The sequence below is a fragment of the Meleagris gallopavo genome, chromosome 3, assembly GCF_905368555.1.
Source record: "Meleagris gallopavo chromosome 3, MGAL_WU_HG_1.1, whole genome shotgun sequence".
Lineage (NCBI taxonomy): Eukaryota > Metazoa > Chordata > Aves > Galliformes > Phasianidae > Meleagris > Meleagris gallopavo.
In genome coordinates, this window is record NC_139406.1 from 1054075 (window position 1) to 1115080 (window position 61006).

Genomic DNA, 61006 nt, shown 5'->3' on the forward strand with positions numbered 1-61006 from the left:
CTTCCATCTTTCCAAGTGTATTTAGGTTCGGATGTAATTAGCTTTAAAGAGAGTAAATTTATTTATTTTTTGTTTTTTTTTTTCTGGGCTTATGTAACCAAAAGAGCTATCTGACATTATAAGCAAAATTAATCATTGATGAATATGTAAGACCAATGGCAAAGATCAAATGATGTGACTTTTGCTCTATTTTAGTTATACATACATTGATAAAACTAAGATGGGATCCCATACTGGTAACTCTCACATTTTCAATATGAAGATGAGATCAATAAATATTTATAATGCACTAAGTGCAAAGGAGATTATGAACATCTAAGTATATCAATATTAGAGCAGAAACTTACCATATTAAATTGTCACTGATACTCAATTTATTATTTTTTTTAAAATTATAAACCATTCTGTATTGGAATATTTTAATGCAACACTGAAATACAGTATCGCAAGAAAAGTAGGAATTAAAACATGTTATATTTGTTTTTGTTAGTCAAATATGTGGAGGTAGAAAAATTGCCCACACTTGGATCAGCTTATCAGATTAGAAAGGGCAGGGTGCCGTGTCAGCAACACCACACAGCAAGCAAATGCTTGCCTGCATTTGATCCCTGTAGACCTTCAGAGGGTCACAGTCTGGCTGTGGCATGCATCTACCATGGATCACGGTGCTCAGCTGAAGTGCATCCTCAGTGTGAGGGATTGCGGCCTGTTTCTTTTAGTAGGTTAATAGAGAAAGTAAATTAAATTCCTAACAATTAGTCTTGTATTTGTCTTTGGCCTTATAGTGATGCACAAAAGAACCTCACGCATATTTCTAAGCACAGGATTGTTAAGCATATTGGGCTGTCCATTGGAAGTGCTGCATTTTTTGTGAGCTGTTCAGATCTGGAGCGGATACATTCTGCGCCAAAGCAGGGAATTGCCTCAGCCATATCACTCCTCGCATATGTAAAACCTGCCACTAGGGAGCCCGCTGACCCACGAGCAGGGCAAGAAGGAAGAGCAAAAAGGGCATGGCACAGCACATGAAACAGCACAGCAGTTTCTGAGGGCAGGTCACATAGGGCACACGAGGAGGTAAAGTACCTCTGTGCACTTGAGAGACTGGTTCACCTATTGATTGCTTCCGAGACAAGAAATTTAGCCAAGGTCTCTGCTAGGCAGAAAGCTCTGGTAAGAAAGTGGCTACTCAGACAGAATGCCTGACTGTTGCTGCCGGTGAAGGGCAGCAAGGGATTCCACTTATGTGAGGTGTCAGCAGGTGGATCATCTGCTCAGCGTGCTGACAACGCTCAAAGAGGAAGTGAAGAGATTAAGGAATATCAGAGAGTGTGAGTTGGAGATAGATTAGTGGAGTAACTCTGACAAACCAGCAAGAAAGACACCAGGGTCATAACCCCCAAACAGTGGTGGACACTCTGCCCTGCCACCATCGAGCAGAGGAAGGTGATTTAAGGGAAGAGAAAGAGTGGAAACAGGCCCCAGATCAGAGTCATAGGCAACCCCCATCCTGACCTACCTCAGTTCCCCAAGTGCTTCTGCATAATAGGTTTGAGGCTCTGGTACCTGGGGGAGAAGTAAGTGAGGATGTGGTGGGAGATCCACCCGTGAAGTTGTCAAGAGTGAGGTGATCGACTCCACACCTCTAGACTGGGTCCACCAGGAAGGACAGAAAGGCTACTGTCATAGTTGGCTCCCTTCTGAGAGGAACGGAGGGCCCTAAATGTGGGACCCTACCTGTAGAGAAGTGTGCTACATTCCTGGGACCTGAGTCAGGGAAATTTCTAGGAAATTTGCTGATTCGCCCCACCGATTATTATCCTTTATTGATAGTTCAGGCCAGCAGCAAGTTGCTGAGAGAAGCCTGAAGATGATCAAAAAGGACTTCAGGAGACTAGGGTGGTTAGCGAACAAAGTGGGCGTGCAGGTTGTATTTTCCTCTATTCCTTCAGTGGCAGGGAAGGATGCTGAGAGGAGCAGGATAATAAATACATGGCTGAGAGGCTGGTGCAAATGCAAGAATTTTGGCTTTTTTTGCTGTGCTGGCAGGGAGGAAGTCCGACATGAATGAACAGGGCCTAGAGAGTGGTTGTGAATGGAGTGAAATCCAACTGGTGACTGCTCACGAGTGGTGTTCTCCAGGACTCAGTACTGGGGCCTGTCTTGTTCAATATCTTTGATAACTTGGATAAGGGCACTGAGTGCGCGTTCAATAAGTTTGCAGATGACACCACGTTGGCTAGGAGTGTTGAAGTTCCTCATGCTTCTTCATTGCATATACATGCATACCCATTCACATATACATACCCTCTGCAGCTCAAGTGCTCTTTTGTAGATTCTTTTTTACAAAGCGTGTCACAAGCTGAAATGTTTACATAGTGTGAATGCAGAGCTTCCACTTAACAGCTGTCCAAGCATGCATTGTGACTATCCAAATATATGAGTGCTTCTCCTAAAGTAATGCCTCCTATTTCATTATATGAAATATATTATTCATTATATGGTCCACAATGTGAGAAGCAGATGTTGGTGGTATAGTATCGGATGTAGTCAATAGCACCTGCTGACACTCACCAACACATGCTGAACATTCACAGAGAACAAAGAGTGGAAGTGGTGGTGAGTGGTGTGTTTCAGCAGTAGTGACAGCAATGTGAAATGCAAGCCATTTTCCAGACAGGCATGCAGAATTTTACAAGTCTGTCGTGCAGGACCTAGTTCATCGCTGGCAACAGTGCATAGGCGATGCTGGTGACTATGCTGAAAAATAGTGTTTTGCAGCTGAGGAAGTGTTCCATCAAACAGTATTATTGTGCCCTTTCCATCTGTTGTAATTTCATGAAAATAAATAGGAGGCATTACTTTTGGAACAAGCTGAGTATTTCTGCATCTGAGACACCTTTGCTGCTACTTCTGGATAGAGTCTCGGAGCCTGAAAACTATCATTTCAGGGTGTGCATGTTTAAAACCATGCATGTTTGTACAGTGATGCAGCATGAATATCTTCAGATTCATGCTTTGTGTAAATTCAACACATCCTCAGAGCTGTAGCTCAATTATGTATTGTATACATAGTGTTTTGTTGTGACACTTTGTGAAGACAGATAAACAGAAACTTCATTAAGGTAGAAATTAATGTTTTACCTGAAAAACAGACCCGAAGTTCAGGGAGCTCTCTTGAAGTGCACAATTGGGAAACGCTTCATGCTTATGTGCCTTGTCCAACACACAGCAAGTACCACATCAAAAGCATCAAATTAGCTTCATTAGGCTGCATAAACAGAAGGCTTTTTTGTTTTTATTTTCTCCCCCACTCCCTTCTGAAAACAAAATCTCTTCAGAAAATAAATAAATGAAACCCTACATGCATGCATACATGCTCTATTAAGATGTAAGAAATCAGAAATTGTGTAACTTAATGTTCTTATGCCAACTCTGCCATCACTGAATGGAGTGAGTCTCTCTCTTCCTCTCTTCTCTGTTTCCTATTCAAGAGTATCAGACCTAAATACCAAACCTAGCTCAATCTCCAGAAACTTACGATTTTTGAGAATAAGATTGCAAGATCTGGAACAAACAAACTGAACTGTCCACACTCATTTGGAAAAACAAAATCAGAACTTTTTTTTAATAATAAAATACAACTTAGAAATACAACAACAATACAAATAACAAAAATAACTGAATGCATTGCTTGCTGTATTTTACTATTTAGAGTGTACTGTAAAATACATTACTGGACTGTGATGAAGTTAATGTTTCAGTAGAAGCTTAGCATTTGCATTCTGCGATTGCTAACATTATCTTGCATTAGTGAACTCTGCTGAATACATGAAAAGTTGGACTTGTTTCATTTGGTGTACATTAATAAAATTTTTCACGGAAGTTGACTCTTGATTAATTTTTTAAAGGAATAAATGTCTGAACCCTTACTATTGCTTCTGAGCTTAGTGCTGGATATTAAATTTGCCTGAAAAGACCAATCGAAACCACATGGACAGAAAATCCTCAATTATGTTAGGAGGATAAACACTGTGCTACTGCCCCAAAAACCTACTTACAGTTACATTTTCTAGTTGAAGTAATCTGCCAAGTTTTATTTATGGGAAAGTAATCTTGCCCCTATACTCAGTGCTGGTGAGGCCTCACCTCAAATACTGTGTTCAGTTTGGGGCACTTCAGTACAGAAAGGACGTGGAGGTGCTGGAGCAGGGCCAAAGAATGGCAAGAAGCTTGTAAAGGACTCAGAGAAAAAGCTCTACGAGGAGAGACTGAAGGAACTGGGGCTGTTTAGTCTGAGGAAGAAGAGGCTGAGGGCAGACCTGATTGCTCTCTTCCAATAAATGAAAGGTGATAGCAGTAAGAGTGGGATTGGTCTCTTCTCACTGGTGACAGGTGACAGGACGAGGGGAAATGGCCTCGAGTTTTGCCAGGGGAAGTTTAGTTTGGACATCAGGACAAAACTCTGTACAGAAAGGGTTGTTAAGCACTGGAATAGCTCCACAGGGAGGTGGTTGAGTCACCGTCCCTGGATGAGTTTAAAAAACATTTGGATGTGGTGCTCAGGGACATGATTTATCGGAGGGTTCTTAGAGTTGGGGTAGTATGGCTAGGTTGCAGTTGAACATGATCTTTAAGGTCTTTTCCAACCTGAGCAGTTATTTGATTTAGTAGAAACAATCTGACATTTTAAAGCTCGATTGGCAACTGAGCTTGCATGTAAACATGCCTTGAAAATCGATGTTTCAAATAAACAGTTAGTTGTAAGCTTTTTGTGCAAGTCTGCAGTTTGTAGTGAGTAAAGAAAAAAAGGCAGCTTGCAAAAACAAGTGCAGACCTTGAGTAGCTGTTATTTGTTCATTCAGTATTCACTGTTTATAATCAATGGCAGCAAAAATGTTTATGTATTTGGACATTTCCCTTATGATTACCAATGTAAGATCTGTACAAAATCATTTTATTTTCCATATACAGACTGGAAGAACAACTCATTGAGAGCAGCCCTGCAAAAAAGGGCTTGGGGGTGCTGGTCAGTGAAAAGCTCTACATGAGCCAACAGTATGTGCTTGCAGTCCAGAAAGCAAACTATATCCTGGGCTGCATCAAAAGGGGAGTGGACAGCACGACAAGGGAGGTGATTGTCCCCTTCTGCTCTGCCCTTGTGAGGCCCCTGGATTTCTGTGGCTAAGCCTACGGCCCCCAACACAAGAAGGGTTTGGAGCTGTTGGAGGAGATCCAGAGAGGGGCTGCAAAGATGCTAAAAGGGCTGAAGTACCTCTCCAATAAGGAAAAGCTGAGGGATCTGTGCTGATAATTCTTTGGTTTATATTTTACAATTAGATTTACAATCAGCTACCTAAAGTTTGGATAATGTCACTGGTAACAAGAATCCTGAAAGAGGTAATAATGTACCTCTCGTGCATATCAACAGCAGTGGGCTCAAAGCAACCTACTTTGGAACAGCTGATCACCCAATACAGAGCTACATTTATGCAAATGAAACCGGGCTTTGACATGTTATTTAATTTTTTTTTTTTTAATTTGTCTCCAAACTACATAACAAGTTTAGCTCTATTTTACATATATTAAGATTCCAAACACTTGACTCATTAGTCTAATCAGAAAATGGAGAGGCCACACAGGTAGATGACTTGTTCAGCAACCCTGACCCCATTCATTCTTACGCATGTATAGCCCTGCCCTTCACTCATGCATAAAAAGGATCACAAAAGCAAACAATGGCATGTTCATTCACTTTATTAATTCATCACTGTTTCATTCACTTGGTTGACTCAGTCTTTCATACTTAAAGCTTTAGAATGCCATCTCATTTTGCAGTAAGACACAGGAGTAGTGCCAATTAAAAATCCCTTAAGACTCACAGATTGAAAATATCTAAATTACACTCTCAATCCGATTGGTACTAAACCTCATGAAACAATCCCTCAATGTATCCTGTACATAAATTAAAATCTTATGTAAATATTCAGTGCTGCACAAGTCTTTTCTGACCTTTTTTCCTCTTTTTACTTTGCTTGGTTTGAAAGCAAAAATGAGTTTCTGCCTTTGGTATTATGTATGTAACTAAGCATTATGGAGAACAAAATGTGGCCAGCTGCACGTAAATTTAAGTTTTAACACCTCTATATTCTTCAGCTGTCACCCTTCCATAAAGTATTTCTCAACATCAGTCTGTGCAGACACTCATTTATTTAAAATTTTATTGGCTACAGTCCAGTACATGTAATTAGTCACTTTAAGTTCCATTAATTTTTCATCATTCTATGTTTCATACTCAGGAATAAGTCTTCAGAGATGAAAGTGTAATATAATATTTCTAAGTTGTTACACCAGTGGCCTTTTTTATTCTATGATCCAAGTTTGATACAAATTCAAACCATTGATTTTTCTATTAGGTATCTGACTAGCACATTCACCTGGTCAAATATAACTTCACCAGCTCATCTAATGACCAAATGATGCATTAGTGATGATAGACTTTGATGTACGGGTATGTTTGTATTTGTATATAGACATATGAATCTCTGCAACGGTGATTCTTTCAGTCATAAAACAAACAAAAAAAGCCTTCTGTATCACCTTCTGATTTTAGAAACAGAACACCATTCTACCAGCAACAGCTTTCTCAGAACAGCAGGAGAGTTATTTCTGGTTTTATCATTTTGATCTTCACAAATATGCGTATGATAAAGAACTACAAATTTGGCAAAAAAGACTGCTAACTAACTACAAGTCCATAAGGCTAGAAAGTAAATTCTTTGATACAAAGTCACAGCAGTGAATGGGTCTGCATAACAACTTTTGAAATTTGATTTATTTTTGAATAAAGCCCTCACCCAAGGCTAAGACTGAAAAACAAAAAGCCAGGGGTGCGGTAATACTTGCTCTCTGTTGGAAGGGAAGGGATGGGCATCTTGACTCGCCACGCTCTCTTTTCACATGACAGACAAAGAACAGGAGCAGCTTAATATAGTCCCCAACTTCACAGAGTTTTTCTGCAACCAAGGCCCAAGAGATGAAATTTGGAATATGCTATCCTCTAAAAATCCTCCCAAATCACAAGAAATACAGCATATAAGCACTAGCACAATGTGCTTGTTTTAATGACTTATTTTAAATCTGTTTGTGAGTTTCAGTTTTTAACTTCCAGTGTAAACTCTTTATCACACATCTTAAACCGACATTTTGAGAATAAAACTTACTAATTTGGAGAGATTTTAACAGATCCTCAAATCCACCTATAAAGTGTAGATTTTCCCAGTTTTGTCCAGTAAATGATTTTTTTTATATATATATCAGTTTTAACCAAGTTTGTGTTATTAAACATTACTTTCATTTTCAACTTTTATGAGATGACTAACATAGAGTATATGAGTTCATGTGTATATACACACACACATAATCACCTTAATAAAAAAAAATTAGCTAGTGTCAACACCTTCTACTATTTTGTATGTCACAATTAGGCAATTATGTCATAGGACTGCACCTTTACAAAAAGAGAACTGAAGGCGGGTATACGAGAAAGAGAATAAGAGGGGGAAATAAGGCATAATATAGCAGTGTACATATAGAAAATTCTCAAATATGTAGGCTACTCTGAAAGTGACGCCTCTTATTTATTTCCATGGAAACTATGACAAAGAGCACAACAACACTATTTAATAGAGTAAATTCTCTGCTAAAAAAACCCCTATGCATTTTTGCCAGTGTTGAACAAGAGCCAGTATGCTACGCTTGTAAAAATCTGCAAAAATGATTTGTCTTTCACGTTGCTGTCATCACTGCTGAAACACACCGCTCACTGCCTCGCTGTGCTAACACCCACTGTTTGGTCTCCATAAGTGTTCAGCAAGTATCCATAAATGTTAGTGGGAACATTTTTTCCTGCATGGAGGAACTCAGTCACTCACCTTTGCCTCGTACACATTTCCATGTCAGACACCGTTTTGTCACACTGCCCCTCTGCTGCCATCTGTGGCACAGCAACAAAACGTAATGGAATTTTTGCGAGAAGATTCGACTTCTACTGCCATACCACCAATATCCACCTCTGACATCTTGGGCCAACATAATAAGGTAGGAGGTGTTACTTTCAGAGTAGCCCTTATAGAATAGGAATACTTAAAACTCAGGCTTTTAATCCCGGATGTGGGTCAAAGGGAGGCCATCTAGTAACTCCCATTTAATGCCCACTTGAAGCTTTATATTTACAGCTTTTTCTCCTCAGGAAAATCTTTGCCTTTGACTGGCATGCAAAAATATCATATAACCACAGTGACAAATACAGCTGGAAATAGGCTTTGGAATATTAGCTCTCAAGCATATGCTTTCATGGCATATGCCTGACCATTTTGATTAAAATTAAAGGTTTGAATATATCAGTAAATACAGGTCAGGAAAAAAATAAAGGTGAAAAATAAGCAGACAAAGGAATGTATTTTGCCTACTCAGCTAAAATATCTTCTGTGACAACAAGATTTCACTTTCCTTTAAAGTGAAATCATTACCTACAGGTAATTTTAAAAATCAAGTTAATTTTGAATTGAGGCATTTAATCTTTTTTTTTTTTTTTCACAGTTTGAAATGAATGATTACATGCAATAAGTTTTATCTCCACATGTTAAGAAAGAGTTAATAAAAAGTCACTTATGCTGCTTCTGTTATTGCGTGAAAACAACATTGGACGCTTCCTTTTGGCAACATTTCTTCTTAAGCAAAAAGATAGTGCACTGTGTTTGACACAGTGCCATAGTTCGAGTTAACTGTGTGATGCACCTACATCTTTACTTGACTTGCATCACCTTCCCTCAAAGGGAAATGAAAAATCTCCTTGAGCTCATCATGATGGACCACCTCAGATCTATTTATGATAGATCTGCAGTGGTCCAGCATGCTGAAACCACTTACACTTAATATGAAATGTATTACACACCTGTATGGTAATGTACTATGACACAGGAGACACAATGTTTGAAACTTGGCAAGCCTGAAAAGCACTGGCTAGGCATGAGGAGATCGTATCTTGCTGTGACTGGGCTCCTAGATTTATTCATCTGGCCTAACGGCCTTTGTGCTCAAAGTTACTTCAGCTGTACATTAAATTCAATTCTATGGATAAACAATAGAAATAGTCAATAGAAAAGCAGAAGTCAGGAACTGTGTCTGGTTCTGGGCTTCTTGCGTTCACTTCTGGGCTCTCCCAATTCAAAATGGACAGAGATCTCCTAGAAAGAGTCTAATGGAGGGCAACAAAATGATTAAGGGCCTGGAGCACCTCTTTTATGAGGAAAAGCTGAGAGACCTGGGACTCTTCTGTTTGGAGAAGGCTGAGAGGGGATCTGATTACTATTTATAAACATCTTAAGTGTAGGAATCGAGTTGATGGGGCAGACTCTTTCCAATGGAGTGCAATAATAGAACAATGGGCAATGGGCAGAAACTGAAACACAGGAAGTTCCATGCTAATGCAAGGAAGAACTTGTTTACTGTCAGAGAGACGGAGCACTGCAACAGGCTGTCCAGAGAGGCTGTGGAGTTTCCTTCTCCGAAGATATTCAGTATCCCAGACACTCACCTGTGCAACCTGCTATAGGGAATGTGCAAGGGGTTGGACTCAGTGATCTCTAGAAGTCTCTTCCAACCCCTACAGTTCTGTGATTCTATGAGATAGAATAGAAATGGGACACACGGTTGCATTTCTTTCAGGGAAATTAGATCCTAAGTACCATCAGGAATCTACAGGAAAACACTGTAAAACATATTTGATCTCAAAATAGCTACACTGTCATTAAGTAATTAAGTATTGCTAAAAAATTAACACAATAGAAGAACTGTTTTTTTTTTTTTTTTTTTTTTTTGAATAATGTAAGAAATGGTCACCTCCAGATGGGTACCTGCTGACTTATACTATGTAATTATTGCAGGGCATCCCAATTCTATACCTTTACAAATTCATCGTTTTAGGCTTCCCTTTTAGTTCTCCACATACATTTCCACGTTTGTAAAACCTTGACAAATTCACATGGACTAAAGCTCAGGATTTGATCCACAAAATAAGCCAAGATACTTGCAAAAGTACAGGTTAGAGTTAGGAATTGAATGCATATTGAATATTCAATGTGAGGCACGTCTTCTGATGCTTGGAACAACATTACAAAACTAAATAAATTAAAAGAAAGAAAGAAAGAAAGATCTTCTGAACAGCCTACTGCATATTATTTTCAGTGCAAAAGGCTTTGCTTGTAGGGCAGTGCACTGGTAAGTGTAAAAAAGGCAGGGTGTGCATTCTCTTTCTCTCTCCAGCAAAGAGCAAATGAGCTCAAAGACTTTCAAAGAGCAAATGAGCAACAAAACTTTCGAAGCTATGTGACTGTATTGGAACTACTGAATCACGGCCTGAACCTCTGATTGACCACCTGAGGCAAGCCACGAGTCAGCCACAGGAGCACAGGTGAGGGCAATTTACCTGAGCTACTGGAAGGGGTGGAGCCTGGCTGCACCTCTCCTAGACCCATTTAAGAGCTGACTGCCACGGAGGAAGGATCTCTTCTGGAGATCAGTTTTCATGGTGAATATTGTGAGCATACAACATTGGTAAGCATTTTCCATTTATTACCTTCCTGTTGCAATAATCTTACTTAGCCTAACTTTCCTGGATATTTCTTAATTATAACACCTGCATATTCATTGATTATACAGTGACTAAACATTAAGTCCACCAGACTGCACTGCAGAATGGACCCACCCAAAATCTAAGCACTGCTTTGTTACAGCTGGATCTCCAAGTATAAGGGAAACAACATTGTGATCGGCAAGTCAAAAGGTAATTTATGAGAATGATGAGCCCAGCCACCAAGATGCCTGCTCTGAGTGGCCAACGGTGGGGTAACCTAGCTGTGCCTGTCTTAAACAAACAGGCGTGCAATGGAAATACTGGCCAACACTTCTCCATGTTTCAAGCTAAGACAGTTCCCCAACTGTTTTCCCCTGACAGATGGAAGAAACACTATTCAGTTCTGACTGCAGAAGTCAGCAGATTATCAGGATAGTAATTAAGAAAACAATGCATAAAGAATAATCTTTGTCTTGGAAATGCCACCTTATCTGAGACATCAAAATCTTTAAAATAAATCAGTCAGCTATTGAGTTTGACTTGTAGCAGTGTACCTCTTCTTTTTCCTTTCTCTATATTATTATACCTGGACTTGAGCAAGGTCTTTGACATGGTCCCCCACCACATCTTTATCTCCAAATTGGAGGAGTGTGAATTTGATGGGTGGACCACTCGATGGGTAAGGAACTGGTTGAAAGGTAGCAGATTGAGGGTGGTGATCAATGGCTCTATGACCAGGTGGAGGCCGATAACGAGCAGCATCCCCCAGGGCTCTGTCTTGGGACCGGTACTCTTTAACATCTTTATCAATGACATCGATGATGGAATCGAGTGCAGCCTCAGCAAGTTTTCTGACGACACCAAGCTGAGTGGTGCAGTTGACACGGTGGAAGTAAGGGATGCCATTCAAAGGGACCTCAACAGACTTGAAAGGTGGGCCCGGGTGAAACTAATGAGGTTCAACACAGCAAAGTGCAGAGTTTTGCACTTGGGCCAGAGGAATCCCAGGCATCCGTACAGACTGGAAAGAGCAGTCCTTGAGAGCAGCCCTGCGGAGAAGGACCTGGGGGTCCTGATGGATGAAAAACTGAACATGAGCCAGCAGTGTGCTCTTGCAGCTCGGTAAGCAAATAGTATCCTGGGCTCCATCAGCAGAGGGCTGGCAGGAGGGACAGGGAGGTGATTGTCCCCCTCTACTCTGCTCTTGTGAGGCCCCATCTGCAGCACTGTGTCCAGGTCTGGAGCCCTCAGTACAAGAAAGATAGAGAGCTGTGGAGATGGTCCAGAGGAGCCACAAAGATGATCAGGGGGCTGGAGCAGCTCCCCTATGATGACAGGCTGAGGGAGCTGGGCTTGTTCAGCCTGGAGAAAAGAAGGCTGCAGGGTGACCTCAGTACAGCCTTCAGTACCTAAAGGGAGCCTACAGACAGGAGGGGAGTCAATTCTTTGAAAGGGGAGATAACAGCATGACGAGGGAAATGGTTGGAAGGTGAGGGAGGGAAGATTGAGGTTGGATGTCAGGGGGAAGTTCTTTACAGAGAGAGTGGTGAGGTGCTGGAACAGCTGCCCAGAGAGGTTGTGGATGCCCCGTCCATCCCTGGAAGTGTTCAAGGCCAGGTTGGATGGGGCCCTGGGCAGCCTGATCCAGTATTGAATGTGAAGGTTGGTGGCCCTGCGTGTGGCAGGGGGTTGGAGATTCATGATCCTTGAGGTCCCTTCCAATCCTGGCCATTCTGTGATTCTGTTATATTAATACGCTGCCTCTTTTTTTTAAAGTGACACATAAGTAAAGTGTCACTTTATTCAATCTCACAGTAAGCAATCATAATTAGGAATATCCTATAAGTTGTTACTCAACTAATGAGTCAGATCAATATTAGTGAACCAGTACTAACAAATCCTCGTTCTATCTTTTTAGTCATACACGAAATACCTGAACAGTCATTTTTCATTCATATATTGAGAACACAAAAAAATCTCTTCAGGAGAGTTTTTTGTAAAAGAGAGGCAAAAGATTTCAACAATTCCAGAAGGATCCAAGCTAAATAAGATACTTTTTTTCCAGAGTCTAATTCTATTTTGATTGTTAAGTAAAATACGTATGTCTTCAACATTACTTTTTTCAGAACTATTACATTTTGCCATCAGAATTGACTCCTTTCCGAATAACTCATCAGAATACCTGTTTTCATAATTATTTCAGAAACCTTTGTAATATTTTTTTGCTCGCGTATCTGGTCCAAATGCCTCTTAAAGCAGATAAGATAAAGCAGATCAGTGTTCAGACATTCTTTAATCATGAAAATGCAGTAGAAACAGAAAAACATTTGAGTGGTTTACTCCGCAAAAACAAAGTCTATAAGCAGCTCATTACAAATTAAACATCCATGCGCAGAAAAAAAGAAAGCAGCTGCCAGAATTCTCCAGGTTATTTTTAATAGCCTGAGTGATCAGAAAATAGGCACTTAATGGATATCCTCGCTGAGGATTCATCACTTTAAGAGTCTAGAACTGAAACTAAGTGTGGAAAGACTATTTTCACACAGTGTGAAACAGAAAGAGTAGTTCCATTCAAAATGTGTTTTTTCTAGTAAGCATTAGCTTCACATACAGCAGATGAATAATTTTCTGTGCAAGACAGAAAAAATGAAGTCTGTACTACAGTGTAGTTCAGTGTTGGCTGTGTAACACATTTTTTTTTCACCTTGTGATTGACTATACTACTTACTTTAAGTTATGGTATGCTTATTTATAAGTTATATACTTATATAAGTTACACGCTTATATGTATAAGCATTAAGTTATATACTTTTTGACTAAGATCAGACCTCATGAAGTGCAATTCTAACAATCAAAAAAAACTACAAGTTCCAAGCTGTGAAGAGGCTGGGTAGCCATTTTGGTGGTGGCAGCCATCTTGGGGCAGAATAGATTTAAATAGCTGAATTTCAAGAAATGACTTATGTATTGCAAAGCTGACAGTTATAATCTTGGAAAAGGTCATCTACTCTAGTAGAATCAGAGAAAGAGTATGACAATATGTCATTCTGTGACATGTAAACATAACAAGAAATCATTTCTGTTCCACATTAAACAACTCTGAGCCTCATTTGGCCTATAATGCAGCTGAAATTTTTGGGCATGAAGCTGTGTTGGTGATCTTTCATAGGATTTTTATCACTCAGAACCTCACTGTGGTGGACAGTGCCCATTTTTGGGCTTCATGCAAAGATGAGAGGGGGCAATTGAAGGCGTCACAAGTGACTCAGAAGGGAAGACGATGCTCATTAATGAGAAACATTGGGAACAGACAGCAACGGGACAAGGCTCACAATCCGTTCTACTTCAGAAGCAGTGCTGAACACAGGTGGGGAGATGGTTACAAGTGCAGATGAAGGATCACGGTGGGAAACTTATCTTGGCAATTTTATTTTTAATCAACAAAGAAGCAGCCAAACAGCGAGACAACAGAAGGCTAAAGGGGAATGAATCTTCGAGGTTTAAAGTATATCCTTGTCAATGTGACTGAGCATGGGCTGCAGAATAGAAATGTGGGAAAATGGTAGCAACCTTAAGCTGGAGACAGCAACAGGATCCCAGCTTTATGCAGAATGAACACCTTGCTGTTGCTGTGATTTACGACAGCGTTGATGGGACACAATGGGATTTTGACAGCGAAGAATCCACGCTGGGGGCAGAACAGCAAGGCACCAACATTCGCGAGGAACAGCAGAAAACAAAAAGGCAGAAAACAAAAAGGCAGAACCGTGCCAGGTTTGGGCGCACAAAGGTCAGACGACACGGCAGGACGGTGCGTCACGTACCGTGCTTAGCGACTCGGCACGGCGCGAGGCCGGCAAGGAGAGCAGCCTGCCGCGGAAGCGGACGGCAGGGAGGGCGCGGGCCCTGCTGAGGTAAGCAGCTCCTGCCAGCACCGCCCCCGACCCCGCCTGGCTCTTCCCGCCTGGCCGCCGCCGCGCCTCTCCCACGCTCGTCCGTCCCTCCCCTCTCTGCCGCGCGCGGAAGCAGCAGCGCGACTGTTAAAACCGTTACAGCTCCCACTTTCGAACTGATTCAAACTCAGCAGCGCTGAGACGCGACGCCCCTCCCCGCTCCCGTCGGGCCCCTCGCCTCCTTCCTTTCCCCGGTCCTCGCGAGGCGGCGATCGGAGCACCTCGGGCTCCGGCCCCGCTACCCACTCAGCTAGGCGGACGGGCGAAAAGAGCGCAAAACCGCCCGCTCGGGCGAGCGGCGCGAGAACAAAGAGCTCCCCCACCCCTCCTTCCCGCCAGCACGTGGGGCGCGGGCCCCGCCCCTTGCCCCGCCCACCGCCGTCCCCGATTGGCGCGGGGCGCTCCGTCCGCGTTCGTCCAATCGGGGCGGCGCTCGGCCCTCGCCAATGAACGCGATAGCGATTGGGCCGCTGTATTTGGCGCTCGGTCCGGGAGGGTGAATCCGGCAGCCGGAGGCAATAGGGGAAGAAGAGCCGGGAGGAAAAGCGGCGCCGAGCGGCGGCGGCGGCACGAGATCGGAGCGAGGGGCCGGGTGAGCGGACGGCGGCACCGCGGCCGTCAAGCACAACCACCGTGCGGGCTGCGGGCCGGGAGCGGTGATTTATAACCGCCTCCCTTTGTCATGGGCGGGCGGGGGGGCAGGCAGGGAGGGCGCGACCGCCTCGGTCCCGAGCGGCAGCGCCGATGGGGCGGCGGGGAGCTTCGCGCCCGCTCTGCAGCCGCTGACGGCTATGGGAGCGGCGCGGGGCCGGCGGTGCCTTTTGTCTGACTTGGCTCGTTCATCCCGGCCGCGCCGCGCTCGACGGAGCGGAGCCTTGGGCGGGGGGGTGGGGAACGACGATTGGCGCCGTACGGGAGAAAGAGCCGGCCGGTTCCTCTCCTCCTCACTGCTCCGCCCCGACGGCGGGGGGATCTGCGCGTTTAACGCACGGTCGGTGAGGTCCGAAAGGCGAGCACAAGTCCGTCTTGTCCGCCTCGGCCCCCGAAAGAGAAGCGGGGTGCAGAAGTTCTCCTCGCGCGGCGGCAGCCCCCGCCCAGCGCTGCGGGCGGCTCGGCGGCAGCCCCGCGTGCCCGCCGTGTCCCGGAAGCGCGGCGTTCCCACTCGCACGTTGCCGTCCCGCCGGCCAGCCTGCGACCGAGCGCTCCTGTCCCGGGCTGCTTTCGCGGGCAACGAGAGCGGGAGAGTGAGCGGGGAGAGGGGGTCGATCTGTCCGACCGGCTGCCTCGTCGGGAAGGGCGCTCCCGAGTTCGGAGGGAGCTGGAACTGCTGAGTTGGAGACCTCGTGTCGCCGAGCGCGGGTGTGTAGGGCGATGTCTGAGATGTGAAAGGGACGGAGCTGTGCCGAAGCAACAGGCGTGTGTGCGGTGGGACAGAGGTGGTGAAATCCATGTGTTGTAGCACGGCGTGTGTGTATCTGGTGTTAACAAGTGGGAGCGTTTGTTATCGTTGTGATCGATTGTTAGGAACGGGCAAAAAGAAAAGCGGTCTCAGCATAATGCAGTGAGAACGGCATAACGAACCTGTACCTGGCTCGAGATACTTTTTTCGAAGTTATGAAACGCGATATTTCATTGGAACTGCTAGGGATGTGCTCGTTTGTTTCTTTTTTAGCTATCGAGCTGGAAGTTCGGATTCTTTGTCTCTAAGTAAAAGCATGCAGCGATTTGAACAAGGCTGTTTATTTGTTGCAGGATAGGTTTGTCTTTGTGCAAGTCTAGCAATTGCAGATCCTACTGTTCTATATTTCAACGAAAGACTTTGCCGGTATTTTTAGTACAAGATTAACTTCTAAATTGAGATTTTCTCATATATAAGCCCTTTCTCTCTTTTTCTCTTTTCCTCCTTCCCTTCACCCCTCCCCCCTTTCTTTCTCCCCCTTTTTTTTTTTTTTTCCTTTTTTCCTTTTTTTTTCTTTTCTTTTTTTAGGGTTGGCACATTCAGGTTCTTTGTGATTTGTAAAAATTAAAAGGTCATTCTTTGTTTGTCCCCAGTGTCTGTATCAAATTGAGAGTCCGGGGAATGTTTATTTGTGATAACAATATTGCATCTTCAGAAAGGTGAGTATTACTTGTCCACAGTGTATGATAGCTACTCTTGCTTTAGACTAGATCATTATAATATAAATAAGATTTACAGTGTCTTTCAGAAAACATGCTTCCAATACTTTAGGAGATATCATTCAAAAGTTTTATGCAATGCGTCAAATGTATTTTTAACTTTGAGAGCTGGTGCTTTATCACTCGTGTACTTTATGTTTATTACTTCAAAATGTCGTTTCTTGTTACAGAGTATTCACTAAAAAAATTAAGGGAAAGTACTTTTTTTTTTTTTTTTTCCTCTTTTGAGAACTCTGTCAGTAAAATGTTTTTGAGTTGTCAACATCTACTATCTTCTGAAACTTTGTAAGAATTCAAGGTTGTAATTCGGGAGAAAAAAAGGAAAAATATTTTTTTAGACATTTTTAAATATGTAATGTTACTCTGAAAGTGGCAGACACTGAAAATCCTTATTGTCAAAGAAACATTAAATATCTTTGCTCAGTTTAAAATCAGATGAAGCAGTAATCTACAAGCTTAGGCTGGAGACCTGAGGTTCAAACTTTTTTGCTTTCCATGTGGTATTTTTTTCCTTTCTACCTAGAATTGGCAACCAGTTGAAATTTGGCGGGTGGCTTGGTTGAAAATATGCCTTCTAATGGATTTATGTTTGTTCTGTGATATTATGACATTCATAGGTGAAATGTAAATGTACTTCAGCTTATCTGCAAAGAAACTTCAGCTTAGCAAGCAGGGAATTCTTGTAGTACGTTAGTGAGTGTACTAATTGTATACATGGAGAGTGAAAACTAACTGCTGCTTTCTGTGAAATAACATATGTCAGAATGAGCTACGTGTAGCATCTGGTGCACTCCAACAGTGCTCACAGAAAAGCTGGTGCATTTCAAACATCCTCTGGAAATTAGCTTAAAAAACAAAGAAAAACCTCTCCTTGTCAACATTCATTCATAAGAACATTCTGCTTCTTTAGCATACATCATATATACATTTTATTGATTTCACGTCTATATTGTTAAAGCTGAACAATTTTAAAGGACAGGGTTATCTTCATTTGATGAAACGGGAAAGTTGCTTTTCAGATGGCTGTAATACTGACAGAAGGCAAATTTAACAAATGCTTGCTCTGTGTTGTGCTGGAGCAAAAGTATTGTAGAAAACTCTAGTGATGGCTATAATCTGCATGTTCTGTTCTTCAGTTAGCTATGATTCACTCTAGCTGACCTGAAGCATCTGAAATTTTAGGGGGAACAACATTTTCCTCAGCAAGGATGCTGAGAATCTCAGGATCAAGACCTGTCAGTTTTTGCTGAACAAGAAAAGTTCAGAAGTTTACTGTAACAAGTAGATCTTTACAGAACTGTGTGTCCAAGGAAAATTCAGCTGACCAGAGTTTAAAAAAAAAAAAAAAAAAAGTTGAGAAAATGGAACGTGTACTGTGAATATAATTCTTAATAATTTTGCGTGATGTTTGCTTACTTGAGAAAAGCAAGACTGCCCTTAAGAAAAGCTGTCAGATAGTAATGAGGGGATTATTTTTAATTTTAATTTTTAACGATACTATGCAACCACCCTTGGAGTTGGATCGTAGGATGAAGGTGGAGAGTGCTGCCAAACTGACTGAAATGGCATCTGAAGACAGCAGCTATGTTGTCTGTGTCTCCAAATGTATTTATGTATGTATCTGTACATTTAGCATCTATGTACATGACTTGTGCAAGCACACTGGTATGGCTAAATTCAGTCTTTAAGAGGATGACTTACTCAGTGGTGTCGTAGTTCAGGTGATAATTTCAGTTAAGCCTGTATGTCTGGGGAAAGGAAGATGAGACAGAAAAGCCTCGTATGAAATTGATGCAAAAAAGGGAGAGACCTTTTGGGGAACAATGAAGATGTTCGTTCGACTTAGCTGATTACTTTGATTTGTTTTTGAAGCGTACGCTGTGACTTTTTGTTGAGTTAAAGATTAAAAGGAAAACAAAAAAGAATTGGATATTTGATGTGTTCTAACAGATATCAGCTAAAGACTTTGAGATTTATTACACTGTGTGAGGTAGAACTGAAGAGCGAGATTTGCAGGAGGAGGAAGTAGATTCTGATGAGGCCCAGACAAAAAGCAGACATTTTCTAAAAGCATGAATGCAATTTTCTGTAACTGACAATAGCAGACAATTTGATTGATACAGGCTTGTTTTATCTGTACATCTAGATTTCCGTTAACTGCAGACATGTTCTGAGTCTTCAATGAAAGTAAAAAAGCTGCTTCCAAATCTGGAGTAGATAGCTTGAATAATTAAGTAAACCTAGGTAGAGGCAACTCTAAAAAATAGGACTGAAAATTCAGTACTAATGCAAATGATAATCTTACATTTTAAACTTAGTTTTTTAAAAAGTGAAAAACAAAGGAATGTTTAAATATATAGATTATTTAACTATAGGCTTTTAAATTTATTAGTACTTTAAAAAAAAACAAAAAACAATGGGAGATGTCTAAAACACATCTTTATCTTCTTTCTGTGCCCATAGAAATATGAAAAAAACGACCCAAAACTATTAGCTTATTGTGTGTTAGGCCCATATTTAGCCTATCTGGCTGAAACGTGCAGATAGAGTGTTGCAGTGATGTACCTCTCAGCTCAATGGGTGAAGAACACTTTCTTGGAAAGATTTACAATGCTTACTCTGCTCCATTTAATGGTAAAATCAATAGTACTTATAAGGTGAGATGACCATCTGGAAATCTAGTTATATACTATGTGTGTCCTAAATGTGGATAAAAGTAACAGTGTAATGATATGAGTGGATCAGTGCAATACTGGCAATTGCTTGAAAATGTGGCATTGTATTTCTAAAACTTCTGATTTGGATATATAAATTTATATTAATGAATGAGATAAAGCCAACACAATATACTGTCATAATTCTGTATGCAAGTAAAATTTCTTTAGGGTGCTACTGCAAGGAATATTTCAGAATGGTTTTGTTTTCATGTACATGATACCTGCTCAAGTGATCTTGTATGCAAACATAGCAGTGCATGTCTTGGGCTTTCTAGGATGTGTTGTAAATTGACAGGGGGAAAAAAAAAATCTTCACCGGAGGACCTGATTGATTTACATTCGTTAATCTAGAGCCTGCTCTGTTGCCTTTATCCATTTTTTTTCCCTCATTCAGCCTTTTATACGGTTGGTTTCTTCAACCACTCGTTCAGCTTTTCACTGAGTTTAAATCTCAAAGCCTTCAAACATAATTTAAAGAAAGTAGTTGAAAGGGCGGAAACTCAGGTCTTAGGAGTAAAAAAATTAATTATATATAAATATATAAATACCTATACATCTATAAATATATGTATAAAGGAAGCTCTGACAGTAATACCTCCCGTTTTACTGTGTTTACTGGCTCACAATGTCCAAGGCAGATGTTGGTGGTAGTAGAAATATGGCAGTAGGAGCTGAACCTGTCGGTATTCCATTACGTTTTGTTGCTGTGACAGATGACAGCAGAGGGGCATTCTGACAGAATGGCATCTGACATGGAAATGTGTATGAAGCAAAAGCGTGTGATTGAATTCCTCCGTGCAGAAAGATTGTACCCACGGACGTTCCTAGATGTTTGCTGAACATTTAGGGAGACCAAAGAGTGGATGTTCGTACAGTGAGGCAGTGCGTGGTAAATTTTAACAAAACTTAATGTAAACTTCTGATGGATTAATCATCGGATGTATACTTTATGGGGATGCTGTATGCTATACCCAGTTATTTTGAGGATTTCAAAACGAGAGGTGATTAAATGACTCGCTTGCTTTCATTGCTTGAAGCTTGTTTAGGGACTTTTTAAGACAATTTACTAAATGTTCTAAATACAAAGTCAGCTACAGCATTCAGTATTGGTTATGTGTGTGGATTGAACTGAAGAACTCTTAGATAGTTTAGTCTTTAGAGTAACAAAACAAGGTGGGTCAACAAAACAAGTTAGAGTGGAATAGCTACTGCACTTCATTCATACCCGAAATTATTTTGCTTGTGTAGACATGCCTGAGGTGGTGCAAGTACTATTTCTTCTGCCAGGTTTATCCAGGATATCAAAAAGATTTAGATTATAAGAGATGGAGGTGTTAGACGAAACCTGGTCTCGTGCAAGAGATGTGGGTGTTTTAATGGTGACTGGTAAAGAACATCATCGAAATCAGGCCCAAAACTTTTTGCTGTCCTGTTGTTTGGAGTTCAAAAATGTTTAAAATGTTTTTTGGTCCAGAGATCTGTAGGCATGAATGAGACTATTTAAGAGCATTATTCATGCAAATATCCAAATAAACAAATAAACAGTTGGATCACCTGCTACATGGCGTGTTGCTGATATTGCCCAAACTGAAGGAAGTTTTCTCACTCTGTGAGCGAGTGAGAGAAAGAGAGGAGAGATCTGTATCTCTTCCTGGACAGCTTACAATGATGGTAGAAACTCCTGAAAGGAATATTCAGGCAACATGGCTTTGAACTTTGTGAATGAACTGTTTGAGGAGAAAACAAAAAATAAAATAATGTGGGAGCCAAATTAACTCACTTAAATAAATAAATAAATAAATAGAGAAAATGATTGAAGAAAATGTGATTGCTAGGATTGCCTTGTTTCCTTCCTGTCTTGATTTACTCTATGAGATGTTATAAATGATGAGTTTCAGTATGATTTGAGTACAGTCAGAGGATTATCTGCAGTCTTAGATGTTTAGCACCCTGGGAGTGGGGAATTGAATCTATAAGGCCAGAGTTTCACAGTGGTTTGGATGCCTCACTTTTCTTCAGCACAGAGGACTCTCTTTCTCTCTCCCTCTGCTGCAGAAATGCTGGTGCCATCAGGAAAGAAATGGCAGCACAGATACAGTTACAAGTGGCAGGTGTTTCTTATTGTAGCTAGCAGTGCCGGCAGAAGGTCATGGCGATACCTTGAAGTCCATGCCTCTACTTCTGCATACAGCTTTTATCTGGGATCATGTTTGGTCAATGAGAAACAGTGTTTGAAGAGATCCATCTCAGTTTTACAAACAGGCTAGAAAGGAAGATTAATTAAAGATAGATGTGGTCCAAGCAAGCATGTGGATGGAAAACAGGGATTGCTTCCAAATCTGGTCACTGGATCCCAGCAAGATCTAGGGAAGCAGTGTAAAGCAGTGTATGTAATTAAGTTACGGAGCTGGGTCAGAGAGGAAGCACGTCAGTGAGTCTTCTGAATTGCTGCTAACGGCAGTGGCACTGTATGGTTAGGGATATACTGCTACGTTTGATAAGTTTGCGTGTTTTTCATGACCTGTTTTGTTTGTTTTTTCCATAAAAGGTGAATTCATTCTGTAATGTTTCATAATGCCGGGGCATTTGCTGATCTTTGAATCCGTTGCAGAAAGCATAAATTACTTAGTTATATCTAAGCAATCTCACGTTTGATTTGTGTTTGCTATTTGTGTCAGGAATGACTGTAAAGAGTCTATACAGAATGATGCTGTCAGCCATAGGAGGGCTAAAATCAGTCATTCAAAGAAAATGATCACACTCATGATGAGCTCATTTACAAGGTCTTGCCTATGCTATTGCTAGTTAATAAACATTCCAACTAATTTTAGTTTGAAGATACTGTAAATAAATAAGGTCCTTAATACTATTTATTCAGCATATGGTTATGAGATGCGTGAACTAGGACACAAAATTTAACAGCATGAAGTGAGTGAACAGTGGGCTGTTTCTTGCAGGAGAATGTCACTGGATTGGATTAAGTGTAGTATGAAACTCTTAGCTCAATGATAGCCGTTCATATAATTGTAAGAAAAAAGGTTGTGTGCAATTTTTTTCTATATGATGACTATCTGGATCAAGATAGCATGTGATGGTTGCCAAAAGAGTGAATCTGCCACAGTGTGGTGATTTTATTTATTTTTTTTTAAGCATATTTTGAAAGAAGGATGAGATGTAGAGGATTGTTTCTAACAAAGAAATCTGAAAAAGTGAGGGACTGGTTTAACAAGGAAGAGAATTAACTTTAAAACTTGAAATTAATTGTAAAACTGATGATTTTTGAAAAACTGTTGCAGCTGTGTTCTCAAAACTACAGAATGTTTCTAAAGATGTAAGAATTGATAGATGCAGCAGAAAGAAGCTAGTGGCTCTAGCTTAAGGCTGAATACAATAGGACCAGAAAGATTCTGGAAGTAAAAGCAGAAAAATCAGTTGCTGACAAGGTGAAAATAAGCTCCTGGATGAGTAATTCCTTATAGGTAATTATAAGGGGGTGGAAAAATTTTGAAGTAGTGAAGAAAAATATGGTTAAGACTTAAAATGCTTGCTTAAAGAACATAGAAAAAAATGTGAAGTATCTTGAATATTCTAAAGTATCAGTTGGGATCTATCAACCCCAGGGGGCTCCTGAGATGGTAACAAGTGGGAGCCTGTTGTCTGGATGCATTAATTCAGGCAGTGAACAATTGTTTCTTGAAGAACTTATCAAGTTACTACTTTGCTATATACTAATTTAAGGAAAAGTGGTCTTTAGCTTAGCTTTGAGAGCAGCGCTGAGTCTTAAGTTCTTTATTTTAATCTTGGTAAGTTTATGGAGAATATTTAGTATTATAGTTAGCCTACATTCTTAATTAGCAAAGTGCTTTTCTAGTTTGTCTTTTTTTATTAATATTTTCAAGAGGAGAAACTGAAGGTTGTACTGTTAAGTGGAGAAAGCCTCATTCAAATACACAAGCACAACAGGATTGTAGTGGGAAGAAGTGTGTGAAATAGCTAGTTGTGGAGGTCTTAAAGGAGACTATAACATAAGGGGTGTTTATGCTAATTAGAACAACCAGTGATTGTACACTGAAGTAGAGTTCAGTTTGATTAAGCTCTTAAGCATTTTAATTTAGGAATTATTGTTCCCTTTATAGTACTTGTGTTTTCCAAATTATACTTGTAGTTGATTGAAATATCAAGAATTTTAGAGAGTAGTGGTGATTGTTTTTATCTTCTGAAATGCTAGATCAGAATTTAAAAGGCAATCAAGCTCTATAGCATCAGCTGTAAAAGCAGTGTGATCCTTGGTTTTGAGACGACAGGCCCAGCATGGAGTTGTCTTACATAATATTTTAGGTTGGCAGGGAAATAAGGAGATTATCTGATCCTGTCTCCCTCTCAGACAAGGCCAACACTGAAATTGCATCAGGCTATTCAGTGTCTTTTTCACGCCACTTTTTGGATGTTTTCAAGAATGGAGATTCCAGGATCTCTCTGTTAAGTGTGTTGCTCTGCTGGACTCAAAGTGAATAATTTTATCTCTGTATTGAAGTGAAATCCTTGCTGAGACTTGCTTGTTGCCTCTTGTACTCCCATTTAGCATAGATGAGCATGTCTCAGTAGTAAGGCTGGAACACTACTTAACTTCTGTGATCATCTGGCTTGAGCTCTGATTTGTGTAAGAAAGCACACTGCTCATGGAACTGAATCTTTTATGCATTTGTTGAAATTCTCAAAATGACTCTTCCCGTTTTGATACGGTCTGGAAAAGGCAAAAGCATTATACATTTGAAAGATTCTGTTTAGGAGGTTGCATTCCTGTATGTGGTTTTCTTAAATAATTTTTCACTTCCTATTATTAGTATAAATCTAAGACTTCACGTTGATGGTTCTATCAACTCTTAAAAAAATAAATTACCGTTGATTTGGAAAAAAAATATGCATACATATCTGTGTATTTCTGTGTGTGAGGCAGGACTGAACTATGAGACCCAGCGTCCACTCCTTAACCTCACTTAAAGTGCTGGCAGTCAAAGGAAAAGCATCTCTACTTGGAGTTGGCCTCCTTTGGGAGCTTTTCAGTGAATCCTTATCCTTAGTAAGGGGTAAATTCTTCCTTCTTTATTACCTAATTATGACCACTTTCTTGATCACTTATTATGATCACTTTCTTGAGTGATTTGAGAATGAGTCAGTGGCAGCTGTATCCTCTGCCTTATACAAGACAAAATGTGCATCTTGAAAAGTAATCACATAGAAGTGGATCACCAGATTTACTCATTTGATTGTGCAAAAACTTGAGAAGAAAAACAAGATTACACGGTGTGAATGTGTATGCTGTATGTGGTATGGAAGAGAAGTGTTCTAATCTAATGCAGGAAGATAAGATGCTCTAACAGATTGCTGATATTGACAAGAGCAGCTTTACTTTGTTCCCTTAGCCCGGGTTGCATGGCACTTCTTCCAGTTTGGGTGCTAATCAGGCCAGCACGAGTAACTTCAACTCTTTGGTCCAATTAGGAAACTGTATTTTGAGGGTAGGACAAGTCTGATATAGCTTAACTGATCACTGCACTCAAATTTACTATATTTGCCATCTAAACTCTGTCTGAAATGCTGAAGTATTTACACAGATGATGAGAAGGTGTATGCTGTATTAAGGTCCTATTCCTCTTCCCAGTCCTAGCCAAGAAATACATTAGGACGTATTTGTCATCAGCTTCTAAAAGCAAATAGGTAAGTGTGCTTAGCTTAGGTTAAGTTGATTTCACTTTTCGAAGTTAAATCATGTTAGGCAACTGTTGATACGTTCATGATTTGATCATGCATGTGTCAGGGAGGAGGGAGGGCACTGGCCTCAACTCTGACAACTTTCAAGCTATTGTTACATCAAGACATAATACTATGATGACAGACTGCTGATTTTTAAAGGGATTTCACTAACTTTAGTTAGTTTTTAGCTTAAACTTTAGTGTTGCAAGTACTAATCGCAAGTAACTTAATTGCAGTGGGAATGGTCATAATAAATGTATGGCTATTTGTAGATGCAGACTTCCTGCTTTCGGCGATGCTGTTCTACCTGGAAGATCTGTCTATGACTGTCATTGGTCTGTCTTGCGTTAGGGCTGATGCTAAAATGTTTTGCTACCCACACTGCAACTGAAACACAGGCTGTTAATTCTTGTAAGCTGGTGTATTTTGACATAAAGGGAGAGTGAGAGTCAGCATTCTGAGCACTGGACACTTACAAACAGGCAGACTTTTTCTTCTCAGACTAAGGTTATGGCACTGGTATATCTGAATTGATCTTGTCCTTACATTAAGTTTATTAAACTTTTTTTTTTTTTCTGTTGGTGATAGCTTGTCTATCAGTTTCCATCCCTTGAGCAGTCGAGTACATTCTTGCAGAATGTGGAATCCTGTTAGAGTTGGTCATGAATGTTACTACCCCACATCACTCACAGCCACTGGCGTTCCAAAGAATGAGGAAGAACAAGCGAGCTGTTGAGAGTTGGGTACATAGCCTAGATTCGTGGATTAATCTACTTCTTTATTGCACTCTCTTTCATGATATCTAAGAGGTTAAGCCTTATCATTCTGCTGCATTTGTTTGGCCAAAGAATGCCGCAGCTGGCACGGGTGGCTTCATGAATGTTTCCAGTTTCTAGCTGGTAAGAATAATTCTAGTGTACTGGTACATCTATGTGGAGTGAGATGATGTGTCTCGATGGACATCCCTGTTGAAAACTGGGCTGGTCTGAACTTCTGCCCTCTCCAGTTTCAGTTCTTTGCCTCTCGTTTCTGCTTCGGTCTTGCTCTCTTCCCTTTGTGTTGATTCAAGTATTTCTGTGGCTGCTGAACAAGCCTGTTTGCAGAATTGATTTTGTTGAAAATTTCTATTTAAAAATGAATTCTGTTTATGGGCTGTTCAGATAGATTTTTTTTTTATTTTTTTTTTTTTTTTTTTTTTTCCTGACCTAGTTTGATTAATAGTATCATAAGCACTTAAGCTCTCACAGGAGAGGAGGTTGAGCAGTGGTGGAGATGAGTGATGTGGGGCCTCTGACACAGAGGAGATATGTTTTTCTGGGTGAAACTGATGCCAAACAATGTCTGAAGGTGGTTTAACTTTAAAATAACAGATAATGTTAGATATGTCTTAAGGGAAGTATTCTCAGTGATGCAGAACTTCAGCACAGAAAATAGCATGAAGTATGTCTCAAAGCATAGACATGTATTTCTTGGTTAAAATTTTTAAAAGTTGAGCTGCACTGTACACTTAAAATACTGTGTTTCTTTAATATAAAAAACAGACGCTGCAGCGTATTCTCAGCTATACTGTGACTAATTCTATGAGGAGTGAACCTGCTGTGTTTGGATGCCATTAATAAACTGTGCTAGTTTTTCTGTTGTACTTGCCTAAGAGATTTTTGTTGCTGTGGATTAGCCTCTGAAGTACACGAGGTGGCAGCAGCCTTGAGTATTTTTCTTTACATGGAAATAAGTGTGTGAGTTTGCTTAGATAAATTTGAAAGAGGTTTTTTTTCTTCAGAAAACCTAGAAAGCAGAGCAATAGGCAACTGCAGAAGTTCTGTTCATAGCACAGGTGCAAAGGCTGTTCGTGTGCTAGGAGTGTTTTGTCCCCTCACCCTCTTCTCTTGCTGAACTTAACATGTTAGCAACTCTGAAATGGCAGCAACGAACAAATTTTCTTGCTTTGCCCAAGAGTAAAACTGTTTCTTGACCATAGTTTTTTCACCAATCTGCACGCTATTAATGAAATATTGGAGTAAATGAAGGAGACAAATACTTGCTCTGCAGATTATAGCAGTAATTTGTAATGAAATTTGATACAATTTTTTTGAAGTCTGGCATTATGTGTGTGTTTTACTGATGGTTTATTTTCACGTGCTTGAGAACTGTAATAAGAGCCTACTGGAAACTGCTTCCCTTAAGAATAGATTCATTAGGAAGTATTTGCTTGTTCTTCGTTTAGGGTGTGTGACATAAAACACTAAGGAGTACGTTTCCAAGAGTTTCAAGTAATACAGTTTGGTTAACATAGTTGATAAATGCATAGCTGCAGTTAAGCAATCATTTAGCAGTACTTAAACATTGTCACTTAGAGCTGTATTAAATTTTGCCATTGAAAAGTGATTTGAAGTTTTTTTTATCAGATGATTTTTGGAAGTTGAATGTTCTGGAAGATAGATTTTAGTTGTACTCTGAATGCATTGATTTTGGTACTTCACATTTGGGTTTTTTATTAATTTTCTAGTAGAGTGGGCTTTTTTTTTTTTTTTTGAGGTTTATGGAGAGGTCCTCTCAATTTATTTTTTTTTTCTCCTCTTGCTAATATTCTGCTTTTTGAGCTGAATGTGAAAATTGTCATCAACTATGCTGCTGAACAGCTTTGTTTCATTTTTGTCTTAATTTGAGGAAAAGCATATGAAGTATGCTTAGACTGAGGGACATAAGTGCTGTCTGGATCTGCTGACAGCTTACAGTTAAAGAGCTAGCCTGCTATTCCAGAGCAAACCAGCATGTGAAAGCAGCACTTCTTTACAGTATAATTGTGTGCACTATTCTTTTTCCCAATGTTCATCAGAGTTCCTAACAATTCCTTCCTGATTTATAGTCATGCACAAATTGCTTACGTTACCGTTGTGGGTAGAATCATAGTATGGCTGGAGTTGGAAGAGACCTTGAAGATGGTTTGTTTTCTGCCCAGGGCCCCATCATCGAACAGAAATTTTTAGGGAAGGAAAAAAGAAAGCAAACACCACCATTGTAAAAGTGAGGCTTTCACTTATTTTTGGTCAATTTCACCCAGCTTACCACGCGTGCCTTCACAAAGAGTGGCTACAACTCAGCAGGCACTGTTGGGAAAGGTGGGCTGATTGTAAACTGCTGTTGCTGCTGAGGAAATCACTTGGATGAGTACCTTCATTGTGTAGTATTGAACCTAGAGGAACCATCACTTTGGATGCCATAAATTTGTAAATGAAGCCAGCTCAGATATATGGTTTGAGCTTACCAGTGCATCCAGTCAAGAGAACTTAATGGAAGTATGTCACAGTATTCATGTTATCAGTCAGGTAGAAGAGATCTAGAAGTGTGATGCAGTTTTCTGAGTTGGGCTGTGCAGTTCTGCAAGTGCCCCTAGAACTTGAGGTACTTGAAGCAAATGTGGATGCATGCACAGCTGGCTTTATGTGAGGTTCTTGAAGTCCTGAGTTCCCCAGACAGAATTATTTTATTCTTTCATTACTTCAGGCCCCAGAAAACTATTACTTGATTGTTCGTTGGTTTGCATCAGGTTAAAGATACCCTTTCTCTGTTGCATTTTATATTCTTTTTCCCCTAATGCTTTCAGCATTGAAGCTGTTGGTTAAGAGTGATCTGAAATGCAGTATTTTTCACTTTATATGTAGGTTTAAAGTAGATGAATAATTTTTCCAGTTTAGATTAACTCACTGCAAAGACCTGAGAAGTTGTGCTATGCGCAGTACGTTTGATTCTTAACTATCTCAATTTCTGAGCAGTCAGAAGATGATGTAATTTGTTACATTTTGAAATATAGTGTAACATAAAGCCCTATTGTAGAATTAACAACAGCCTTTTAAAAGTGCAGACCTTTGCATTTATTCCCCATCCTTTCCAATTTGGAAATTTTTGTTCTTCTGAAATTTGACAGAGTAGCCAGAGAAGCTTAAGTATAGTTCTTGACAGTAATACGACTGCTTGAATAGACTGCCTAATTTATAGAATTGTCTGTGTTCTTGTCTTGCACTGCTGGATGCTATCGAAGTGACTAAAGAAAAGTAGGATGCTATTTTAAATAAGACTTTTTATTTTCTGTGGGTAAAACAGTATGAAATAGTATTTTTTCTATACTTTATTGCCTCTTGTGAATTCTAGATATACTGTAAACACAGTAGCTGCTGACACCTAGTAGTTGTCTGACTTCAGCTAATGCAATTTTTAAAAAAAACTTTCTGTAAAGCCTATGGACCTTGCACATAAATTAATTATGAAACACTTAACAGAGTTTATATAAAACACAAGCACGTGTATTCTAGCACACTAGTTTCTTGTTGCCTTTCATTTCTAGCTATGCAAGTGTGAATGGGAAGAAAAACAGCAATGCATTTCTTTGTTTTGATGGTGCTCTGCTTCAAATAACATCCTTCTGTTTAGCATGAATCTCTAATGGCTAATCCTATACACACACTTAATTATACTGTAAGATCATTATTCCTGTGGCATCGAGACGTTTCTAATATTACAAGAAATGGAATAGATGAAATGGCAGCGGAGTTGGAGAGAAGGGTGTGGAACTGGGCTGTATGGAGCAGGCAGTGTGGGGTCACTTGTTCTGCAGCATTGCCCTCCTGGAAGGGCTGGCTGGGCTGTGACAAGTATTGGACCCAAGGACTTAAGACTTTGCATTTAGGTGGGGCACGTGCATCCCTTGCTTTTCATGTAATATGATTGTCTAGTCTGGAATGAGCTAATTTGTCTGTCCTTGACTGGCCAGGTAGAAGCTAGAAATTCTTGGAGGTGACTTGCTGCATTTCTCAGCCTTCCCTGTTTTGTGGAGGGCATGTGAAGTTTTGGCAAGGTTTTCCTCCTTAGAATGAGGCCAAATAAGATCAAGCAAGATTACTTCAGGAAGTGAGCTTTCTCTAGAGATGGTATTACTGTTTTGGAGTTATGCTTCCTTTCTCATATTTGTTTTGGAAATGATATAAGTTACCCATAAATAATAACTGAGTTGACTGCACAGTTTTCTTCTAGATAAAATTTTCAGGACTTAAACTGTTAAATGATTTCTGCAGTCTCTCTGTGTAAAGAAGATGAAGAAATAAGAAAGAAAGATTTGAAACAATAGAAATAGCTAGCAGAATCCAGAAAGGATAATCAGACATCAGGAGGAGATGGCCTGGGGGCTGTCTGAATCAGACCATTACAAAAACCCAATCTAATATCATTTTTTAGTTTGTTAAAATGGAAAATGTTTAACATTATACTGTCTATCTTAAGATGAATTCTTACAGAAAGAAACCTATCTCATTTTTTTCATTTCTTAATCATGATCCTTCATAGGCTATGCTTCTCTATGCAACTCATCCCAGTTTCTGAAGCTTAGTTTCTTAAATGCATGTTGTTGGTTTTTTTTTTTTTGACAAACCTTTTAGTTGGCGTTAATAAAATGCCACTGACAATTCCTGTAGTCCTAATATAAACGTGTCAGACCAGCTGCACTATGGAAATTAACTCTGCCCTGTATGAAAATGCTTCTTTCTTACAGCTTGCCCTCCCCATTTTTTTTTTTCTTTGTATTCTCCTGAGATTGAGGACAAAAACAAACAAAGAAACCCAACAGACAAAGAAAACAACAACCAATTATTTCTTATATGTTGAAACACTGTAGTTCTACCTTGGAGATGTTCAGCTGCCCAGAAATATACAAACGTCGTTCTCTTGCTGCCATGGATTTATGGGCTGGTAGGGGCCAGTCACGAATTGAGCCGAACTGGCCCATAAACTGTTGGCACTTCTTTTGAAAGACTTCTAAAAGCACAATATGGAAAAAAGTTTTCATGGTTTTTCAAGACTAATATTATACAAGCTTGGGTCTTTAACTCATTGCGTTACATTGCAAGTAATTTTTGTATAACTTACATGTGTGTACACTTCCTTTTCACTCAAATGCTTTGTCTTACTGTGGACTTAGCATTTAAAAGGACATTTCTAGGCTTTTTTAACACTTATTTGTCTTAATGCACTGTGTGTATCCCACTTACCTTTGCAGATTAACATTATTACTTTATCTAGAAGAACTTTTTCGTGAGCAACTTAGCGTAAGCAATATTGTATTTTTTATTTTCTGTCATTTATTTGCTACCTTCCAATCAAGTTAGTTATCCATGTTGTACCCCAGACAACATCTTGAAACTACTACAAGAAGAAGGTCCTTGTAAGTCTCGTTGTATTCAGAGGAGTGGCCAGAGTGCAGTGTGTATATCATCTTGTCAAGTACAAAGTATTATTTTCATTCCTATTTTATTATATCATTTAACAATTCTGCTTATTACTGAGAAACTGATTATGCTAGATTTGTTTTTTCTCATGGGTTTTAGACCATAGTTTGGGGATTTTCTGAGACTGTTTCAGCTATGTGAGAGAATGATGGGAATTCTGGTTATTTTTGTTGTTAATGTAACTGTATGTAGTTTCCATATAGATCTGTGTTTGATGGATAGGCCTTATGTGGCAGTTTAATTTTCTTTAAGAAAGCAGTAAGTAGCAGTTAGTAGTGCTTAAACCAAATGTTGAATGGCATGTTGATTTGTAACTAAAATTACTTTTTTCAGTGTCTATTACTTAAGTATGAGGGGGTTGTGTGGGTTGGGATGGTATTCAAAGTGTCTGGTTGGGCAAAAAAAAAAAAAAAAAGGATATAATAGATATTGAAGAATTACCTCTGTGTCCTGCCCTTTCCATCACTCTTACTTCCTTTGTAAGCAGACTGGTTTGGTAGTACTAATATGACACTGTCTCTTACAGGTTAATCATGGGTCAAACAGGAAAAAAATCTGAGAAAGGACCAATTTGTTGGCGAAAACGTGTAAAATCAGAATATATGAGACTGAGGCAACTCAAGAGATTCCGACGTGCAGATGAAGTAAAGGTATAGGATGTCTTGATTCTCGTTTAACATCTGTTATCAGAATCAATTTTCTTAAGTACGGAGTGACTTTTAAAGTTGTCCTGCGTTTAGCACCTGCAGTAACAATTTCATGAATTTTTTTGTTAACGTACTGAAAACTTTTAACTCTAATCTTACAAGCAGGTGTGTTACATTTCTATGTGATTGAATCAAGCATGCTAAGTATCAGAAGAGACTGAAGAGAGAAACTATGGCAATTTGTTTAGCCACATACTCTTTTCTAATTCCATTTAGAATTTAATTCGGTGCTAAACCTTTAGATCTCTAAACGTGAGATCTTCTTTTCAGTCTAAGAAAGTGATAATGAAATCTATTGAGCCTGACCGACATTTAAACAAAATTGGAAGAGTTCAATGTTGAGAACTTCTTAAAATCTATTTGCATTTTTAGTGAATGTTGTGATTCCTTAAGTTTTTAGCAGGTGAGTCTTCAGCTTATTTGTAATGTTCACAATTGTGGTTAATTTTTAGAGTATGTTTAATTCTAATCGTCAGAAGATACTGGAAAGAACTGAAATCTTAAACCAAGAATGGAAACAACGTAGGATACAGCCTGTACACATCATGACTTCTGTGAGCTCTTTGCGCGGGACCAGGGAGGTTGGTTAACATGTGTTGTGGTAATTCCACTTACAAGGTTGTTAGCGCGTTTTTGTTTGATTAACTGGAAAGTTGGCTGTTCTTTCTTTTCTAGTTTTACATGACTTCTCAGCCAATTTTTTTTTTTCTTATAAGTAAAGGAATAACTGATGTCCTTTAGGTGACTTCTGTCTGAAAAGCAATAAATAAATAGCGGGTTGCATAGCTTTGAGCAACACACAAGTCTGAAACTTATTTGGATTGTACTTCAACATCCTTTTATCCTATGCTGATATTGGAAGTCTAATCTCGGTCCTTGATGGAGCTGATCTCCAGTGGCACAAATGAGTAGATACTTTGGTTCTTATTGAGTTAAAGCACATGGAAGCTGTCAGTGTGGCTATTTGAATAAATCTGCTTTATACTAAGTAAAGTCATTTAAACACGTATGTTCTGTAAGAAGCCAATTCTGATGACAGCCTGTTTGGGTGTTCAAATTGGCAAGTTAGTAGCTCCTCTCCAACTTTCAGTTTTAAGTGGAGGTTCAATTTATCTTATGTTAGTTGCACTTCTTCAAATTAAGACAGTTTGATCATGTGGAATAATCTGAAAAGCGAGTTCTTTTTTAGTAGGATGAGAATGAAGATTTTACTGTGAACATGTTAAAAAAAAAAAAATCAAACAAAACTACAACATCTTCTATGGAAGGAAATCTGTCAGAGTTACGCTTTCATAACTTTTTAGAGGGAAGCTGGTGTTGTGTATATCAGGAAGGTGCATTTGTGTGCTTCACTATTTTCTTTTATACATGCTTGAATGTGCAATTACTCTTGTCCAGCTGCACATCTATTATATGGCACTGTAGAATCAGAAATTCTTGAAAACAGGTATGTGTTCATTTTTGATAGTAAAAGATGGTCTCACCATTCGTCTTTTTAAATTTTTTTGTAGCCTGGCACAGTATTTTATGTTACCTCTACGTGAATCAATGGAGCACACTAATTACTGTATTAAAATGCAGTCTGTCTTATGAATTGGAAGAACTCTAGTGCTTGATCTAAGACTTCATTTAAATCACTCCACTATAAATTGTGGCAAATTTAAACTTTTTTCTTTCTTAATATGCTAAATTTCTTCATAGTTGTATAGAACACTGCCTGGTTTTGTTACCTGGCTGAAACTTCATGGTTTTGATTAAGACTGTGGTGATACAGGTTTTGCCCAGTGACTGTCAAACACAAACCTTAATATGTTCTGTGTTAGGCTAATAAATATCAAGCTGAGTTCCGTACCTAAACAAGGGAAACAGACTTGAGACACAGCCCTAAATGCGTTCAGCCATTTTAACTTATCTTTGGAATTGGAAGTCTCCTGTGAACAATAAGCTGAAAGTAATTATTTTTTGCTTTTGTATTTTTTCTAAGATTAAAAATTTGCTAGAACACTGGTAGATAGAAAACATACCTTCTTTCAGGTCAGTGTTTTAAAGCACTATCATCATATGGTATTTTGAGTATTTGTATGCATGGCAAAAATCTAACTTCATTGCCTACAGATCTTAAATCTGAAACAAAAACCAAACAAACCAAGAAAAAAGATTAAAAATCTAACTTTTGTCATTCTACTGGGTACTGTCTCTGTATGTTGTTTGTTACATTACTTTGTATATTTCTTTAGAAATGTGAAGCTCTGTTCATCTTTCCCTTCTGGAAAGGAGAAAAATCTCTTGTCTCCACTTCCATTTTTCATTTCAGGTAGCTGTGAGAGCTATTCTAAACGTAATTTTACCTAACTCCAAGTCTTCTTTGTACTTTCCCTACTATTGTATTTTCCTATCTGCCTTTTTTTGTAAATTTTTTGGAGATTTTCCATATTGTTCCTCAAATATTTGAGAAGAGCTGATGTGTTGACTAGATTGAAGAATAACCCAGAAGTTACTTGTATTCTGTGACATGTCTGGCCTTTGGAGGCTGCTTAAGTCTCCAAAAAGAATGGAGTCCCACAGCTGAAAAGGATGTGTTCTGAGCTGAATATTGACTCTTTTTTTCTTTTTTTCTCTATTCTTTGTAAACAGTAGGCATAATCAAAGATTTGAGGATAGGATAAAGATAAGAAGTCAAATAGGAAAGCAGAGCAGGAATTAACAAGAGCACCTTTTTCCATAAGGTGTCTTGATGGTATTATAATACTTTTTTTTAACATATATTATACATGATTTCTGCAGTGAATTGATCTAAAGCCAGAGGAATTCAACTGCCACCCTGATGGCTTGAGTAAATAGTCTAAGACCAGCAACAAGTATTAAATCTCTTCTGAAATAACTTATATTGTAGGCTGAATAGCTTGGGTAAAATATGAAATACCTTATAACAGCCATTTTACTATTATGTGGAAGGGAAAAAAAAAGCCCACCATGATCTGTTAATAAAGGTACCAAACCAGAAGTAACTCCTGCATCTTTTTTCCTTCTAAACTCGTTCTTATTACGCCCTGAAAGTCTGATTCATTTTTCAAAGCTGGTTCTAGCTAGTTTTGATAAACACTTGTTTTCTTTGTTGTAGAGTATACTTCCTTGATTTTTATTTTTATTTTTTTTCTGAAGTTGCTATTGTAAGTGTAACTTCAACCTCTGATTTCAGTGCTCTGTTACCAGTGACATAGATTTCCCAAAACAAGTAATCCCACTAAAGACTCTCAATGCTGTTGCTTCTGTGCCTATAATGTATTCTTGGTCGCCCCTTCAACAAAATTTTATGGTAAGTTTACAAAGGTGGTGTGGGAAGAAATATGGGTGAAAAGGGAGGAACTTACTTTTCACTCTTAGTTCTGAAACTATCATTAGTTGCAAACTAAGTCTATATTTTTAGTGGTCCTCAGTATCTCTTAAACACTGCTTTAAAGAGAGCGTTAATGACAGGTGACTACTTATATTGTATTGCATTTTATAAATGTAGCTTTGAGTGTTTATATAATGATAAATATTTTCTGAGAGAGATCAATATTCTTATTTAAGACAGTTGAAGAACATACCTGTAGCAGAAAGGTAATTTCAATGGAACAGAAAGAATTTAATCCTTAATTAGTCTTCTCACGTAATGGTGATCTTAGCAAGCAGAGTATAGCCTTTTCTCATAGTGAGCTTTGTTGTATTACATACAGCCTTCTTGTTAATTTTCTGATATAGATATCTGACTTATTTGAAAAGGTTAACTTACTAAAATCTTTGTCACAGTGTTTTTTGCACAGTGGCTTTTGTGGAAATGGTTATTACAGTAATCATAGCAAAGTGATTTAAATAACCAATGTTATCAGTATGTTCAGAGTTCCTCCACTTTTTTCTTTTATTTCTACTTGCTTTCATTTTGTCATTATCAGGGTATTTTGTATTGCTGAAGAATCATGATCAGCAGGAAAGTTTGTGTTTATTTTCCTAACAATAAGGTTCTTCTGAAATGCTGGAAGATGCTGCTGAGTATCAAAGTCTGTAAATTCTTTATAGACAAAACGAAACTGACAGTGGCATTTGCATTTGTAAGGCATATTTCTGTGGTATCTGTTTAGACACCTTGAACTAGAGTGTTTCTCTATTAGAGATAAGGAAATATGATACAGAAATGAAAGGGTTATTTCTATCGCATATTAACATGGATGGGAAGCCAGGAAGGGAGAACTAATTTACCAGTGTAAGCTTTCCAAAAGCTAGGTAGCTTATTGTGCTTCTTCAGTAGAAGCTTTGTTGTAGCACAGCGTAATGCTAAATGCTAGGAGTTACTGTCAGTGCCTTGAGCTAGTCACAACTGGTGCAAAATAACGTTGATTAAAGATGGGGAAGTTGGGTTTATTTAGGTTTAGTTAACTGTGAATATGGTTAATATGCTCAGTATGCTCAAATGGTTAAGCCAGTTTAATTGTGGTATCTAGACACGTGTAGGTTGTGAAAACATCAATGCTGACACTGCCAACTGGGCATGCAACTTAAAATTGTTTGATCATATCTGTTACTAGGTAGAGGATGAAACTGTTTTACATAACATTCCATATATGGGAGATGAAGTGCTTGACCAGGATGGTACCTTTATTGAAGAGCTGATAAAGAACTATGATGGGAAAGTGCATGGAGATAGAGGTGAGCCCAAGCACTTAGGTATATTTATTACTTCTTCCTACATAAACAATTGCTGTCAGTTTTGTTTATTAAGGCCTGATGCTTGCCTGTTGCAGCAGTATTTCTAGAGTTCCTTCTCTTTGTAAGTATTGGGTATAAACAGAGTCTGTTTAAATCTTTTGGTTTTCGTAAGGCTATAGAGTATTTAAGTAGTAGTATGGAGAAAATGAATGCATATATATGGTTTTTTTTTTTTTTTTTTTTTTTTCCCCCAAGGCCTTAAAAAATTTCTTCATAATTCCTGCGTTTAACATGGAGAATTTTCTGGTCTTCAGTGTTCAAGGCTTTGAAATGCAACAGTATAATGTTCTGATATATGCCCTACCTTGCAGAAATTGGCAGGAGAAGCGTGCAAAACTGATTATGACAACATTTACAAATGCAATTCAGTAGAAAAACCATTTTTGTTTTCTTCTCTCGTTATTTACTGTGTACTACTATGTACTACTACTTTCATTGGTTATCACAAATTACTTGCTGCTTTAAAAACATCAGTTCTGTAAATCAGATTGAACAAAACTGTCCTGGCTGTGCACTGTATGCATATGTATTCACAGGTGTTGTTTTTCCTTGAATCAGTGGATCTGCCAACTCTACATCCACTCAGAACGATTCGCACAAGGCTAAACGTTTTTCATCGCTTATGAAAGTTAAGCTTGCAACTCAGTAGGAAATATTTGATGATATACCAGTCTTGTTGGTTTACATCAGGCATTTGGATAGCTGGTGTCTTCATACTTCTTGAAGAACATAATAAGTTTTTGCCTTGGGATATTTTTATGAATTTGCTGACGGTTGGTTGTCTTGTCAGAGAACTGATTAGGTCAGCATGTTGAAATTACTAGTAAATGTGTCCTGTTACTAATTTCACCATTTCATCAAATGAGTCTATCTTTAAAATCTTTTTTGACTGTCTTATTTGTCATCATGAAATTAGAACTTACTGTTATTAGGGATACTTTGTATCTCAAAAGTTGAAAGAACGCTTTTCATTTTCCTGATAGTTGTTTGTTTTTTGTTTGTTTTTTGTTTGTTTTTTTTGTTTGTTTTTTTCTTTATAGCCACACACAAAGAACTTAAATGCCATGGAAATGTGTAATCCAGAGACACTCTCATATAGGAACCAGAATTATAAAATATTTCTGTAATTGTACTGCTGATAAGAAAATTCATACTAGCCTGTGTGTACACATTGAGGGTTCTGTTTAAAACATCCAGGTGATGTAGGTGCCTGTTTCCATTGTTTACATAGGAATAAATCCATTAGCTTCCTACTTACATATACCTTCTGTTCAAGTTCTAAAGGACAATGATAAAGAGTACAGCTCCCACATGGCTCAGTTTCTTTTTGAAAAGTAACATCACTAAGCACAGTTTTTCCCTCTCTTCATGATTACGTTTTTGTCCGTCTGTACTGGCCTGTGATTTTCTGAGCTAATAAGCAGATACACAGTGTTGTATCCTTCACTTTTCTCATGATTTTGTTTTGTTTCTGTCTGAGGTTGTGGTTGTTTGTTTGTTTGTTTGTGGAATCTTTAATGGGGGAAGTGGATGCCGTGGAACTACCAACCAAAAATATCTTTGGGGGTTCTCTAGTAAGGATAGCTTCATAGTCTGTTTGCATGCATTGCCCAACTAGCTTAACCTAACCTACAGGAATTAGACTTCTGGTATAAAACTTCGTAAGCAATCTAGTTAGTAAGCCTACTCTTTTATTTAAGAAAACTTTACAAATTTTTCTTCTCTTCTTCCTAGTTGTCACTTCAAAAAATAAATGCCGAGTGCTTTTAACTCTTCTTTGTTCATACAGTGAGACAAAGTAGAAAAAACACAAAATTGTTTTTCATAAATTAGAGGTTTTACCATAACCCAAGTGTAGAGAGGATTAAAAATACTTCATGTGCACGATGTGATTTTTTTGTTCACTCCCAATTTTGCTGAATTTCAGAATGTGGATTTATCAATGATGAAATATTTGTTGAGCTGGTCAATGCACTTGGTCAATATAGTGATGATGAAGATGATGATGGAGATGACAATCCTGATGAAAGAGATGACAAGCAAAAAGATCGGGAAGGTAACAGGATGGGTATGTCTGTCTGCAGACTTCAAAAATAGGACCAAAAAACTCTTTTCTTTAAACACTTGATAAATTTGTTCCAATCATTCTACTTAATGGTTTTCAGATCTGAAGTAACATTATTTTCTTCATCATGTCTTTTGCCATTTAGTTCAAGAATTGTACAGAGAATACTACAAAAATGCTTTTGCCAGTTTTCTTTCTCTGTGACTTGAGACATTCAAATGCTCACAAATCAGTTGGGGATCTAAATATATATATATATATCAAAGTCTTAATAAATAATTTAGTACTCCTCAGAAAATTGACTCGTACTATTCTTAAGCAGGCAGAGTTCTGAATTGCCATCTCCATCTGTTGGTGAAATAATGGTTTCTCCAAATTTTATTAGTGCAGTTCTGTCAGCAGGGAAGATCACTTTAAGGAATTTACTTTAAATTCTTGGTAACTTAGAAATAAACTTTTGTTTCTTTTATTAGGATTTTGGCGAAGTCCCTCTTTTTCTGAATGCCTCTTTGAGGTAGCAAAGGAGCAGAAAAATAATTTCTTTTGTTTTGTTTTCCACATGTTTTCCTGCTTTGACAGAGAAAGAAAGCCACCCACCTCGGAGGTTTCCATCTGACAAGATATTTGAAGCCATTTCCTCAATGTTTCCAGATAAGGGTACAGCAGAAGAATTGAAAGAGAAGTAAGGGTATTTCATATATTACTAGTTTGCAATATGAAACAAAGATTCCATGACTTCATTAAATACTTGTTGGTAAGGAATCTTCTCCCATCATCTTAGGAAGCATCTATCTTCTGTAGTGATTGTATAACTTCTCACTCCCTCTGAATACCACTTGCAGATGTTCTCTCTAGTTGAGTGAAACAGTGAAGACACGTTCATTAGTCTTTCAAACTAATGAAGAGTGAGTGCTTGCATGTGATTAATAATGTCATTTGTTAGTGAGTAGTATATATGAGACGGTGATGTTCAAGAAAGTAAATGCATGCCTTCCTAACGATTTTATATTAATGAGTATAGAATTAATTACTTGTCACACTATTTGCTGATGAACAGACAATTACCTTTCCTACAATCTTTAAAAAATTGTTTCTAAAAACACAGTGTTACTGCGGCTTTTATTATACTGAATAGAAACCTTGTACTTCTTTCTCTCAAGATACAAAGAACTCACTGAACAGCAGCTTCCAGGAGCTCTTCCTCCTGAATGCACACCAAACATAGATGGACCAAACGCGAAGTCTGTTCAGAGGGAGCAAAGCCTACATTCTTTTCATACACTCTTCTGTAGGCGCTGTTTTAAATACGATTGCTTCTTACATCGTAAGTACTATTGTACTGTGCTTCTGTGTCTTTCTTTTTGCAAGCTGGAAAACTTGAAAGAGCCATGAGATGCAGTACAGAAAGAAAGAGGAAAAGTAATAACAGTAATATGACTGAAGTTTACAAAAGAGTTCTGTCCAGGCTGATGTTACTTTATGGTGGAAACTATCTCTTAGAACACTGAATGTACCTGTTAAGGTGGTTTGTTATCCTTTTTGCATTCAGCAATGCTCTTAGATGTTTTTCTCTGCTTTTTTTTTTTTTTTTCCCTCCACAATAGTTATACTTTTGCAGCTTTTGTGGAGAAACTGAGAACTGAATGTATTTCTCCAAAAAAAAATTTGTTGTTCAGTAGACTTTCTTCATCTTCCATGACGGAGAATGAATATCCATGAAGTCTTATCTTCAATTCTCTTAGGTTACTTTCTAGCCATGTTTCATCTACCTGATGATTTGAAGAATAGTTTCAGATATTTGAATTTTAGCAACTGTGATACCCTTTCCACTGTATTCCTTCCATGTTGCCCCATTCTTCTGGGGAATTTAATGAGAACTTCAGCAATTACACAAGTTTTCTTTTGCAAACAGTTAAGAATAAGATTCTGTACTGCTATGTGAGACTCTGAAAGTGGAGTCAAGCGTGAAGGGAAACCTAACAGTCAAAGATGAAGTGGTTTGGACTTCTAGTTGAATAATGCAATGCCCTCTATTCAAAATTAATTTTCTCAATTGACTCAACTGCTCCTGTGTATATTAGACTGAGTATATGTACACGTTTATCTGGAAATCTTTGTGCTTTGTCAGCAGCTCCTCGTCTAGCACACATGCATTCTGCCTGCATTTGTACTTCCTGCTGAAGGCTTTGCACAGAGCTGCTTCTTTTCGGTATCCCTTATTTGCCTTTTGGTCTAAAGAGGAACTGGAGTTATTCTCAGATGGGAGGGAGAGAGAAATTTCTAGTTTCACCAGTGTTTGTGGCTTTTGGAGTTGGGTCAGTTAGTTTCACTTTCACCCTGTATTCCATTGGCAGGTCTTGCTTTGAAACTACATGCTGAGAAGCTCTTTGTCCAGCCATCTTCAACATTGTGTGTTGTGTTAAGCTGTAGGTATTGTTTTAAAGTGTCCTGGTTACCCGGGTGACTCATTTTAAGAAGTGCTTTGTGTGGAACTTGGTCTGTAGGACAGGGAAGTGAAGCTGTGTGCTACCTCTTGGCCTGTCCGTTAGTCTGGAGCTTTTGGTGGTGTCAGTAGTTTAACAGGGAGTTTAAATGTCAGTCTAGTTTACCTATTTCAAAAACATTTTTAAGACAAGAATGGAAGGCTTTCTGCAATAGTGTTGGAGTTTTTTGGTCATTTTCTCACTATTTTTTATAACTTGGAATAGTTTTGTACTGTTTACGTAGATATATCTTTATGTAGATTTACCTTTTCTAATTATTTTTTAAACTTTTTAGAAGAAGAGTTGAACGAATATACATCCATAAGTCCATTGGCCCTGCAGGGATGCAAGTGCTGAGGGAGTTGGCAAATATGATTGTGATGCCACTTAGTATTTGATCAATTGTGGCCATCTGTAGAAGTGCCTGGAGAGTACAGAAAAGCAAATGTCACTTCTATCCTCAAGAAGTGCAGGAAGGAGGATGAGAAAAGTGACCCAGGCCACCCTTACCTTGATGTCTGGGAAGACAGAACAACTAACCCTGGTAGGCATTTTTAAGGCACACAAAGTCAGGAGTTCTCCATAAGGATTCATCAAGGGAAAGTTGTGCTTAACCAACCTGATGAGTTTATTTAGTAAAATGACTGGCCTGGTAGATTAAGGAAGAGCAGTAGGTATTGTCCATCTGGACTTCAGCAAGGTCTTTAACAATGTCCCCCATAAGATTCCCATAGAGCAGCTGTTGAAGTGTTGGCTGGATGAGCAGATTGTGAGGTCGCTTGAAAATGGTGGGTAACTGGATCTGGAAGTCAGTGATGAGAAGTCTAGTTGGAGGCCAGTAATGAGCAGAATATGTTGGAGTGAATGCTGGGCCCTGTCCTGTGGGGCATCTTTGTGGATGCCCCACAGGAGATCTGGGGATCATTTGGGGATCTGGATGGTGGAGAAGAATGCACCTTCACGGTTGACAGTTGGGGAAGTGGCTGAATCATGCAGCTGGCCAGAGAGTAATTGTGAGCTGGAGAGGTGTGCCAACAGGGATCTCATGCAGTTCATCAAAAAGGGCGAAGTCTTAAACGTGGGAAGAAGTGATGTAACCCTAGGCATTAGGACATGCTGATAGTCACACAGCTAGACAGAAGCTTCATAGAAAAGGCCCTGGGAGATATGGTGGACATGAAGTTAAGCATGAGTCAGCAACGTGCCTTTGCTACAAGGAAAGCCCACGGTGTCCTGGGCTGCTTTAGGCAAAATATTGCTGGTAGATTGAGGAAAGTGGTCCTTCTCTCCCCCTACCTTGAAATGCACTTCTGGGCTCGTGGTACAAGAGATGAATGGAAATACTTGAGAGATATTAGTTAAGAGCCATTAAGGTGATGAAGGGACTGGAGTATCTTTCTTTCAAGAAAAAGCTAAGAGAACTGGGAGTATTTTTTCTGGAACAGAAGGCTCAAGGGAAGAACTGAAATATGGAATGCAGAAAAGATGAAGCCAGGCTCTTTCTCTTGTTACCCAGTGATGGGGTAAGGAGAAACAAACTTCAGGTTTCTCCTGAACTTTGGAAAGCAGTCCTGTACTGTCTGAGTGACTGAGCACTGCCACAGAGAGATTTTGGTTTCTCCCTTTGGAGAGCTTCAAAAAGTCATCTTGATGTGGTTATGGGCAGACTGCTGTAGGTGGCTCTGTTTGGTCTGGTTTAGACCAGATAGCTGGAAGAGACCAGATCCAGGGGCCCTTTGTGATTCATGGGTCACATTTTAGTACCAGTTACTATGGGGAGTCTGGTGTTACCAGTTCATGGTTTTATAGGCACCAACTCTGAGAGACATCTTTTAGGATGTCTAAGGATGTGTTAATAGCATTTTTCGTTTTGACATATTCTTAAATGCTAGAACCGGCCAACAGTAAATCTGGAGTAATGTCTGTAGTCAACTTTAGGCCATCAGTTTGTACACTAGTAGCATCATTTAAATGGAAAGCGTTGTGTTTTCCTTTTCTGTTATTCATAACCTTCAGATGGCAAACTGTTTATGATAAAAGACTGCCTACATTCTTGTTGCTGGTCGTTTTTAAATCCTTTAAACAAGTCAGTATTCTTTCCAAAGTGTTGTATGCCCAATGTAATGTTTTAAGCTTTGCCTTGAGCTTAAAAAGGACTAGATTTTAATCTCTTCAGATACTCTCAGGCTTTAGCTGAAAGAAGGAAAAGTGGTGTTTTCAGTAGGATGGTGTTCCACAGTGAATTTCTCCATTCACTGTGGAGCATTGTGTCAAGGCAGTGTGAAAACTATCAAGTGCTAGAAGAGCTATGTTGTAAATCAATTGCCTGGCAGATATTGCTTGAAAAGGGAATAACTACTGAGAAAGTTCAGTCTTGAAGGCACAGTGGTGGATTATTATAGCAAGAAACCTCATGCAGAATCTAGAAATAAGTAGGAAAAGCTATGGTGGTGGTACTGAAAGAGAAAGATGTGAGTTCTGTTAATACAGAAGAGGATGGATTTGTATGGGTTGAGAGGGAAGAGATTTGTTCCTCCATGGTACTTCACTGAGTGATGAAAAACATTACTATAACTTAACTGTAACTGTGTTAAAAACTAACATTTTTAATTTCTGACAGGAGTCTCTTAGGCCTTCATGGAGTGTTAGAGGACAGCTAGTGCTGAGTCTTGTGGTGGTTTTTTTTTTAATTAAGCTTCAGTACACTGACCACTTTTTCTTGTATGTGCTGCTGTTACTACATTTATGGGGGAGAAGTATTTATTGGAAGACTTAAAAATATATATAGAATTGTGGAAAACTAATGATATTATTTTTGAAATCTCATAATATAATTTGGGAACTTGAGTGTGCCAGTTCCTATGTGACTCTAGCTGTAGATTTCCTGGTTTTAGTTCAGTGGGGGATTTTAGGGAGTTCCTAATGCTTCCAGTGAAAATGCTCTGTTGAGAGGCAAGTACCATATGATAGAAGATCTGGTAAAACAAGCTCTGGCAAAAATATGGCTGGGGAGCTTAGCCACTCTGTAAAAGTAGTAACATTGCATTTGTAATGTACCCAGATCTGCATCATTCTAAGTCACTGCAGCTTGAGTGCTTTACGGATTCCATCAGTATACATGAGCATTTAAGCCTGCAACTTGGAGAGAGCTTAGTTTTGGTGCTGATAACTAATATAGTAAAAATGATCGTGATGCCTTCCCAGTAACTAAAATGAAAACTGGGTTATTTGCTTTGTTAAAGTTAACAGCTCTGGACACTTCTATGTAAAAAAAGGTAAAAATTGAACATGGGATGCTTACAGCTTGAGAGATGATCATTCATAGGAGAAGCTCTGAATAGTTCTGTTTATCTTGGTGATGGTAATCAAGTTTGTTCTGTTTGTAAGTCAAATGTCAGTAGGTGGCAAGTATCTTGAGGCTTTTTCCATTGGTAAGTCTTGGTAAATCTTGTGTTTTTAATGCTGTTTGAGGTTAGATATCTAATGTATTTTTTTAACTTTTAAGACTTGCAAATGTTATTTTCTTGATTCAACAGCATTCCATGCAACTCCAAATACTTACAAAAGAAAGAATACAGAAACAGCATTAGATAATAAGCCCTGTGGACCGCACTGTTATCAGCATCTGGTAAGATAATTTCAAATGAACTGAAAGAGTTTCCCAAAGCACAATTTCTTGTAAGTACACCAAGCTGCATGTGTGTGTTAGGATGTGCTGTGTATGTGAACATGCTTGTACCTGTAGGCTGCTTGCAGTCAGATGTGTCATCTTCAGTTTTTGTGAAAAAAGTGTTAGTCACAAAATGGATGTTTGAGTAGGAATAACTTTCAACTCTGTTAGATGTAGCCTGATATACTTGTAAGGAGGTAGGATCATTCCCTACTAATAGTGTGTTGCTGCCCTTGTGTCCAATCTAGTCAAAGAATTGGGTTTTGCAGACTTAACTCTCTCATAAGTTGCCTATCAACTGAAAATTGGACAGACTTAGTTTGCTGAAGAAGGGTTATTGCCAGAATCTGTCTTTTAAGGAGCACATGATTTAAACTGACAAGGGGAAACGGTTTAAAAACAAACAAAAAAACTCATACTTCCCCTAAATGAAACTACATGTCTAATCTTCTAATGTAAAAACTTGCTATATCTTATCATACTCTTTTCACTGCAAAACAAATGACCATACTGGTGGTCTTTTGAAAATGCAGAATGCTTATTGTTTAGATGCCATGTGCAAAAAGAGTTCTTGTGTTTTGGAGAGACTCTGTGGAACATTCACACTACTTCTGTCACCTAGGAAGGTGAGAACTTACTACTGAACAAATTACTTTTTTACTTTGCAGTGAAAGTGAAAATGGAGCTGGAATAAATACTTGGTAAATGTAGATTTATCATTACTATCATGAACATGAATGCTTCTGATGTTAACTTGAATGTGGAGAGACCTTAAATGGCATCAATGTTATGGGTAAATTAGCTGGGATTTGCATACATGATTAAATTTATAGAATAATATGCAGGTATCCCATACCTCAGGCAACAGGTGGAAACGCTCCTAAACTTCTAATGAAAATCAGTGTGTTGTTTTTAGGAAGGTGCAAAGGAGTTTGCAGCTGCCCTGACTGCTGAGCGTATAAAGACACCACCAAAGCGCCCAGGTGGCCGCCGGAGGGGAAGACTTCCAAACAACACCAGCAGACCTAGCACACCAACAATAAATGTGTTGGAATCAAAAGACACAGACAGTGACAGAGAAGCTGGAACGGAAACTGGAGGAGAAAACAATGATAAAGAGGAAGAAGAAAAGAAAGATGAAACATCCAGTTCCTCTGGTAAGGCTAGTCAAAAATTATGCTTAGCTCGACAGGGTGAATCCACCTCCTGCAAAGCAATTTTAGAAACAAGGTGTTTGAAACATTTGGAAATCAGTGAAAAGGCAGAGTAACGACGAGTTTCACAGATCTCTGTAACAAAATGTCCAGATTAACTTAGTTTAGAAATTAGATCTGTAAGTTTAACAGCCAGTGTTACCTAGTTCTGGACTTCAAGAGCTGGGTGAAAGCTGCTGTTTTGTTGTAGTGCTTAAATAAATAAAGCCAACAGAACTCTGGGCTACTCTTTAACTGCAGTTACATAGGTAGGTTATATGATGTTTTTAAAGGCTATAGAAACTCCCTGAAATATAACCTTATGTTGATTCATACTTTAAATGATTCTTTATTACAGAAGCAAATTCTAGGTGTCAGACACCAATAAAGATGAAGCCAAATATTGAGCCTCCAGAGAACGTGGAGTGGAGTGGTGCAGAAGCCTCAATGTTTAGAGTTCTTATTGGCACTTATTATGACAACTTCTGTGCAATCGCCAGACTAATTGGGACCAAAACATGCAGACAGGTAAGGAGGGAAGTGATTACTGAGGATGATAGTGTTTTACTTTTGAAACCTGAAGTACAGTAGTATTACGGTAGTATTAATTATTAATTAATAGTATTAATTACTGAAATAGAAAAGTAATTTCTTTGGTTTTCCCAAGAAGGTGATGATCCAGAATTCATGCTACAATTGTACAGAAGTTAATTTAATTTAAAAACAGATGTAAAACTTTCAAGAGGCTTACTTATAGGTAGAGTATCTATTCCACAATGACAAAAATCATCAACCTTACAGATCCATATTTTCTGTATGTTTAAGATGTTGATTGGAGGAAATAGTAATACTGTAGAAAATGAGCAACTTTCTACTAGTGAGAGATTTATCATGGATGTATTCTGGTATCTCTTGTTAGGTGTATGAGTTTAGAGTAAAAGAATCTAGTATTATTGCTCCGGTCCCTGCTGAAGATGTTGACACTCCTCCCAGAAAGAAGAAAAGGAAACACAGGTAAATCTGTTACTAAATGCCCTTTGCATAACAGAAAACTGGAGATAGAGGAGATCTGAACAGAAGCTATTTTGAAGAAATAGTCATCCATATCCTTCCTTTTCTTTTCAAAAACAAAATTTGCTGCAATAAAACACTTTTTTTTTTTTCTTTTTTCCCCAGACAAAAGCACTACCACATGGGGATGGGAAATGTTACACTTGCCTTCCCTCCTCCCCCTTTTTTAGCATCCTAAACAGACAGATTCTTGAAGGTTTATGCTGCAAATAATCAAAGTGTAGTTTGGAAATACTCTTCTATATGGCTGGTTACAATATTCAAGAAATGTCAATGGATTTTGAAGGAATAAATATTAAATTTACAAGCATTATACCGGTATTAAATAATGACATATTATTTTTCAAATTAAACCTATGTTTTTTATGTTGAAATGTATTGAATCAAAAGATTCAGATGATCATTAAGAAAAAAAAATTAACTGTAGGATAGCTTTTTGAGGGACACAGCAGGAATTCCCTTGTTACAATGAGCTGCATTATCAACTACAGCTTCAATTGAAGAAATAGGTTAATAGACTCTTAAGTGCAGCTTCACTTTTAATAATAAGCTTCAATTAAGTACAAAATAAAGCTGTATGTTGAGCCAGAAAGACCTTCTAAAACAATTCCTGTTGAAACTTTAAACTTACTACCTACTGTCAGTGAAATGTAATTTTCTTTGGGAATGCTGAGGTTCAAAAAACAAAACTCAGGGTTATGATCATTTTTATTCTAGGGATAAGAAAATAGGAGATAAATAAATAACTGACTGAAAGTTAGCAAGAACTTTTTATTTTTACAAGGAATAAGTATGCTTTTTTTCAATGTTTCTTATTTTCCCCTTCATCTTTCTTACCTTCCCCTTGCTCATTCTTCCTGTTCTTCCAGTAATTCTAGGTATCTTTATTATTTCCAGCCTTAGTGAAATTCCTAATGTTGATTTAAAAACTGATGGTGGAGTAGAATGTTTCTGTTTTGTAGTGCAGAAACAGCTGATGTAAGCTAAGAAAAAAAATCTACTGAGCATCTGGAAGGAATCGTCTGTTCTGAGCAAAACTTACTGATTTAATATGGCACATTTTTCAAGTTTGGGGGCATTTGCTGGGCTTGGTTTTTTAAATCTGGAGTTAATAGCTACAGTGCAAGCTCAGAATATGCAGCTGGGAATTAGCTTACTTTCAGGTTCTTGCAAATTGCTATGAAAATAATGCCACTATATCTGTTTCTAAAGTGCAACTAAAAGGCTCAAGTGCTCTTTGAAGCTGAAATTGATTGTACAGGTAGCACAGTGACATTGTTTTTGGAGGAGTTTTGAGTCTTTTGTATAAAATAAGAGGTCATGTGCCAGCGTGTGGAGTTTCTTGATATTTTATTCCTACTAGCTGCAACAAACAGGTCTTGTGTGACAGTAATTTGATTTTGAAATGCCTTTCAATTTTTTTCCTCTTCCTTCACTGAAAGGTAAAAAAAAAAAAAAAAAAAAAACTTTTTTCCTTTAGTTTCATAGAATGTGGCAATCAAGTAATATCTGTTCAGTGCCCAGCAGCCTTTCAGAAAGGAAAAGCGTTCAGTCCATGTACACAGGAGCATAATCTGAGCACGGTGTGAACATGTCACACAGCTGGGATGACTGGGAAAACCACCTGCGAGTCTTTCTGCTGCTTGTTCTGTTTGAGTTTATCCAGTCCTGGAGTAAATCCAGTTCTGGGAGGACCAGTGTCCTGTCCTTTGCTCTTCACCGTTGCAAGAGTCTGATCTGTGCTTTTACCTGTGCTCATGAGGTGCATAGCCTTTGAGGAAAGGCAGCATTCACCGAGGAGAAAAGCAGTTGCAGATGGCTTAGTTAATGGCCTTTTCTCTCTGATTTGACAGCTGATTCTCTTAAGACTTGACTTCAGCATGCATATAGTATCATTAAAGTGAAAATTCTAACCTTGCGAGTGAAACTGCTACTGTTAGCTGAATGACACGTCTCCCATGCCATCTTCTACCCATATAGGTATACTGAACAACTAGTTGGTGTGACTGCACCCGTCGTGGATAGTAAATAATACTCTCTCCCTCCATCCAGTGTCTTTTTAGTTAGATAGCTGGAGTAAGACTGATCAAGAACCAGAAAAAAGCTTTTTATAAAGTGGTTTCTAGAGATGGAGTTTGTGTTAACTTTCCTTGGCTGGACTAATAAGTATTTTGCATAGGAAATAGACAATAGAAAAGCCTAAGAGAACAAAAAATGCAGAAAGCATGGTTATGTGCTGAAAGAAGGGTACTTTGTTCATTCTCTTATGTATTTGTTCTTCCTTGGCTAGGAGCTGACTTACATGCTTGCTTTAACTAATTGGCACTTTTTCCCATGGGTTGATAAGAATCTGATTGTAGTGTCATATAATGCTGCTGCTTGATTTTTTTTTTCTCTCCCTCTCCTCTCTCATCCTCTATTCAGATGTGAGTTTACTTAGTAAGCTTTATTTGAAAGTACTTTTTCTCCACTTTTCTCCTCTTTCATCCTGCTTTCCCTACCTTCCCCCAGACTGCTGCATGTGCCTAAGCAGCTTTATACAATTCTGTATGTTTATGGTACAAAGATGTATGGCAGCAGAGAAGAACGTGAATATTTTTGACAACTGCTGTCATAGTGCTTCTGGAAATGCTTGCTTTCAAAACTGGCTTTCAAGCAGATATCAGTACCAGATGTATACAAATCCACCTGTTTGCTTGGAAATCTGCCACTGAGTTTACAGGTTTTTTTTTTTTCTGTAACATTATGTTGCAAGCTCTTTCTCAACCATCTTCTTGCCTTGACTTCCTAGTTCATGAGATCAGATCTTCTCTTCTGATAGAGATAGCAAATTAGAGGGTAGATGCAAGACATCAGTCCATTTCTGATGTGATACTTAGACTTCAACTTCGTGGACTAGTAAGGGGAGCATACAGCTCTTCCTGACAGACCTTAAGAGTTACGAGAAAATGGATGTCGTGTTTGATTTTGCCAGTCAAACTTATCTAGTTGGAAATTAGTGTTGGCAGCTTCGTGCTGCCATCTGCCACTTCCCTCGAGTCACGATCGCGCTGCACGCAAGCCTTGTTCATTTCTTGCCAGGATCTCTGACACCAGTCGCTGTTAGGGGAGCAGCAAATGATGCCTTTGTCATTGTGACTTCCATACTGATTTCTGTACTGATCCTGGTTGTTAGTATTCTGAACTTACGGTTGACGATGATCTTTGTCATATTCAGATGGCCACTTTGCCATAAAACCAGAAAGTCCTAGCTGGCAACTAGTCAGCAGGTGGCATTTTACACTAAGGTGTTAGGATAGTTGTACGGGAACTGTTGAGTCATGGCCTGAACCACTGATTGATCACCTGGCGGAAGGACGAGTCTGCCCTGGGAGTACAGGGAAGGCAATTCAGCTGTGAAACCCGAAGGGGTGGAGCCTGGCTCACCTCTCCTAGACCCTGCTGAAGGGCTGACTGCCACTGGAGGGATCTCCAGAAAGAGATCCTTCCCCTTTGTGGACTTCTCCCCTGTGAGCCTAGATCTTTGGAGACAGGTGAGCAGTCCCTTTTCCTTCCCTTGTAACAACTTTCTATTGTGTTAGTGCCTCTGTCGTTACGCCTCCTGCATCAACTTCCCATCGTGTCGATTTTTCTGACTGTTATAGATAGTGCTTAACTTGAAATAAATATTCATATTAATTGCTAATGGAATAATGCTTTAAGGAGTGTATTCACGGAAAGCTCTGAAGGGTTTATCATGCTTTTTGGGAAGGATTTGTTTAAAAGCTATGTGTTTTCTACATTTGCCAAAAGCCAGCCAGCAAAAAAAGAAAAAGTTTGATGCGCATTAGACTAATTTAAGTCAAAATTGCACTCATATCAGAGCCTTCTTTGGAAGAGTCGATGTTCACAAATATATGCTGGCACCTTTTTTCTTTTTTTTCTTTCCTCTTCTAGAGCAAACCACTCTTGATAAGAATGTCATCTACTTCTTGTAGTGTTTCATATCTCTGGTGGGTGGTCTTTGGTCCTGTGCCCTGTCCACAGCTTCAGTAGCCTGGATAAGTCTGCCACTGTGTATGGCAGGAAGGTGCAGCACACCACTGAATTAAAGTAGAAATTGAGACAATGGATTTACAAAATAAAGTACTGTGTAAAAATTTCAAGCTGAGGTGGTGCAGTGGGAGATTCAGAAGACAGACTTTTTAAATATTACTTTCTTTACAGATTTTTTTTTTTAGTATTACTGAAATTCAAGTGCTAACAAAAATGCATATAATTGAACAAACCTTAAGAAACATCAATTTCTGCTTTAGAGCTAGTGAAACTTTCTGTCTAGCATGTGTTTGTTACCTAAGGCCAGACAGATACTTTTTCTTGATTCCTTGCTCCTGAAACTTGCAATCTCCAAAATAAAGGAGTAATCATGGCTTACAAGTACAGTGAGCTATGTTGTGGTAAGCAAAAGCATGCTATATTTCAACAGACATACATTCCACCTTTTCCTAGCCTCTGCCCCGAAGCAAACTGGCAAAAGCACTGCTTAGGCAATGTAACAGGGAAAGAGAATGCTGAAGGACAGTTTTAAGGCTTTAAGAGAGGTATGTAAGGCATACAAAGTTTGAAGCAGAAGGGAAATGGCTTAGCACTGTGATCCTGTTGGAGATTAGCAGATAAAGGGTGATACCTGGCCATGATCTTGAGGAGACTGCTGGTTGAGTCTCCAGTCCCATGAAGAAAACAGCTGTGAGAATTTCACTCCTCTATTCAGATGTGCCTCTGCAATTCAGTATACTTCCTTCTGCTGCTGCCTGCTTCAGTGCTTTCCTATTTGCAGGTTTTCCTTAAAAGCCAGATGAATTTAAGCCCAGGGCTGGGTAGATGCTGCTTGTCTGTGCAATCTTGGGACTAGTGCAATGCTGAGGGGGGCGGGGGGCACGATTAGTCTGCAGTGTTGGTACAGTCAGCTCCAAGGAACTGGAACAAGGTGCTTCTGCTGCAACCAATTCTGTGGGTCTAGCAGACATTTCTGTTACCAGAAACTTGCCCATTTTAAATCAAACATGGGTACAAGATGCAGAGGACTTTCCCAGCCCACTGCAGGTGGAGTGGAGTTCCTGTCAACTTTCTTGTGTTTGTTTTGTGTTTTTTGCAGGTTGTGGGCTGCTCATTGCAGAAAGATACAGCTGAAAAAGGGTTAGCATCTTTCCATTCAATTTATGTCCTGAACTTTTAAGATCCTACTATTGTTTTTTTTCGGTTTGGGTTTTGTTGTTTTTTTTTTCCCGTTTTCAATTTTAGGCCATTATATACTTTCTGTAGGGAGCTAGAGATAAAGCAAGCTCTCATTAGAGATACAGTAGAGGTAAAAGGTATCAATTGATTTATATAACTGTTTGGAAATAGTCTGTGTAACTCAGAAGGAGGCTGAATTAACAACTTCTCTTAGCATGTGCTCATAAAGTATGGAAAACAGCATTAGGAGCTGCAGTAAAAAGCAGCATTTGCCTTTAAAAAGAAAAAAACTTAAAAAAATTTGTTGAGAACAGTTTGGGGCTTGTAACAACACTAAAAAATTGATTCTTTCCCCTTTCTCGTTGCTGACGGATCATTTTTGCAAACACAACAAATGCTCAGTGCAATTAACAGGAAACATAATCTATATAGCACCAAATTCTCTTCACTGCTTTACACATAAAGCTAGACTTTGCTCCAACAGTCCCTTCTAGCCTGTAAGATGTTGACTTTGTCTGGATTAGAAAATTGGCTTTGGAAAGCTTGGTATTGTAATGGATGGGTGTTACTTTGCCCACGTGTCTGTTTTAAAGTCGATTGTTTGTTCCTCAAGTGTAAAAATGACTTAATGACTTGGAGCATTTGAGCAAATTTATTTTGCTAGATAAAAACAGTGTTACTCTAGCACATGTTTACACAGGAAATTACACTATTGTAGCTTCATTTTTTGGTTTTCCACAATAGAGAGTGTTCAGCTCTGAGTACACTTAAGCAGCTGAGTAATGGGAAGAATAAGATGCACGAAGAAGCGAGCAACTAGTGGTATCAAGCACCTAACTAATATTACATTTTTTTTCTAAACACACACCTCCCTTCTTTCCCCTCCCACCACTGATGGTAGAACTGGGTCTGTTTGGTTTTGGGCTTTCTCAGTTAAGGGGACTTCAAGGGAATTTCTGCTTTAAACAATGAGGGGAACTGCACGTTGTTTGCACCTTTCATTATTAAAAATGTTGCAATTTTTATTCAGATGGTTCATCAAATCATGTTTACAACTATCAGCCATGTGATCATCCACGCCAGCCTTGTGACAGCTCATGCCCTTGTGTTATTGCTCAAAACTTCTGTGAGAAGTTTTGTCAGTGCAGCTCAGAATGTAAGTAAAAGTAGAAAACTTACCTATAAGCTTTTCTCACTGTTTCAGTATCTTTGCTAGCACTCTGTCTCCCCTGCAGGCAGTGTTTGTGAGAGCTGTAAGCAGTGTCAAACAGTTGAAATGAAAGCACGTGTTCCAGTTAAGTTGGCCCTCTTAATTAGTCATTGAACAAAGTCAAAAGCAGATTGGACTTGAGGAAGAGTGAAGTAAAACTGGAGATGTTAAGGAGGTCTTGGGACTCCTCTGTCTCTACTAGTAGATGTTGTTTTCATTTCCCTCTCTTTGCTAGTCAGTTTGAAGAACATCTCTCAATCTTTTTTTTTCCTTTTGCTTGCCTCTTGAATTCAGGAAGGGAGAGGAGAAACTCTCCTCATTCAGCATTTTTGCCACTGAATAAAAACACAATCTTGGCTTGTGTGGTCTGTAATGGAAGCAATGCTTTTCCAAGCAGACATAGAATAGCTTTTACTGAAGAAAGATCTCTAACAGTTCTCCCAGAATTCTGCTTATTAATGGCTGTCATAAATATGTATCCATATGATGATTTATTGTGTAAGATGGTTCTGTTTAAGACCCATCACCTTTTAATTATTTGAGTTCCTGCTTACATCCCACCTGTGCATCTCTCCCAGCTGGACTGATGCTAGAGGTATTTTGAGCATAATTCTTTTTTTTGCTCCAAAACTAGCTCAGCATTTCTCAGTTCAGAACTACAATGGGCAGATTGCTTGGAGATCTTCTACTCCCTCTCTGCTGTGCTGAGCCTAATAACATATCCTTTTAAAAAAATGTCAGTGCTTGACAGATTGAATTCTGTGAATCAGCATTTCCTGATGCAAGTCTTTCCTGTTGGTATTCTTCCAGCCATCCCTGACCACAGCTGCAGGTCAGTCCTTGCAGTGGACATTGGCAGTAACTCTGCAGGGTCCATGCAGGTCCATTAGGGAAAATCTCCTCTGAAATTGTGGTCAGGCACTGTAATGGGCTGCCCAGACGGGTGATTGAGCCACCACTCCTGCCAGGTGCCCAAGAAATGTGGAGATAGGCCACTAAAGGCTTAGTGAGGAAATACTGGGGGTAGGCTGGATGATCTTAGAGGTCTCTTCCAACCTTAATGATTCTGTGAATTTATAGTAATTCACAGAATCACAGAATGGCCTGGCTTGGAAGGGACCTCAAGGATCACGAATCTCCAGCCCCTGCCACATGCAGGGCCACCAACCTCCCCATTTCATAGCAGCCCATCCAGACCTGGCCTTGAACACCTCCAGGGATGGACGGGGCATCCACAGCCTCTCTGGGCAGCTGTTCCAGCACCTCACCACTCTCATAGCAAAGAACTTCCCCTTGACATCCAACCCAAATCTTCCTCCTTCAACTTAAAACCACTTCCCCTTGTTTTTCATAATGTCCTATAAAGAAATCAATGGTTATGCTTCTTTTTAATTATTATTATTGTTTACTTTTTAATATCGATATACTGAAAGCTATACTGTTTTATTTTTACTTGGTACTTTTTCATACTTGCCTTTTTTAATCTATTCCTTTGTAGGCCAAAACAGATTTCCTGGATGTCGTTGTAAAGCACAATGCAACACTAAGCAGTGTCCATGTTACCTAGCTGTTCGTGAATGTGATCCTGATCTCTGTTTAACTTGTGGAGCAGCTGACCACTGGGACAGCAAAAATGTTTCTTGCAAGAACTGCAGCATTCAGAGAGGATCCAAAAAAGTACGCAGATAGTTACAGAACTATGTGCCTATTGCCTTTTGTCTTTTTTGAAGTGTTTCTGTATTTTCATACCAGAGGATAGAATTTCTTCAGCTTCATGGTTTCAAACAGGAAGAAATAAATCAAAGCAAGCAAAAAAAAAAAAAAAAAAAAAAAAAAAAAAAAAAAAAGGGAGGGGGGAGGTGGTGATGACAACAGGAAAACCCTCCAAACATACAAAAAACAAACGAGAAAAACAATCAACAGTAAAATCAGAAGGGGAGATAGCTGTCATCTATCTTACCTTGCTTATGTGTTACTTTTAAGCACTGTATATGTTTTAGCATTTTCCAATACCAAGTTAGGATTTCTTGTGTTTTCTGAAAAATGTTGTGGAAGGATCTCTTCTTTCTCACTCAGCCTTCACTTGTGATTTGCATATAGGCTGCAGTTTTGAAGGGTAGCTAGCTGCTGGTTCACTTTAGTACTGGCTTTAGTCATTAGTACTGGCTATTTCTTTGTTCACTTGATTGTAATGCACTTAACTTGTCTACCGAGTATCTCTGTGAAGCCTGTTCATCTCTGTTTGATATTTTAAAAACAAATAAATTCTTAATTCTACTCTGCAGCATCTTCTCACAAGTTGGCCAGTCAAACAATGAGTTAATCAGCATTATGCTCCTTCAGCAAACCTTTCTAGTCCGAAGTTCTTAATGTCTGTTTGTGCTTGTCAGTTAGAAAAATCCTTGTGTCAAGGTGGGGAGGGAAGGTCGATCTAAGCCAACCATGTCTGTTGTTTTTTTTTCATTCACCTCCCTCAGCACTTACTATTGGCACCTTCGGATGTGGCAGGCTGGGGAATTTTCATCAAAGATCCTGTACAGAAGAATGAATTCATCTCTGAATACTGTGGTGAGGTAAAGGACACCTCTGGTTATGTATGAACTTAATTGGTAAAGTTGTGTGTTAGAGACAATCTCTTGGTTCCAAACCAAGTTGATGTTGTTCTCTAGAGAGAGAGAGGTGATTGGCTAGGTATGTACTACTGCTGTTACAGGCTCCAAATGCAAGAGTTAAATGGTTGAAATGTCACCAAAAATTGAGGCTCTTGTGAGAATGAGTAATGGAGTGCCATTTTTAATCTTCAATGTGATTTTCACTAAAATTCAGTGAGCACTTCCATTAAATGTTATTCCATGGTAATAAAAAGAAATTGAAGATTTACGGAGTCTTCCTTTTTAAGATGAAAAGCGATTCTTTCTTCCTACTCTGAAAGAACTTACTCATGCTAAAAGCAAGCTGTATTGTTTGATAAATCTAGAATATTCTTCAGAATGTCTTGTTTTTTTAGCCTTAAGCTGTTACAGTTACAAAAGGGGAGAGGTGGTTTACAAGAACTATTTCTTTCAGATTATCTCTCAGGATGAGGCAGACAGAAGAGGAAAAGTATATGACAAGTACATGTGCAGCTTTCTGTTTAACTTGAATAATGGTATGTGTTTACTAGTCACAATCCTTGCAGCATAAATAAAATGTTTGTTCACAATATTCTTCAGCTCTGTTTTTTTGCTGGCAGTAGGTAAGACTATAAGCAGCTCTTTGTTCCACATCCTTTCCCAGCTATTTGCTGATTCCTAGTACTGAGAGCAGAGGGGATTTATGTAAATGATATTCAAGGAGATATTAGTGGAAGAGCCTATTAGTCAAGGCAGCTACAGACAATGATTTGAGAAACTGTAATTTTATTCCATGAAATACTTAGAAGCATTAGTAAACTAGCCTGAATTATTTGTCTTGCTAGGTATTATTTGAAATAATTTCACTGTGACTTAAATAGCAGTAAGTTGTGAAGGTAATTTTGTGTGCAGATGGGAAGCTGCTGCTGCTTGCAGGAAATAAGAAAACTATACTGTGTCAGTTATGGAATACAATAAATCATTTGAAAGAAAAGCTTTGCCTTCTGTAAGTGTTGGCTTAATGTATTTATGGAGCTTGCCCTTGTGGAGTAAAGGCAGAGAAGCTTCCAGTGGGAGCTACTGTGGCAGGAGATAAATGGGCTGCAGCGGGTGGGGCAGTAGGATCGTTCTGAGTTGCAGAATAATAAAGATGTGCCACCTCTTCAGTGTAGTTGAGCGGTTGTCTTTTCCAGCTGCTAAAATCTAAGCATATTAATCATTAAAAAATTACAGAGAAACTGTTTGTAGATGACCTTCCTATTGCTTATGGTTTTTACTCCTAGATTTTGTGGTTGATGCAACACGCAAGGGAAACAAGATTAGATTTGCAAACCATTCAGTAAATCCCAACTGCTATGCAAAAGGTATGTTTTATAGTTAGCTTTCATTTAACAATATTGTTAAATACGTTGTGGGATGTAAATATACATTTTATCAGTATTTACCTTAACGTGAGTTTGTTTCTTTTTAACAGTTATGATGGTTAATGGCGATCACAGAATAGGAATATTTGCTAAAAGAGCCATTCAGACTGGTGAAGAACTTTTCTTTGACTACAGGTTGGTAGATGTTTCCTCTAACTTCTTTTTATGACATGTTCAATTAGTTACCTGTACCTGCTTCCTGATAACTTCAGGTCTCAGCACCTTAGAGCAGTGAGAGGCAGTCCTCTGGCTACTTTATTTTCTTTTTTAATTGAGCAAAGCATTTGGCCAAGAGCCTTGTGAACTTGGAAAGGTGGCTTATATCAATAAAAGAAATGTAACTTAAGAAGGGAGACAGACTTTTGCATAATGTTTCCATGCAGATAAGCACAAAACTTTCTCTGGTACTTCCATAGATAAGCAGTACAGGTTGTTTCTATTATTATTCAGAAATGGGTAAGGAAAGCTTGTTTTATTACAGAGAAGCGCTTGCTAAGATAATCTTGCTAGAGGAGAACTTCACTGTCTAGTGAAAACAATACTACATAAGCCAATTTTGAGAAATGCCTTTATTGACCTTCAGCACTGAGTTCTAAACTGGAAGTGTGAAACTTTATGGGCTACTTACTCCCTTTTGGCTCAAGCTCCTCTAATAGCATTTCTTGAATGTTCAGCATTGTTCTGCATTTGCAAACTCACACAGGAAGTAAATTTCAGTGGTGAGGAAACTAGGGGAAGGCAGAAAGCATTCCAGACTGTGCTGTGTTATGTCAGAACAATGAAGCTGAAATGCTCCATGCTACTGCTCCAGTGATGCCCGTTTTAATTTTTGTTCTTATTTTTATTTCAGATATAGCCAAGCTGATGCCCTTAAGTATGTGGGTATAGAAAGAGAAATGGAAATCCCTTGACACCAGCTACCTCTTCTTATAAGCATACAGCTGCCTTATCTTCAGGAAAATCTAGTACTGTGGGCAATTTAAAAAAAAAAAAAAGCTATTTGAAATTCTGTGTTTGCAAAGTACTGTAACAGTAATTTATAGCAACCAATTTAAAAAAAAAAAAACAAAACTTTTTATTGCCTTCTCACCAGCTGCAGTGTTTTGTACCTATGACCTTTTGCAATAATGTGGTGTGGTGCATTTTTCAATCTTGAATAAATGATACTTGAACTTCTTCATTTTTATGGGAATGGAGTTGAAATGCTGTTTTAGCCAGTTCTCAAAACTTAATTTCTAAATAAAGGCAGTACATACTTGCCTAGTTCTGTTCAACTGTAATTGTTATTCTTCTACTTCTGCTCTGCCTTATCAGTCCTAATGTGGAGTCAGTTGACAGCGGATGGATTTAAAAATGGAGGGAGTGTACTCCAAAAAAAAAAAAAGAAGGGAGGCTGGGAGGAAGGTGGTAGTTGTAATGATATGTGAAGCTAATAGGTGTTAATGCCAAGTTTAAGATGAGTAACATAGTCTTAGAAGCTGTCCTTCCGCCTGTGTACTAGCTTAATACTAACGCAGGTGCCATGATTTTCTCTACTCAGTTGATTCTGTAGAAATAACACAGACAAGACTCCGCTTGTATCACTTGGTAAGAGAACAGGCAATGGTGGCTCCAGTAACTGCCACCCTGCATGGGGTATCTCAAGCTGCAAACAGAATAACATGACTAATTATATACCTCACTTGAATCAAACTGGTCTGAGGCCATTTATGTTGTATCCTTTGTACTGCTTAGCTGTAAGCAACAACTACTTTGCTTTTAGTGGTACAGATTCCTCTTATATGATGAAATTTCAATCTAAACTTGTTTAGAGTGCAGCTATTGCACTGCTAGAGTCCTGTTCCTTTCTTTCCTGTAGCTGCCCTTTAGAAATTGAAAGGCTGCTATCAGGTCACCTTGCAGCCTTCTCTTCTCCAGACTGTCCTTGTAGGAGAGGTGTTCCCTCCCTGGAATCGTTTTTGTGCCCATTCTCTATATGCACGGCCACAGCTCCATCTCTCTCCCGTACTGAGGACTCCACATCTGGATGCAGTACTCCAGCTGAGGCCTCACCAGCACAGAGAAGAGGGGCAGGATCGCCTCCTCCTTTTGATGCAGCCCAGGATATGGTTGGCTTTCTGGCCAGTTGGCTCATATCCAGCTTCCCATCCACCATTATCCCCAGGTCCTTCCCAGCAGGGCTGTGCTCAACCCTTTCATCTCCCAGTGGTAGTGAGGGTTGCCTCAACCCAGGTGCAAGACCACCTTGCATTTGGATTTACTGAACCTCATGTGGTTCACCTGGGCCCACAGCTCAAGTTTGTCTCTGTCCCTCTGGATGGCATCCTGTCCTGGTGTGTTAACCCCACCACTTGGCATCATCAGTGAATTTGCTGAGGGTGTGCTTGACCCCATGTCAGTGTCACTGATGAAGATAGTGTAGAGTACTGGCGCCGGCACTGACCCCTGGGGGACACCTTGTCACTGATCTTCATCCAGACACTGAGCCACTCTCTGGACTTGACTTATTGAGGAGTATTAAGTTGTGAGGGGTGGCTTTTCTTTCTCTGTCCGTTTGTGACAAGAGTGACCCAACAAGACAACTTGACTTCTCTAAAAGGAGCTAAGTTAATTTCTCCCTGCTTAGATAAAGTACATCTATTCCCTGGAGCCAAGTTGACAGCAATTGTGATTTAAGAAGAGCTCTGCACAATATATAAACTAACTGTACAAAGCAATCCTGCTTTAACCAGTGATGGTTTTGAGAGGCAGCTTGCAGCACTGTAGTTCTGGGCTTCCACCATGCTACTCCTACTTTCTTCTACAAAGCACATCTTAAAATCTTCAAAAGGCATTTCAAAAAATGAACAACAAAGTGTTTCTATTAACCACGCAGGCAGTCTTGGTACAATTAAGGCTCTTTCAGTACAGGGATAGCAAGCTTGCAGAAGCTCAAGTGTAATAAGGTATTTTCTCAATTTTTGAAGTATGGTAGGATCACATCTAATACTCCCAAATTCAAGCTGGAACTTTGTGAAAAATCAAACATTTCTGTAGATCAAAGCCTAATTGTAACCATAAAAAATAGCTTCTCTCTCAGAAAAATGGGAAGCCACCAT

General features: G+C 39.0%; 1 protein-coding gene across 6 annotated transcripts; it reads left to right on the forward strand.

Annotated features, from left to right (window-relative positions):
- Positions 1–15002: 15002 nt before the first annotated feature.
- On the forward strand, positions 15003–59182 carry EZH2 (enhancer of zeste 2 polycomb repressive complex 2 subunit). Of its 6 annotated transcripts, none has more exons than XM_010708233.4 (21): positions 15003–15181; positions 16642–16707; positions 32040–32163; positions 32673–32801; positions 35420–35536; positions 36786–36906; positions 38894–39034; positions 39611–39713; positions 40192–40355; positions 45051–45142; positions 46101–46341; positions 46736–46905; positions 47297–47391; positions 52583–52623; positions 53693–53818; positions 55371–55549; positions 56350–56445; positions 56939–57020; positions 57768–57848; positions 57959–58043; positions 58759–59182. In XM_010708233.4, the coding sequence occupies exons 2-21, from the start codon at positions 16670–16672 to the stop codon at positions 58817–58819; spliced, it is 2286 nt and encodes a 761-aa protein (XP_010706535.1). In that variant the 5' UTR covers positions 15003–15181; positions 16642–16669; the 3' UTR covers positions 58820–59182. The 6 variants fall into 6 exon arrangements, with proteins under 6 accessions (XP_010706535.1, XP_010706536.1, XP_010706537.1 ...); XM_010708234.4 differs by having other exon boundaries at positions 38894–39022; XM_010708235.4 differs by having other exon boundaries at positions 32673–32774.
- The last annotated feature ends 1824 nt before the right edge of the window (positions 59183–61006 follow it).

Bases quoted from the DNA above. Each gene is read 5' to 3' on its own strand.
- EZH2 (XM_010708233.4), top strand. From the start codon at position 16,670: ATGTTTATTTGTGATAACAATATTGCATCTTCAGAAAG. The intron at 39,714-40,191 runs GTAAGGGTATTT...CTTTCTCTCAAG, and splicing joins GCAGAAGAATTGAAAGAGAA to ATACAAAGAACTCACTGAAC. The intron at 47,392-52,582 runs GTAAATCTGTTA...TGTTTTTTGCAG, and splicing joins AAGAAGAAAAGGAAACACAG to GTTGTGGGCTGCTCATTGCA.